This window comes from Hemitrygon akajei, chromosome 22 (genome assembly GCF_048418815.1).
Source record: "Hemitrygon akajei chromosome 22, sHemAka1.3, whole genome shotgun sequence".
NCBI classification, from domain to species: domain Eukaryota; kingdom Metazoa; phylum Chordata; class Chondrichthyes; order Myliobatiformes; family Dasyatidae; genus Hemitrygon; species Hemitrygon akajei.
Window position 1 is genome coordinate 41,729,514 of NC_133145.1, and position 56,943 is coordinate 41,786,456.

The 56,943-nt window shown below is 42.2% G+C and overlaps 1 protein-coding gene across 2 annotated transcripts; it reads left to right on the forward strand.

Annotated features, from left to right (window-relative positions):
• The first annotated feature begins 265 nt into the window (after nucleotides 1-265).
• LOC140714660 (L-xylulose reductase-like) lies at nucleotides 266-27,249 on the forward strand. Of its 2 annotated transcripts, XM_073026099.1 has the most exons (9): nucleotides 266-456; nucleotides 2,234-2,331; nucleotides 10,004-10,158; nucleotides 11,601-11,643; nucleotides 15,107-15,206; nucleotides 19,556-19,620; nucleotides 20,807-20,924; nucleotides 24,410-24,536; nucleotides 26,029-27,249. In XM_073026099.1, exons 1-8 carry the CDS (start codon nucleotides 405-407, stop codon nucleotides 24,511-24,513), a joined length of 735 nt encoding a protein of 244 aa, XP_072882200.1. In that variant the 5' UTR covers nucleotides 266-404; the 3' UTR covers nucleotides 24,514-24,536; nucleotides 26,029-27,249. The 2 variants fall into 2 exon arrangements, with proteins under 2 accessions (XP_072882200.1, XP_072882199.1); XM_073026098.1 differs by having other exon boundaries at nucleotides 24,410-27,249.
• Nucleotides 27,250-56,943: the final 29,694 nt, after the last annotated feature.

A 56,943-nucleotide genomic window follows, 5' to 3' on the forward strand; every position in this document is an offset into this window, starting at 1 on the left:
GGGAGGGAGGGAGGGTTGGGGAACGAACCGAGGTGGTTGGTAGGAGGGAGCCGAGCGGGTTGGCCGACACCCGGTGAGGGTGGTGAAGGAAACTTGGCCAGTGGTGCTGATGCACCATCAATAACTCACGCTGAGATGTAGGAAACGAGATATCGGCTTTTATTGACTCGAAGAATAAACAACACTACATCCTGGGGAAAATGAGGAAGAGCAGCAGCCCACAGTCGCCTTTATACAGGGGTCTGTGGGAGGAGCCACAGGAGCAGTCAGACAGGTATATGTAGTTCACCACAGGCGCCGGGCAGCTGGTGCGAAGATCCGCGGATTTGAGCAGACGGCGCCTGCGCTGCGGATTCTCGCATTTTCTGCGGAGTGATTTGGAGATTATTCTATATCTCGGTGCAATGGAGCTGAGTTTTGCCGGTAAACGTGCCCTAGTAACGGGCGCTGGTAAAGGTGAGGAACCTTCAACTGAGCCTTAAGTCTTTAAATTGTACCAAGTGTTTGGCGGTCGGGGAACAGGGTCGACGAAGTCTGGAGAGGAGGTAGAGTCTCAAACTTGCGGAAGAAGTGGGTCGATGACTCCTGGAAGGAAAGGCAGACTCCCGCTCGAAGAGGGGAGGTCCGGTGGGTTCGGTGGCCCCACCGGAGAGATTCCTTCCTGTACTTTTCTGAGTGTAATGGTCACAATGAGTGGATAAACTCATTGCCCCGTTTGTGAACTCAGAGCCACAGTTTGTTTCCCCCTGCTGATTTCGGTTCCTTTTCAAACTCTTTCAAAGATTCTGGTGCTGTCCCACCAGTAAGAGGTAATTGTTTTCTATATCTGAAAGCTCAAAGTAAATTTATTATGGAAGCATACACATGTATCCCTATGCAACACAGAGATTCATTTTTTGCGGGCATTCTCAAATCCACAATAGAATAATAACCACAATGGAATCAATGAAGGACTGCGCCAACTTGGGCGTTCAAGCAGTGTAAAAATACAAAAAGAAATTATATTTACAAATAACTAAGCAATAAATCTCAAGAATATGAGATGAAGAGTTCTTGAAAGTGAGTCCATAGGTTGTGGGAGCATTTAAATGATGGGGCAAGTGGAATTGAGTGAAGTTATTCCCTTTGGTTCAAGAGCCTGATGGTTGAGGGGTAATAACTGTTCCTGAACCTGGTGGTGTGAGTCCTGAGGTTCCTGTACCACATGGCAGCCGTGAGGAGAGTGTGACCTGGGTGGGGGAAGTCCCTGATCATGGATGCCGCTTTCCTGCAACAACACTTTGTGTAGATGTGCTCAATTATGGGGCTGGCTTCACCCATGATGGACTGGACAATATCCACTACTTTTTGTAAGATTTCAGCCTCGGGGCATTGGTGTTTCCCTACTAGGCAGTGACGCAGCCAGTCGATAGAGTATACTTTCCACCGCACATCTATAGAAGTTTTTCAAAGCTTTAGATGTCATGCTGAATCTTCACAAAGTCCTAATGAAGTAGAGGCACTACTGTGCTTTCTTTGTAATTGCACTTAAGTGCTGGACCCAGGACAGGTCCTCCAAAATAACACTGATGCATTTAAAGTTGCCAATCCTCCTTTAGGACTGGTTCATGGACCTCTGGTTTCCTCCTCCTGAAGTCAATAATCAGCTCCTGGGTCTTGCTGACATTGAGTAATGTGGTGGTTGTAGCACCACTCAGTCACATTTTCAGTCTCCCTCTTATAAGCCGAATTAAAGTTCGAAGTAAATTTATTTTCAAACTAATGTATATCACCATAAACAACCCAGGGGTTCATATTCTTGCGGGCATACTAATTGATCACTACCTTTGATTCAGCCGATTATCAGCAAATGTGAATATGGCATGATGAAGTGTACAGCGAGTGGAGCAGGGGCCTGAGCATACAGCTTTGTGGTGCCGCTGTGCTGACAAACATTGTGGTTTATATATCCTTGTTCATGGTAAAATTAATGGTTTAATTTTGTCTTTGTAATAAAACATTTTTAAATCCTTACATCTTTCTAAGTCTTGTAGTCCAGACAAATCTATCTTATTTCCAAAGTATTACCAAACTTTTGGGGAGAATTTTTGACTTTTTTTGAATGGTGTTGCGAGGGGGGGGGGGGGGGAAGACATTTTGAATGGACTATTTGGACTATACTTTGGCTACAGATATTGCTTCCAGGAGATTGAGAACCAAACTTTTCCAAAGCTAAATTTTGTTTGTGTTGCAGGTATCGGTAGAGCCACTGCAAAGGCCCTACTGGCATGTGGTGCAGAAGTTATTGCAGTAACCAGGACACAATCTGATTTGGACAGCCTTGTTCAGGAGGTAAGGTGATGAAATTGATAGCATAGGGTTTCTTTTGACCATCTGTTGTGAACAATTTCTGAATCCTGGTGAAGGGATTGCACTTCAGGCAGCATAAACGGAGGGAAATGGAGAGACAGCACTTTGAGTGTGGAATAGATGGAGTTTTGACCTGAAACATCGACTACGCATTTCCTTCCATAGATGCTACTTGATCCACTGAGTTCCACCAGCATCTTCTGTGCTGTTTCCAGTTTCTCTTGTCTCTCACTACTTTGAAATCATTGGAGAGTAAAATTGCATTTAACTTAAAGCAAAATTCTTAATATGCTGTAGATCTGAAATAATAAAATTAATAGTCTGTATGATGCAGAGGTGTCCTGTGCTGTGAGCAGCACTTGGCTGTGGATAGAGTAACCTAATGTTCAGTTCTAATCTCCCAATGTAGCGTTTGAGAGCTGACATTGAAATGCAGGACCTTGAGGCCCTCACCCCCCCCCCCCCCCACTGCCATCCTACTGGCTAATGCACAGTGTCAGGAAATTAAAATTGAAGACCTCAGAGAAAGTCTGCAGTACCAGAGGGACATCAGGGACTGTTGTGTACTCCACTTCACAGAGACATGCTCATCCCCACACTAGGCACAGGACTGTGTGGCCCAGACAGTGGCATCAGGTAAAGGCAAAACCAGTGCCATTCCCTTCACAATAACTTACAGTGGTGGACAGGTGTTGCGTTCTGTCTCCTGCTTCTCCAGCTTGAGGCATCTGGTAGTCAAGTGTCATCCATTCCATCTGTTGAGGGAGTTCTCCACTGTCAAGTCAACTTTTATTGTCATTTTGACCATAATAACTGCTGGTACAGTGCATAGTAAAAATGAAACAGCGTTTTTCAGGAGCATGGTGTTACATGACACAGTACAAAAACTAGACTGAACTACGTAATAATAAAAAAACAACACAGAGAAAGCTACTCTAGACCACAGACCTACACAGGACTGCATAAAGTGCACAAAAACAGTGCAGGCATTACAATAAATAATAAACAGGACAGTAGGGCAAGGTGTCAGTCCAGGCTTCGGGTATTGAGGAGTCTGATAACTTGGGGGAAGAAACTGTTACATAGTCTGGTCGTGAGAGCCCGAGTGCTTCGGAGCCTTTTCCCAGACGGCAGGAGGGAGAAGAGATTGTATGAGGGGTGCATGGGGTCCTTCATAATGCTGTTTCCTTTGTGGATGCAGCGTGTAGTGTAAATGTCCGTGATGGCAGGAAGAGAGACCCCGATGATCTTCTCAGCTGACCTCACTATCCGCTGCAGGGTCTTGTGATCCGAGATGGTGCAATTTCCGAACCAGGCAGTGATGCAGCTGCTCAGGATGCTCTCAATACAACTCCTGTATAATATGGTGAAGATGGGGGGTGGGAGATGGACTTTCCTCAGCCTTCGCAAAAAGTAGAGATGCTACTGGGCTTTCTTTGCTATGGAGCTGGTGTTGAGGGACCAGGTGAGATTCTCTGTCAGGTGAACACTAAGAAACTTGGTGCTGTTTTCGATCTTTACCGAGGAGTCATCGATGTACAGCGGGGAGTGGTCGCTCCATGCCCTCCTGAAGTCAACAATCATCTCTTTTGTTTTGTTCACATTAAGAGACAGGTTGTTGGCTCTGCACCAGTCCATTAGCCACTGCATCTCCTCTCTAAGCTGACTCATCGTTCTTGCTAATGAGACCCACTACGGTCATGTCATCGGCGAACTTGATGATATGGTTCGAGCTGTGTGTTGCAGCACAGTCATGGGTCAGCAGAGTGAACAGCAGTGGACTGAGCACGCAACCCTGGGGAGCCCCCGTGCTCAGTGTGATGATGATGGAGATGCTCCTCCCAATCCGGACTGACTGAGGTCTCCCAGTCAGGAAGTCTAGGATCCAGTTGCAGAGGGAGGTGTTCAGGCCCAGTAGGCTCAGCTTTCCAATCAGTTTCTGAGGGATGACTGTGTTGAATGCTGAACTGATGTCTATGAACAGCATCTGAACGTATGTGTCTTTTCTGTCCAGGTGGGTTAGGGCCAGGTGGAGGGTGATGGTAATGGTGTCATCTGTTGAGCGGTTGGGATGGTATGCAAACTGCAGGGGGTCCAGTGAGGGGGGCAGCAGGATCTTGATATGCCTCATGACGAGCCTCTTGAAACACTTCATAATGATGGATGTAAGTGCAACGGGACGGTAATCATTTAGACAGGACACTGAAGACTTCTTCGGCACGGGGACGATGGTGGCGGCCTTGAAGCACGTTGGAATGGTGGCGCTGCTCAGGGAGATGTTGAAGATGTCAGTGGGAACATCTGCTAGCTGGTCTGCACATCCTCTGAGCACTCTACCAGGGATGTTGCCTGCACAGGGTTCTTCTCATGTCGGCCACGGTTCTAGGAAGGGTGGACTTCCTCGCCGCCATGTCATTTTCCGTCTCAAACCAGGCGTAGAAGTTATTCAGCGCATTTGGGAGGGAGGCATCACCTGCACAGTCAGGTGATGTTGTCCTGTAATTGGTGATGTCCTGGATACCCTTCCACATGCGCTGCGTGTCGCCGCTGTCCTGGAAGTGACTGGATTAGCTGGGTGTGTGCATGCTTTGCCCCTCTGATGGCTTGGGGCAGTTTGGCCCTTGCTGTTGTTAGAGCTGCCTTGTCACCTGCTCTGAAGGCGGAGTCGCGGGACCTCAGCAGCGCAGGCACCTATGTGGTCATCCATGGCTTCTGGTTGGCACGTATAGTGATGGTCTTGGACAGAGTAACATCATCAATGCACTTGCTGATGTAGCTGGTCACTGATGCTGTGTACTCCTCTAAGTTGGTAGAGTCGCCATCGGTTGCAGCCTCCCTGAACGTGTGGCCAGTCAGTGTGCTCAAAGCAGTCTTGAAGAGCAGAGATGGCTGCTGCTGACCAGGTTTTCACTGGCTTCTGAACTGGTCTGGAGCGCCTGGTGAGCGGTCTGTATGCCGGGATTAGCATAACAGAGATGTGGTCTGAGTATCCGAGGTGGGGGCGGGGCTCTGCCCGGTACGCACCGGGAACGTTTGTGTGAACCAGGTCCAATGCGTTCTCCCCCCTCGTTGCAAAGTCCACATACTGCTGGACTTAAGGTTTGCGTGGTTAAAATCACCGGCGACAATAAACAGACCATCAGGATGTGCGTTCTGCAGTTCGCTAATAGCCCCATACAGTTCACAGAGTGCCTCCTTAGCATTAGCGCTGGGGGGAATGTAGACACCGTATATAAGGACAGAGGTGAATTCTTGTGGCAAATAAAATGGTCTGCATCTAACAGCCACAAACTCCACTAGCAATGAGCAGTGTCTGGAAACCAGCATAGAGTTCCTCCACCATTCCGTGTCGATGTAGACACACAAGTCACTGCCGCGAGTCTTACTGGAGACAGCTGCATCCCTGTCCGAACGAAACAAAGCTAGCCCGTCTAGCTGGATGGCAGCGTCCAAAATCCCATTAGTGAGCCATGTCTCTGTGAAGACAAACGCGGAGCAAACTCTGTATTCTCGTCGAGTATTACGTTGGAGTTGGATGTAGTCCATTTTGTTGCCCAGGGAGCGGACATTGGAGAGCAGAATGGATGGGAGAGCCGGCCGGCTAGGGTTTGCTTTTAGCCTGGCATGGACCCTTGCCCATTTACCTCGCTTCTGCTTCTTCACACATCGCTTTCGACGTCTCCATCTCCATCTCCGGCTCCCAGCATCAGGCAAGTCCGAGGAATGTAGGCCCGTTCCCCTCAGCAAGCCGACGTCGTGTAATTCAGCCAGCAGATCTTTGTGAAGGTTTGTTTTTGGGCGATCTCTGTATTGTAGTAGTATCTGGCGATGGTAGATAGCCGCTCTGTTATCCATGTGCCCTAATCGAAAATTGTGTATCAAACTTAAAATAGAAAATTAAATTAAAGTAACACCAAGTCTGAAAGGCCGCTGCTGCCGTGCTGTGCCGCCTCATGGAAACCTTGTAATCATATGGACTTCAAGCTGCCATTGTGATCAGCAGTTACAAGACAGCACACTGTGATCCCTTCCTGATCATCACGGGGCCAGCTTGAAGAAGTCTCCGACAAAATATCTCCAACAAGTTATCTATAAGTCGAGATGAGTGCACACTCTCTATCACTGTTACACCGCCATCAAGAACACTTATTGTGCTATTGCACACTGGTGATTTGGCAAAGCTGTTCTACTGTCAGCATATAGGCAGATACTGAAAGTGTGGTCAAGGGAAGCAGGGGAGCACTTACAGGACTACTTTGACTTGGTGGACGAGGATTAATCTTCAGATTTAGAGAGCCGGCCAAAGCATGTCTATACTCGTGTCATTCTACAGATGCGCAGAAGAGATCATCCTAACGAGCGGCATTGCTGTGTGGTATGGAAACTACTGTAGCGGAGAGGAAGGCTCTACAATGGATAGCCAACTGTCCAACGCATTATGGGCACCAACCGACCCGCCATCAAGGACATATATACAGAAAACTGCTGGTAAAGGGCCAGTAACATCAGGAAGGATCACTCGCCCTGCTCGTGGACTGTTTGTTCTACACCCATCAGGAAAGAAGAGGCTATATAGTCCTGCCGGGATTACCAAACTCAAAACTAGTTACTTTTCCACAAGCAATAAGGCTGATCAACACCTCCACCCCTCCACACCCACAACCGTCACTACTTTATCATTTCCTGTCAGGAATCTTATGTGCATACACTCCTGTGCCTAGTGCCACTTTATTGAAATTTAATCAAGCTGTGTGGATATTTATAGTTATTGGGTTTTTTTTGAACCCCCTTTCTTCTTGGGCATCTCAGAAAAAAGCTCATTAGCCCTCTCTGGTAGACTCCCAACTCAGTGCCGAAAGACCCACCGCTCTCCGACCGCGTACGTCTGGGGAACACGCACTCCAGTCCTGCCAAATCCGTGAGATTGGAATGTCTCTCCCACCCAAGCTCCACCTTGTGTGAATGCTGTGTGATTTGCTGCCCTGCTGCAACTCGTTGCTAGGAAATAACAGAGCGCAGAAAAAAGCAAGTATATTTAGGAAAACTAACTTAAGTAAAGGGTTGGTAAAGAAAAGAAAAAGACAAAAAGGGCCCATTATACTATTTAAACAGTCAAATGTGCATAGGTTGGAGCTTAACTCTTCCAAAAGTCAAATTCACCAATCCTCAGTAGACACGTGCACCTTACTCCATCGAATCACAGTTCCCACCAGATGGAATCCTACAACTATTTCTCTCCAGCATCTTTTATCTTCATTTCCTGCCAAACAAAGACAAAAGCCCACACCAGTGTCAGGCACAAAATAAACCCCGCTCCTCCAGCCTTCTCTTCTGATTGGATGGCTCACATTCCAAAGCACCCGTTATCTCTAACCATAACACAAACACTGCTTCTACAGAAAGACCATTACATGAAATACCCTACAACATTAGCAGTGAAACCTTTGCCAGGGCGTTACATTTTAAATTATTATTGTGTTGTTTTTTAATCTTACTGCATTTTTTTTTGCTGCATTGGAGCCGGAGTAGTAATTACTTTGTTCTCTTTAACACTTGTGTACTGAAGTGACATAAAACAATGTTGAATCTGAAAGAATATGCCACAGCTGTGACGGCCTTCATCAAGATCTGTGTGCTTCGAGGACATAATGGGTTTTCCAAAACCAGAATCCCTAGATGAATCAGGAGATTTGCATCTGCCCACGAACAAGAGAAAATCCTGCCGAAGGGTTTTGGTCCGAAACATCGACTGAACTTTTTTCCATAAATGCCACCTGGCCTGCTGAGTTCCTCCAGTATTTCGTGTGTGATTTGCATCTGCTAAGCGCTAGATCTCAGCATTCATGACCAGCGATCTAGAACCCTACAGGAAGTCCGGACTTGACCTAGAGAAGGCCATTATGAAAGCAAAAAGACTATTCTGTGTGAAGGTAGAAACGCAATCAGATAGATGGCAGTTGTTACAGAATTTCTATAAGGGAAAACCTAAACGCAGTAATGGCAGTGATGCATCGCTCACTATTTACGTGTACTTTGAAAGAGACGATAATGCTTTGCCTCTGAATCCCCACAGCATCCTGTGATCTCTGCCTCGCACGCCGATGTCAGAACATCCAAGAGGATGAGCTCTTGCAAGGCATCAGGCCCTGATGGTGTTCCTCACGGAGTACTGAAAACCTGTGCCCACCAACTGGCTTAAATCTTCAACCACTCACTGCTACAGCCGGACATTCCCACCAGCTTTAAAAGGACATCAATTATACCGAAGGGCAGAGTGAGCTGCCTCAATGACTATCAACCAGTAGCGCACTCTTCTACTGTGATGTAATGCTTTGAGAAGTTGGTCATGGCTAGAATTAACTCCCGCCTGAGCAAAGATCTAGACCTGCTATGATTTGTCAGTCAGGACTGCAGCAGACACAATCTCGTTGTCTCTTCATTCTGCTATGGAGCCCCGAGACAACAGCTACATATGTTGGGCTGCTGTTTATCAATTACAGCTCCGTGTTCACCATCATCATCCCCTTGCTGTTACTCAACAAACTTCAAAATCTGAGTCTCTCTACCTCCCTTTGTAACTGGATACTTGGCTTACTTATTTGACAGCCACAGTCAGTATGGGTTGGTAAAAACATCTCGCACACAATCGATACAAGTGCACCTGAAGGATGTGTGCTTAGCCCGTTGCTTTAGTCTCTCTACACACATGACTGTGTGGTTAGGCATTGCTTAAAGGCTTCTGTAAATTTGCCAGTGACGCCACTGTTGTTGCTGAATCTAAGATAGCGATGAGGTGTACAGGGCTGAGATAGTTTCGCTGATTGAGTGTCATTGTAACAAGCTCCTATGCTTAGGATCACAAGAGGCTGAAGATGGTTGTAGACTCAGCCAGTACCATGATGGGCAAAAGGGCACACCCCCACCTCCAGTGAGGGCATCTGTAAGAGGTGATGCCTCAAGAGGCAACATCAATCACAAAGGACCATCACTATCAGAACCATGTTCTCTTCTCATTATTGCCATCAGGGAGGTCCAAGCTTGAGGACCCACAGTCAGCTTCTTCCCCTCTGTCATCAGATTTCTGAAATTATTCATCTTAAGCACTATTTACTTTTGCCACTTAATTTTTATTTCTTGCACCGTACTTCTGCAGCAAATTTCACGACATTTGTCAGTAATGATAATTCTGATTCTGAAAACCATTAATGCTAAAATCTTAACAGTAACTAAATTTTGCTGCATGTTATTTTCCTGTAAGGTCCTGACACCATACAAATAAATGGAACTTGCTTTTTCCATGTCAGTCTTTCATTTGTAAAGCAGTGGTCTGAATTTGAAATCATTCAGTCCCTCTTTAGCACACCGCTGCTTTGACCCTGCACTGAAAGAACCAAGCAGTAGTATGTGCAGTTAATTGTATTAGCCTTTGACCTCCTCCACCTCTAAACACACAACTAAGAGCTTAATTTTAGGTTAATAGTATGGACTTGCAGTTTTGGCTTTACCACTATTTTACCTTGTATTCCTAATTTCAACCTTATCTAACTTCACTGAACAGAACTTCATTTTCTATTGTTAATCTAAACTGTGAAATGGTTTTCTCTGCATTGTTTACGCTAGGTTTCCCTTTTTAAAGATTGTTTTTGTCTTTCAGTGTCCCAAAATGCTGACAATCTGTGTGGACTTGGGTAACTGGGAAGCCACAGAAAATGCACTGAAAGATGTAGGTCCGGTAGATCTTTTGGTGAACAATGCTGCAATTGGCATTTTGGAACCATTCCTGGAAGTTACTCAGGAAGCAGTTGATAAGTGAGTGACAATATCTTTAAATGATAAATCTGATTAAGCATTAATTACTCTCGCTTGTACGGTTGAAAATCCAGTATTTATTTTCCCCAGCAACTAAATAAAAATTGTAGATGTAATTTCATGTCACTTAATGATCGATTGTGATTTTTTTTTGGATGTATTATCAATGTATAGCCATGGAAAAACTTTTGTTGAGAGCTTTGTCTGAGGTGTTTTTGAGTTTCAGCTTAAACCAAGGTTGGAGAAATCAAGTTTTATAATCACTTAAGTTTTAATTTTATTTGTTAAAATATTTATTTCAAAAATGATTTGCAGAACATTACATTTTAAAGTATTGTATATTCTTTTTTATTTAAACCTGACCATAAAGGATGAAGTTAGCGCAAGGGAAGCCAGTGTGAGATGTGAGGCAGAAAGACAGTGTTTTATTCATGTTTACTACAGTCAGCATATTTGTTTTGCTGTTGGTAGGAATATGTGTATGAATATAGGAAGATATTTTTCTGCTTGAGAATGTGTTTCTTTTTTACTTCTGTTGTTGCTTCCAAATCCATCTACCTTTCCCCTCCTTATGTGGCAGTGGGGATCTATTCATCACACCATATGCAGATCACAGCAGTGGGTGGAGCACGTGACACATTCAACGTGATGATCAAGGCAGAATAACAACAATGTGAATGCTCAGCGGTGACTGTGGTATTGGGGTAGCTGGGTGTGCTGGCAGGCAGGTATTAATTAAGCTTAACACGAGTTGGTAGGTACACTAGTGTAAGTGGATCCATAGGTTGCATCCTGAAGAAGTCATTGTTTTGAGTGTTATCCCATGTAACTGCTCTGTTTGAGCAACTAGTGCGTCATTCTCCGCAACTTCTGCCATCTTCAACGTGACTCCACCACAAAACACATCGTTACCTTACCTCCACTCTTCTCACCTGTCTATCACCTCCCCCTGTTGACCCTCCTTCCCTTTCACCAATGTTGCACTCTTCTCTCGTATCAGGTCCCTTCTTCACCAGCCCTTTCCTTTTCCACTTATCACCTCCCAGCTTCTTATTTCACCCCCCTCACCCACCCATCTGGCTTCACCTATCATCTTGTACTTCTCTTCCTCCCCCCTCTCACCTTATTGTGACACCTTTCCCCCCCCCCCCCCCCTTCCTTTCCAGTCCTGATGAAGGGACTGGCCTGAAATATCTACTGTTGATTCATTTCCATAGATCTGCCTGACCTGCAGAGTTCCTCCAGCATTTTGTGCATGTTACTCTGGACTTCCAGCATCTGCAGAACCTCGTGTGTTTGAACTCCAAATATGATAACTGAAAGCTGAACTGATAATTTTCAGCACTGGGGTAATTGTTGTGTTCAGGCACCAGTAGGATGTGTTTTATATCTGTCAGTTTCATTCATTATTCTGATAGTGAATGTTCTTTTTTATTTTTCAGAATATTTAATATTAATGTGAAAGCTGTGTTGCATGTTGGACAGGTAAGTGCACCACTGGACCCGTGCTATAGTTATTTGTTAGATCTTTGCTTGGTTTCAGTTCTGAGATAAACTCAAGATGACTTGGGGTTTAGTCAAGAGGGAACCATGTAGGATTTTGTGAATAAAAATGTAAGAATCATTTTATGTGCTTAACAGCCCTATACTTCCATTACAAACAAACAAAAGCAGTTGCCTTACACGGACGCCATTACACTGAGTGAATGCAATAACTCTATGATGGTGTTTATGAATTATGTAGAACAGTTTCTAACAATGTGTCATCTGCCACCCAACGCAAAGACCCCCCCAGTCCCCTTGAATTTACCAAAACTGGCATTGTGCATTTGGAGCTCATACGAGCTACTTGTCTCAGGTCACATGGGCTTTGGTTGCTGTAACAACAGGCAGCTCTGGCTCGGTCAGGGGTTTGCTGACCATGATAGAGATAGGAATAGGTGTTTTAAAAAATAAATAAATAAATCCCCTGAGCCCCAGCAGGACCCATGGGAGACGATTGTGCCCACAATCATCTGTCATGGAGGCCCGCAGAGAAGCCTTTGAGAAGCGGTGAAACCCCTTGCACAGGCTGTTTGACTGCTGGCGAAACATTGAGGTGTTATGTAATTTAATGCCAAGGTTTTGGGCTACTGTGGCCCAGAGGTCTGACGTCAATTGGGGACCCCAGTCGGAAGAAATATCAGATGGAGTGCTGAAGAGAGCGACCCAGGTGTTGTTATATACCTGAGCCACGTTCGCAGACATCATCGACACTTGAGGGACAACCTCAGTCCATCATGGTAAGGAGATGCCTGAAACCAGGGGAGGGAAAGAGAGGACCAACCAGGTCCACATTGACGTTATCAAACCATCGCTCAGGGATGTTGAAAAGTGCTACTGGTGCCCGAACACGACAATTAATTTTTGCCTGCTGACACACAACACAGGCTGCACTCCACTTCCACGCTGGGAGGGTGGGGGCGCAAGGACCTGCCGGCTGAAGAAGGTTAGCGGCTTCCACACGCCTCCAAACAATTGTTTGTGCCTAAGGTGCATTGGGAAGCAGGTGCGCCAGTAGGTTTGCGTTCGATAAAGCTCATTTGGTGTTTTCAAATGCTCTGGTCGTGTCCACTGACCACTCAAGCATATGAAGAGGGGCACTGCCTTTAAGGGCACTATGCAAGGGGAGCAAGCATAAGCTCACCAGCTTGTGGAATGAAATGGTTGTAGGAATTCACCATACCTGAAATCTTTTGCACCCCGGAGGGGGTGGGGTGAAGCTGAGAGCTCCCCTCCCCCTTTTTTTCTCCCTAGGCCTCCGGTCCCTTCTCTAGCTCTGTATCCCTTTTGCCAATCACCTTTCTGGCTCGCAGTTTCACCCCATCCCCTCTGGTCTTCTATCATTTTGCATTTTCCCCTCCCCCTGCTACTTTCAAATCTCTTACTATCTTTCCTTTCAGTTAGTCCTGACGAAGGGTCTTGGCCCGAAATGTCGACTGTGCTTCCCCCCTATAGATGTTGCCTGGCCTGCTGCGTTCCACCAGCATTTTGTGTGGGTTAATAACTAGCCCACTTTGGCTTGATTGCTTGAAAGATGTGTGGAGATGTGATAATTGTTCGGTTTTAGATGTGCTGGCGAGAAGTATGTTGTATAGAAAAACAAAAAGCAAATTTTAATCTTTTAACACAGATTCTGTTAGTTGCTGGAAAGTCTGTTCTGCATTTTTCAGCCCAAACAGCATGCACACACTCTTAACAGGCCAAACGGGGCTTTAATAGCAGTTTTGGGAATGCCCTCAGCACACACAGGCACCTGACTAAGGCACTGGTAGCCTTGACTTAATACACTTTGGGAAAAAAATTATCTTTCTGGCTAAATGTGCTGAAAAGACTTGACTATATGGCACCATGTAATGATCGGGGGTGGTGGCCTTGTTAAGGTGGCGGTAATTGCTGTGTGGATGGCAAGCACCATCAGACTTGGGCACCATGTGGAGGGGTGAAGCCCAAGGCCTATTTGACCTACGTACAGTGCCAAGGTCTTCAATGTTAGCAAGCTCGGCCTTCATGCTGGCCTGCTTTTCTGAGATCAGTCTATGTGCACAGGCATGGACCAGTCAGCTAGTTGTGGAAATGTGATGCTTAGCCCCCGTTTTTTGTCACTGTACTAGAAAATGTGACTTGGTGGGGTTTGGGAATTCGCCCAGCAGGCGAGTGAATTCACATCTGGTGGTGCATACACAAGACAGTCACTGTGGGGAACTTACTTTGCGTCCATAGCCGGCAATTGTTAAGATCTACTAACAGCCCTTAGGCGTGCAGGAAATCTGCGCTGAGCAGAGGGCTGGCAACTTTAGCCAAGACAAAGTGCCATGTTTAAATGCCATCCACTGTTGTGCATTGTGTCCCATATGTCCGGTCTGTTGTTCTCTGCCGCATAATCAATGGGCAATGCTGGCAGCACACTCACTTGGGCACCTGTGCCGCATAGGAAATAACGTCCTGAAAGGGCGTCCATAATAAACAATAGATGCCTCCAGCAACTGAAAGCCATGCTGTTCACAAGTGGTGTCCCCGCACTGTCGAGGCTGCATGGTGCTTAGCACTTGGAGTTGGTGCTGAAGTGTGCATGATAAAAGCATAGACCTGCTTTTGTCTACGCCGGGGCCACGGCCGTGAGTCTGCTGGAGGCTCTGCTGACAGAGATTATTGAGGCGGAAAGAAAGAGGAATAATGGTCCTCTGCCTGGTTGAGTATAGACTATTGGCCATTTTAGCAAGTTCCCTGTTGTCTTTCACAGGTAATATAAGCAAGGACTTTGCAAGCGTGATCAGGCATTTGTTGTGTAAAGAGATCTTTAAAAATAAAGCAAGCAGCGTGATTGCCCAGGAAAGATAGCATGTGGTCCATTAGTTCTGAAGGCCTGTTATGACCCAGGCCAGGCAAGGAGAGCAACTGTTTTGCTTGTTCAAACTCAGACAGTCCAAAAGTCTGTAACAGCTGAGTTTTCAGAGTGACATATTTATCGTGTGCAGGTGGTCTCTCTGGTTGACTCACCACTGGCTGCAGTGGAACTACTCAGTGATGCTCCGACGTAGTAACATTTGGTATTGCTCACAGTGACTTCTTGCAGTGCAAATTGGACTTCCTCTGTGCAAAGATGGGATAGCATGTTGCTCCCAAAAACTCCCGACAGCTTCAGAGCAACAGTGTTTGTCAACGTGTCATTGAGTAAGTCTGGAACCATCCTCCACATTGATGCATCTAGCACTATTTAAACCCTGTACATTCTTGATACTGTCTTTCATATTCTACAGCACCTTTTACAGATGCCTGATTGTAATTATAAAGTTACCTTCAGGGTAACCTCTGCCACGTCAAAATAACAATTGAAAACTGTTCTGCCTTTGTAGTGTATAGTAACTTGTTGATATTAAGTGCAGTAATCATTAATTTTTTTCCCAAGATAATTGCAAAAGGAATGAAATGCCGTGGGTCAGGTGGATCCATTGTGAACGTTTCAAGCCAGGCATCCCAATGTGCACTGAAAGATCATGCTTTATACTGTGAGTTACACAGTCCAACTATTTTACTCTTTGAAAAGTAGCTTTGATTTCAATCTGGTTATTTCATGTATGAGGTAAACTTGATGGTATCGTGTGTCCTTAACTATTTTGTAATGTTAAGAATGTGAGAGAGGATAGCGAGAGGAAGAATAAAGGACAGGTGGGGACTACACGGTTCCGGAAAATTAAGTGTGTAGTAGAGGAAGGTGGGGCGGAACAAGTGATAAGGAGGACTCATGTACAGAGGGATGGTCTGACGGAACATGGAGTTAAATGTGTTGAAAGAATAAGTAAATTTAGGAAGGACAACAAAATTCTAGGGGCGTATAGCCAAAGTGGGAGTTTGGGGAGCTGGGTTAAGCACAATAGGCAGCGATTCAAACAGAGAGAGGAGAAATGGGCTAAAAATTCTATATCTGAATGCACGAAGTGTCAGAAATAAGGCGGATGAGCTTGAAGCCCAGGTGCGAATGGGTAACTATAATGTTGTTGGGATAATGGAGACATTGCTGCAGGGAGATCAGACCTGGGAAATGAATGTACAAGGGTATACGTGCTATCGTAGGGACAGAAATGTGGGCAGAGGGGGTGGGGTGGCCCTGTTGGTGAGGAATGAGATTCAGTCCTTTGCAAGGGGGGACATAGGGTCAGGAGAAGTAGAGACTGCGTGGAAAGAACTGAGGAACAGTAAGGGCAAAAGGACCCAAATGGGTGTTGTCGACAGGCCACCAAACAGTAGCATGGATATTGGGTGCAAGTTGAATAGGGAGTTAACATTGGCACGTGGCAAAGGTAATGTCGCAGTAGTTATGGGGGATTTCAACATGCAGGTGAACTGGGAGAATCAAGTTGGTGCTGGACCACAGGATAGGGAGTTTGTAGAGTGCCTACGGGATGCATTCTTGGAACAGCTTGTACGAGAGCCGACCAGGGACAATACTATTCTGGATTTAGTGTTATGTAATGAACAGGATTTGATCAGCGATCTCACAGTAGAGGAGCCATTAGGAGGTAGTGATCACAATATGATAAGCTTTTATCTGCAATTTGAGAAGGATAAGGGCAGCTCGGAGGTGTCAGTGTTGCAGATGAACAGGGGAAACTATGGAGCCATGAGGGAGGAGCTGGCCAAAGTTGACTGGACGGATAGCCTAGCAGAAAAGACAGTGGAACAGCAATGGCAGGTATTCTTGGGAATAATACACAAGGTGCAAAATCAGTTCATCCCCCAGAGAAGGAAGGATTCAAAGGGGGGAAAGGGGCCACAGTGGTTGACAAAGGAAGTCAGAGATTGCATAGCATTAAAAAAAAAGGAAATATGAGAGAGCTAAGGTGAGTGGGAGGACAGATGATTGGGAAATGTTTAAGGAACAACAGAACTTAACTAAAAAGACAATACGGGGAGAAAAAATGAGGTACGAACACAAGCTAGCCAGGAATATAAAGGAAGATAGCAAAAGCTTTTTTAGGTATGTGAAGAGAAAGAAGATAGTTAAGAACAACGTTGGGCCCTTGAAGAATGAATTGGGTGAAATTGTTATGGGAAACAGAGAAATGGCAGAAGAATTTAATGAGTACTTTAGATCTGTTTTCACTAAGGAAGACACAAGCAATCTCCCAGATGTATGGATGGGCCAAGGACATAGGGTAACAGAGGAAATGAAACAAATTGACATTCGGAAGGAAACGGTGATGAGAAGACTGATGGGACTGAAGGCTGACAAATCCCCAGGTCCAGATGGTCTGCACCCTAGGGTACTAAAGGAGGTGGCCCTGGAAATTGCGGATGCATTGGTAATCATTTTCCAATGTTCCTTAGATTCAGGATCAGTCCCTGAGGATTGGAGAATGGCTAATGTTATCCCACTTTTTGAGAAATGAGGGAGGGAGAAAACAGAGAATTATCGACCTGTCAGCCTGACATCGGTGGTGGGAAAGATGCTAGAGTCCATTATTAAGGATGAAATAGTAGCATATCTAGATAGCAGTGATAGGATTGGGCTGAGCCAGCATGGATTTACCAAGGGTAAATCATGCTTGACTAATCTGTTGGAGTTTTTCGAGGATGTAACCAGGAAGTTAGATGGGGGAGATCCAGTGGATGTAGTGTACTCGATTTTCAGAAGGCATTTGATAAGGTCCCACATAGAAGATTGGTGGGTAAAATCAAAGCTCGGCATCGGGGGGAAGGCATTGACATGGATAGAAAACTGGTTGGCAGATAGAAAGCAAAGGGTAGCGGTGAATGGGTGTTTCTCGGAATGGCAGGTGGTGACTAGTGGGGTGCCACAGGGCTCGGTATTGGGACCACAGCTGTTTACCATTTACGTTAACGATTTGGATGAAGGCATAGAAAATAACATCAGCAAATTCTCTGATGATACTAAGCTGGGTGGCAGTGTGACGTGATGAGGATGTTAGGAGAATTCAGGGTGACTTGGATAGGCTGGGTGAGTGGGCAGATACTTGGCAGATGGCGTTTAATGTGAATAAGTGTGAGGTTATCCACTTTGGGAGTAAGAACAGGAAGGCAGATTATTATCTGAATGGTGTAGAGTTGGGTAAGGGAGAAATACAAAGAGATCTCGGAGTCCTTGTTCATCAGTCACTGAAGGTGAATGAGCAAGTGCAGCAGGCAGTGAAGAAGGCTAATGGAATGTTGGCCTTTATTACAAAGGGAATTGAGTACAAGAGCAAGGAAATCCTCTTGCATTTGTACAGAGCCCTGGTGAGACCACACCTGGAGTATTGTGTACAGTTTTGGTCTCTGGGGTTAAGGAAGGACATCCTGGCTGTAGAGGAAGTGCAGCGTAGATTCACGAGGTTAATTCCTAGGATGTCTGGACTGTCTTACACAGAGAGGTTAGAGAGATTGGGCTTGTACACGCTGGAATTAAGGAGATTGAGAGGGGATCTGATTGAAACATATAAGATTATTAAGGGATTGGACAAGATAGAGGCAGGAAATATGTTCCAGATGCTGGGAGAGTCCAGTAACAGAGGGCATGGTTTGAGAATAAGGGGTAGGTCATTTAGGACAGAGTTAAGGAAAAACTTCTTCTCCCAGAGAGTTGTGGGGGTCTGGAATGCACTGCCTCGGAAGGTAGTGGAGGCCAATTCTCTGGATGCTTTCAAGGAGCTGGATAGGTATCTTATGGATAGGGGAATCAAGGGATATGGGGACAAGGCAGGAACTGGGTATTGATAATAATTGATCAGCCATGATCTCAAAATGGCGGTGCAGGCTCAAAGGGCCGAATGGTCTACTTCTGCACCTATTGTCTATAATTCATATTTACACGCAACCTCATAACTTTTTTTTCTGGGTATTCTTGTGGCTGCTGTTCAGGCCACCATTGTGGAAGCTGGGTATTCTGAAAAGACTGTGTTAACATGAATACTGACAATATTACTTAGTGTCCTGCAGATGTGCAATAGTCTAAAGGAGAAGAGAGAGATGGGAGAAAAACATCTAGGGTCTGAACCCTAGCTGATAAACCTCAAGTGGAAATGCACTTCCCAGTTAGATTTACTAAAGTGACTTGAAGGACAGTTTCATTATACATCCCTCAACAATTATGCTGATGTTAGCAGAAACTACACAAAGTAGTCCTTGCTGCTTCTAAACATTTCAGTCCCTCCTGCATTTGCCTTCTAGCTCATGGGAGCTTCAGGCCAGTCGAAGTGCTTGTATAGGTGGAGTTCAGTAACCCCCATAGTTGTTACCTAATCAACCATTGTTAACAACCATTACTTCATGGGCTCACTGACTTCAAATTAGATACAAGTTAACAGAGGCAGCTTTTAAACACTTCAACCATTGGATGAGCATTTTGTTAAACCTTTTTGATCAAGTTGCCTCCCTGTAGTCCTAAGCCTCATGTTAGTCATGCACCAGATAGTAATTGGCCATAAAGTGCTGGCTGTTGTTTTTTCAATCAGCTGCTGTACCTCCTAGATGCAGAAGGATTGTTTCCGTAAAGGGGAAGCCTTTTAGGACCGAGATAAGTAAAAGCTTCTTCACACAGAGAGTGGTGAATCTGTGGAATTCTCTGCCACAGGAAACAGTTGAGGCTGGTTCATTGGCTATATTTAAGAGGAAGTTAGATATGGCCCTTGTGGCTAAAGGGATCGGGGGTATGGAGAGAAAGCAGATACAGGGTTCTGAGTTGGATGATCAGCCATGATCATACTGAATGGCGGTGCAGGCTCGAAGGGCTGAATGGCCTACTCCTGCACCTATTTTCTATGTTTCTATATCAAACTTTCAAAACTGGAATATTGTTCCTCCTGTGTTTTATCAATCGCTCACTATGTTGGTTACTTGTTGTTTTTCTCTGCTTTTTAAGGTGCCTCAAAAGGAGCTGTTGATATGCTAACAAAAGTGATGGCATTTGAGCTGGGACCACACAAGGTAAGCACTGACATGACCAGACAATGAGCATGGAAATGATTATCTGATACTGTGAATAATTCTCCGAAAGCTCTAGTGAGATCTAGCCAGAAAAGGTTAACTGTAATCACCCTGTTTATTGATGTATCTTGACATGGGAGCTTTTTCTTCCATCTAATAGCAATTCAGGTTTGTTAATATTTACTAACTTCCTCATGGAACACATTTCCTTAGATCTACTAATCCTGTTTTCAAAATGGAGTTTTTAAACCAAATGAAACTAAAATGTGGTTTTGAACCAACCAGCAACGTGGAACATCACTTCCATTGGCCCAGTAATTGAACCTTGGATGTCATGTTCATGTAAGTGCATTATTAATGTAGAATGCACGCAGAACAGTACAGCACAGTATAGGCACTTCGACCCAGGACATTGTGCTGACCAATGTAACCAACTCCACAATAAATCTAAACTTTCCATCCTACGCAGCCCATAGCCCTCCATTTTTTGTTACATCATTTACTTATTCAACAGTCATTTAAGTGTCTCTGTTGAATCAGCCTCTGTCACCATCCACACCTACCACTCTGTGTGTCAAACAAAATGCCCCTGATGTGGTTTGAACTTACTGTAATGGAAGTCCTCTAGTATTGGCTATTACCACACGGGGGAAAAAGTGCTGTCTGTACACTCTGTCTATTCCTTTTATAACCTTCTACACCTCTGTCAAGTCACCTGTTGTCCTTTGTTGCTCCAAACAGAGCTCGTTTATTATTACTATAGAAACCAGTTTAACCTGAATTAGTTTGAAAATACTTCATGCCATCTTGAGGTCGAAATGAAAATGAGGTCTTCACAGATTGCTGAAATGTTCTACCATTCTTGATGGTGCATCTAGACTATTTGGGCCATCTGAGGATGTATTTTAGTATGATTTCACCAGCAGAGGGACTTCAGCAGTTTCCTGTGATTACTTCTGAAACTAATGTTTATCTTTCATGGTATGAAGAGTTAATAGCAATTACCACAATATTGTACGGACTAATTTGAAAAATGAACCGTGTAGCAAGGATATTGAACTTTACAGATGTGGTTCAGATTTCTCAGTTTGTTCATTTTGCAAGGGATTTCTGGAATTTTAAAGGTGAAAATTTAAAAGTACCTAGTTTATGTTGTAATAAAGCAGCATTTTTGAATCTGGCACAGATAAGAGTGAATGCCGTGAACCCCACAGTGGTGATGACTGCAATGGGTCGGATTGCATGGAGTGAGCCAGTAAAAGCATCAGGAATGTTGTCTCGCATCCCAATGGGCCGGTTTGCAGGCAAGTGACAAGGATAATTTTGACACTTTGGATGTTCACTCTGAGGTGTATTCACAGACCTGATACAGCTTGACCACAGCTATCATGGACCATAACATGAACCATGAATTTGTCTGGGTGTGTATTGGGCATCATTTACTCCAGTTTTATAAAACTAGCAGGACTGGAGCTCTTGTAGTTAGCGGGGTCAAGGGATATGGGGAGAGGGCAGGAACGGGGTACTGATTGTGTATGATCAGCCATGATCACAGTGAATGGTGGTGCTGGCTAGAAGCGTCAAATGGCCTACTCCTGCACCTATTGTCTATTGCTCTAATAATTGGTGGCTTCTGAATCCAGTACAAATAAGTGCTGGTGTCTCAACAAGATTAAACATGATTAAAAGATTTTAATTACCAATAAATATTATAGAAAGCAGGCAAATAGTATTTTTGAACTTCAAAGTTCAGCGGGGCCTTGTAAACTACCTGAATTAAAATATATTATCTTTTAATCTTAATCATAGACAAAACTGTGCTTTTGTATTTTGCAAAGACGTAAGTTTGTAATGCAGAAATTAAGGCTATATTTGTGCCAGAAACTTTGAAGATGACGGCTACCCAGAACAACAGGTTGAGGATTAAATAAAACCTTGCAATCACTTCGTGTAGTTCATAAAAAAACAAAAGCTATCCAATATTAAAATTTTAGTTTCAAGTTATGACCTAACATCCACCTTTTAGGGATGTGCAAAAGCTTTAAGGGTTAAGCACTGTCTGGTAATCCCTTTTGAACACAATTATATATGAATGATATTGGTTTGTTTTGTGTAGAATTTTGTTCAGAGTATTAGCAATATAGATCACAGAAACTAACCCTTTGGCCCAAATTGTCCATGCTGACCAAGGTGCCCAAGCTAGGTTCCATATCCTAAGCAATTCCTATATAAGGTTATCTGTAAATTCAAAGATGTCTTCCACCATCAGCGATTTAGAAACATAGAAAGTCTACAGCACAATACAGGCTCTTTGGCCCACATTGCTGTGCTGAACATGTCCTTACTTTAGAAATTACCTAGGATTACCCAAAGCCCTCTATTTTACTAAGCTCCATGTACCTATCCAGGAGTCTCTTAAAAGACCCTATTGTATCTGCCTCCACCACCGTTGCTGGCAGCCCATTCCACGCACTCACCACTCTGCATAAAAAAACCTGCTGCTGACATCTCTGTACCTGCTTCTAAGCACCTTAGACCATGCCCTCTCATGTTAGCCATTTCAGTCCAGGGAAAAAGCCTCTGACTATCTGCATGATCAATGCCTCTCATCATCTTGTACACCTCTATTAGGTCACCTCCCATCTTCCGTCGCTCCAAGAAGAAAAGGCCGTGTTCACTCAAGCTATTCTCATAAGGCATGCTCCCCAATCCTGGCAACATCCTTGTATAAATCTCCTCTGCACCCTTTCTATGTTTTTCACATCCTTCCTGTAGTGAGGCGACCAGAACTGAGCACAGTACTCCAAGCGGGGTCTGACCAGGGTCCTATATAGCTGCAACATTACCTCTTGATTCCTAAACTCAATCCCACGATTGCCTTTTTGACCACAGAGTCAACCTGCACAGCAGCTTTGAGAGTCTTATGGACTCAGAACCCAAGATCCCTCTGATCCTCTACACTGCCAAGAGTCTTACCATTAACACTGTATTCTGCCATCACATTTGACTTACCAAAATGAACCACCTCACACTTATCTGTGTTGAACTCTCTCAGGAGATTAGTGTGCAAACTTAAAGCACACAGTATTGGGGGTGTGGTATTGACGTGGATAGAGAATTGGTTGGCAGACAGGAAGCAAAGAGTGGGAATAAACGGGACCTTTTCAGAATGGCAGGCAGTGACTAGTGGGGTACTGCAAGGCTCAATGCTGGGACCCCAGTTTACAATATATATTAATGATTTAGACGAGGGAATTAAATGCAGCATCTCCAAGTTTGCGGATGACACGAAGCTGGGTGGCGGTGTTAGCTGTGAGGAGGATGCTAAGAGGTTGCAGGGTGACTTGGATAGGTTAGGTGAGTGGGAAAATTCATGGCAGATGCAATTTAATGTGGATAAATGTGAGGTTATCCACTTTGGTGGCAAGAACAAGAAAACATTATTATCTGAATGGGGACCGATTAGGGAAAAGGGAGGTGCAACGAGACCTGGGTGTCATTGTACACCAGTCATTGAAAGTGGGCATGCAGGTACAGCAAGCGGTAAAAAAGGCGAATGGTATGTTGGCATTCATGGCAAGAGGATTTGAGTATAGGAACAGGGAGGTTCTGCTGCAGTTGTACCAGGCCTTGGTGAGACCACACCTGGAGTATTGTGTGCAGTTTTGGTCCCCGAATCTGAGGAAAGACATTCTTGCCATAGAGGGAGTACAAAGAAGGTTCACCAGATTGATTACTGGGATGGCAGGACTTTCATATGAAGAAAGACTGGATCGACTAGGCTTATACTCACTGGAATTTGGAAGATTGAGGGGGGATCTTTTAAAATTCTAAAGGGATTGGACAGGTTAGAGATAAAGGGGAAGCCTTTTAGGACCAAGATGAGGAGAAACTTCTTCACACAGAGAGTGGTAAATCTGTGGAATTCTCTGCCACAGGAAATAGTTGAGGCCAGTTCCTTGGCTATATTTAAGAAGGGGTTAGATATGGCCCTTGTGGCTAAAGGGATCAGAGGGGTATGAAGAGAAAGCAGGTACAGGGTTCTGAGTTGGATGATCAGCTATGATCATACAGAATGGCAGTGCAGGCTCGAAGGACTGAATGGCCTACTCCTGCACCTATTTTCTATGTTTCTATCTGCCACTTCTCAGCCTAGTTTTGCATCCTATCAATGTCCCACTGTAACCTCTGCCAGCCCTGCTCACTATCCACAACACCCCCAACCTTTGTGTCATCAGCAAATTTACTAATGCATCCCTCCATTTCCTCATCTAGGTCGTTTATAAAAATCACAGAGTAGGAGTCCCAGAACAGATCCCAGAGGCACTGACCTCCATGCAGAATATCAACTGTCTACAACCACTCTTTCCCTTTTCTGGGCAAGCCAATTCTGGATCCACAAAGATCCCCCTTGGATCCCATGCCTCCTTACTTTCTCAATAAGTCTTGTATGGGGTACCTTATCAAATGCCTTGCTGAAATCCATATACACTACATCTACCGCTCTACCTTCATCAATGTGTTCAGCCTCATCCTCAAAAAATTCAATCAGGCTCGTAAATCACAACCTGCCTTTGACAAAGATTTTGTTAATATCATTCTCAAACTTCTTTGTCATGACTCCTACGTTGACATCCGAATCAGGACTGAGAACTCAGCTTTGTAGGACTCCACTGAACACAGCCTTTGAATCTACTCCTGCTCATCTTCGCTTCACGGGGAAAGGTCATCAAATTGTATACCAACAAATTTTAGAGTAATACTTTTTTTATCCTCATTCCTCTTGCAGAACTTGAAGATGTAGTGAATGCAATAATCTTCCTCCTCAGTGACAAAAGTGCAATGATAAATGGAGTAACTCTGCCTGTGGATGGAGGATTTCTATCTTCATAAAACAATTCATGGGCTAATTACGGGTTTGTAAAAGAAAAATTCTGTTTAATCCAGTTGTAAATGGTTTTAACATTGCAAAGAGCCCACTTCAGACATTTCACTGTTCATTCCTGGGAACTTTGTGCGATAATGTTGCTGAAGTGTGTCAGATTTTCTAATGCATCTGTTCAAACTGAATGACTCTCTCAGTTTCTGTCTTTAATGCGGCATGGTAGTGTTGTAGTTAGCACAACCCTTCACGGTACCAGAGACCCAGGTTCATTTCCCAACACTGTGTGTAAGGAGTTCATACATTCTCCCTGTGATCTTGTTGGCTTCCTCTGGGTGCTCCAGTTTCTTCCCATGGTCCAAAGATGTACTGGTTGGGAGGTTATTTGGGCATTGTAAATTGTTCCGTGATTAGGCTAGGATTAAAATCAGGGGATTGTTGGGCAGCATTGTTCAAAGGGCCAATTCCTTGCTGTATCTCAATTAATAGAATCCCAAGCAAGAGAAAATCAGCAGCTGTTCGAAGTCAAAGTAATACACTCAAATTACTGGAGGAACTTTTCAATTCTGCTTCCCATTCTGACATGTCAGTCCATGGTCGTCTCTACTGCTGTGATGAGGATATATTCAAGTTAGAGGAGCAACACCTTATATTCCATCTGAGTAGCCATCAACCTAGTGGCACGAACATCGATTTCACGAATGTGGTTATTGCTTCCCCCCCTTCACCATTCCCATTTTCCCCCCTCATCTTTTCTCCTTTCCTACCTATTTCCTCCATCTTCCTGCTTCCCCTACTTCCATAGCCCTCTGTGCTGTCCTATGAGATTCCCCCTTCTCCAGTACTTCATCTCTTTCACCAGATGACTTCCCAGGTCTTTACTTCAGCCATCCCACTCTTACGGTTTAACCTTTCACCTTGTATTTCTTCCTCTCCTTCCCCCATCTTCTTATTCTGACCTCGTCTGTCTTTGCCAGTCCCAATGAAGGGTCTCGACCCAAAGCGTTGACTGTTTACTCTTTTCCATAGATGCTTCCTGGCCCACTGAGTATTCTCCACCATTTCATCATGGCTGACTTTATTATCTTTCTTGAACCCCATTCCCCTGCCTTCATCCTGTAACCTTTGATGCCCTTCCCAATGAAAAACTTATCAACCTCTGCTTTAAATATACCCAATGACTTGGCCTCCCATGCTCCAATGTGGCAATGAATCCCATAGTTTGAGAGAGAATGAATGTTTTAGCTCTGACTTTAGAAATGATAATTAGATAATACACACACTTTAATTTGCAGAGCAGGATTAGTGACGTAGACTTGGTTTTGGTTTTATCTGAGTGGTTGATTTTTAAATCCGAGCTAACTTGCTTGAAGGAGGCTTAAAGTACACAAGAAATGGTCTGGGGGAGGGGGGTGGAATATATCAAACTTTGTCTGAAATCAGTGGGTTGGGTCGCATCTGTGGAGAGGAAAACAGAGTTTATGTTACACAATGATCTTGCGTTTTTTTCCTAAACTGACTCCCAGACACAAACCGGAAAGGCTGCTTCTGAAACAGTGTAGGAGGGCAAAGGAGGATGTGAATGGGCCGGAGACCTGAGGTGAGAGCTAAAGAGAAGCTTAGTCATTATTGTAGAATGCACAGAGGGGATCTGTAAGATAATGTATTGAAAGCCTTTTTTGATTCTGGCAGTCAAATGTAGCAATATGGTGACCACACATCAAACTTTAAAAAGCAACCCTTTAAAATGATCTTTTTGGGGGGACTACCAGAAGTGATTAAGTCCTTGATTCTTATAAAATGTCATGTCTGTATTGCATCAATTCCCTGTAACTGTTCCATTACAGATTGTGCTACAATAGCTCCATTAGGAGGCAGTACCATCTTTCTCATAACCAGCAAGAGCTAACTGGTGCAACAGTGTAGCTGAAAGTAAAGCATTATGTGAAGATGCTGATTTAACCAGTAGGAACTATTCCTTAAAGTTGTTTGTTAGCATTGCCAGCAGTGGAGGTAAAATGACACTTGGCACAGCAACCACAAATAGTAAGAAGGGTTTCTGGTAAAACAGGGACGGACTGACATGCAGTGCTTTCAGCCTTTCTTTAAACAGCAAACAAGATTGTGAGTGCAAAAACACTGGTCTGGGTTGCAAAACTCTTCACTTTATCTTAGGTAGTGCTGATTTATTTTCTGGACTGGAATCCAACACCAATATGACAGTCTTGTGCTTCCAGAAGTATTGCCACAATAGTGTTGTTCAGCCTTTGTGGTTGAGGTTATGCTGCAGCAGAAAACTTGCAGTGTAACTACTCTGCATCCTGTAGTTACTGTCTAATCATTAGCTGCTTTAAAAATTATTCTGCTTGAATTATTTACATTTCCTTGCACTTTGGGGTTGTGTTTATGTCAATTCTTGTCTAACTGGTGATAAGATATTAGTCTAAATAGATTCTTGATAGTTGGCATGAACGCAAGTGCCTTGATTCTGAAGAGTCCAGAGTGGTATGAAGGACTATTTTCAGTTGAATCTTTAAAATGTAATCAAAACATATGTATTACAAGGATCATAAAGAAAACAAGGTAATGAGTATACTACAATATTTAATGAAATTCATTTTAAAGCTCAATTTTGGGTTAAGAGTTTGCAGCTTCAGAATGTATCATTAGAAATCTTCAAACTTGTATGAATGCATTTAAGAAATTACGAAAAATCAAGACAAAAATAAACACTGATGTTCCTGGGAGTGCCGGAGCGTTTTCTGGGTTAGGGCTGGGATGTTAGAATAAAGTATTAGGGACCACACAAAAAAAAAGGAAACAAAGTAGCTCAACACTGCAGACTTTCCCAGGGATTGGAAGTGGAAGATTTCTTCACTTTTTCACAAGCTGACAATAAAAGTCAACGGTGCCCTTCGAACAGAACAGAGGACGGGCTGCAATTATATTAGTTGCTAAAGCAAGAAGGTTTTAGCATCCAGCATCATGCAGAGTATTTATTTTTACACCAGATACTCAATATCTGAAATTATAGGTATTCTTGCATCTCAAAACTATGTATCGCTGAGCATTTATTACAAAAGATCATTCATTTTTCATAATTAAGAATATGGGTTATTTCATATATTTACCCTTCTCTTTGTGAATTATGGCAACAGTCGTTTGTCCATTATTCCAGTTCATTCCTATTTTACCTTTATCTGTTACATGGATAGCAGAACTACCTGGCTTTGCAGCAATTCAAGATAATCTTGATTACTGACCACTGAAGTCAATGGATTGAGCCAGAGTATAATGTGCTTACACTGCTATTTAGAGCAATACTGGCAAGGATGACCTGTTAGGATCATCTAGTCACAGAGTTAAAGTTATTCTCAACGTTCAGTACAACGAGGCCCTCCCTATCAGTGACAGCTCTGGCTGTAAGAACAGCGGCTCACCAGCTCACGCCATTCTACGCATTGCACTTGCGTGTATATCAGTTTGCGATCATGATGCACACGCTCTATGCACATACCATACTTTGCATACACATAACAGAGTATTTGCATTTTCAGGAATATTTGTGATAGCAAAATGTCTTGCCATGTTACAACAATGTCCTGGTTACTGACAGTACCCAGATATGCAGTGGAGAAGTCTAAATGGGAACGCAGAAAAAGTATCTTTAGTGACACGTTGTACTTCATGGTTTTGTATGCTTAGAAATGTTGTCAGCCTGCTGCATGTAGTTTGGTGCTCTGTTGTTCGTAAGAAAATGTTCACCAACGTGCTTGAATGCCTTCCATGTGATTTTTCTCTAGTCCCACTAGAAGTTTTTCAAATTGCCTGTTGTTGATTACCTGTTTTATATCTGGACTGTCAAAACTGCCTTTCTTCGTCTTGGTATCAGTTATTCTGAGAAATATCTCTGTCAAATATCGAAACCCTTCACAGAAATGTTTGTGCCTGGTAACGGCAGATTCCATCCTTGAAGTCTTGAACCCAGTAATTCTGCTTTTGCCTTTGACAAACCCAAGTCTGACCAGGTCATTTAAATTCAGATCGAGTTATCAGATGAGGCTCACTCGGCATAAAGGGTTCAAAATCTGTATTGGTATCGGTGTCTTTTTCCATTCATGACTTGTTCAACGTGTCATCTTCATTTGCCTCCTCTAGACTCCATGTGTCTGGTGGCTTCTGTATTGGAAGATTATCATCAGATGGCACAGGACTCATGGCTGAAAATTGGGGTACTCAGTGGAATTCTTGTTTCTAGCAGAGAAACAGACAATACTGGTGAGACAGAGGTAGTAGTGTGCCACATGATGCTTTTGCTCTCGTCAAATCAGGACAGCAAACGGCATCGATTTCCGAGTACCTCTGAGCCAAGCTCAAAGATCAACAAGGCATGTAATGCAACAAATGTGAGGAGCCCTGTCTTTGTCTTGGTCACCAATGTTACACCCAAAGTAGAGTTTAAAAAGAGGAGTCATGCTCCACCTTTGAGATTTAAGCGTATGCTCGCAACATATATAACAAAGTATCGTGGGCTGTTGCAACATTGGTGAGACATTTTGCTATCACAAACACTCCTGAAAATTATTATTATTAAATTATTACTTTATTATTATGAATACACAGTTTGCTGGGCGAGTAGAGCGTGATTGTAAACTGATATACATGTAAGCAAAATGCACCGAACAGTGTGAACGTGATGCTTTTATAGCCTTTCTAAAACATGTCCAGCCATGCAGCACCCGCTCTGACTAAGCATGGCTTATATTGTCGGCAACCTTTTAATTGACTTGAATTATGAATTGAAATAACAAAAATAGATGATTTCAAAACTATTTCATTTTGATTTTTCATGATGAGGAGCCTAAAATCCATAAGATACACCCAGAGGTATTTAGGAAGCAAAATCTTGTTGTCCAGTGCCTACTGTCCCTGGAGTCTCTCAGGGGAGTCTGGAATTTGTATTCCATTATTTTGCAACAAACTTTACCTTTTAATTAGCACAAGGTTAATCTGAAAAATACAATATAAATTGTATTGGTGTATTTTATATAAAAGGCTGCAGTTCCTTTCAAACAAACATTCAGGAACAATTTCATTGTGTAATGAAATTTATGAAAGTGTTTTTGATTACAAATTGTTCCTTTAAAAAATTTTGTACCCAGCTGTACAATGACTGGGAAGAGTAAAGAAGCTTGTTGTTCTTGAAAATTATCTGTTCTAAAATTATACAATTTTACAGGTATCTAGTGAAGAAAATTCATTCCACAGTGATAAATGGGACAGAATCCAGGCAAAACAGAATCTTAATGCTGCAGGTTATATTGACCTCATTAACTTAATGTCACAAAAGGCCATTTCACAGTGGCTCCTACTGTAGCCGTACCCTTCCTGATTTTTATTAGTCTTCGTTTAGTTGGATAAAACATGTTAGCCTCTCCCAGAAAACTTAAACTAGGGATGAGGTTTGTCTTCAACAGGACCATGCACACTGCCAGAGCAGCCATGAGTGGCTTCAAATGAAGAAGATTGTTGTTCTTGAGTGACCCAGTCAGAGTCCTGACCTTAACCCAATTGAACATCTCTGGCAAGACCTCAAGATTGCTGTCCATTGCTGCTCCCCAAATAAGTTGGCGCAGCTTAAGCAAATTTGAAAGGAGGAATGGGCAGATCATGTAGTGTAAAGTTAATAGAGACTTATTCAAAAAGACTATTGACTGTTACGACTGGTTAAGCTAAGTACTTAGCAAAGAGAGATGAATACTGTTGAACCATAGACATTTCAGTTTTTGAATTTTTAGTTTTCGTGCTTTACAATTTTCCCTGTTTTTTTGGGCTGTACTGTGAAAAAAGGAGCATGTGATTCACAAATAAAATTCTCAGTTAATTTGATCAACATCCCTCCTTGTAATACTCATTGAGGTGAAGGAAAGGTTGGTGGCTAAATACTTTTTACAAGGCACTGTATGTGCCTTGCTCCCAAACCATACCAAGCCTATATTTGTAATTAAAACAGAAATAATTCAAGAAGCAAGCAAGATATCAGTATCCCTGTAAATCATTTTATAAGAATTCATTTATCAATATATTCATTAAAAGCTGTCATTGCTCTTAGAACCACCAAGGATAAACAAAAATGACTCCAGACTAAGATAGAGATATTTCACAGTGTCAAATTTTTGCCATCTTCCAACTATAAAACTTTGTTCTGTAGCGTGACACCGATCCCTGTCTCGTTCCCACTGCTTTGCTTCATTGGTTGCTCAGAGCACAATAAGAAAGCTGGAATATATTTGCATCAGAATGTCATTAAAAGATGATGGTCTAAAGTACAATGATCTGGATAGAAATAACTGTAATAATCTAAAACAAACTATTTTCATTTTAACATGGCCACTGTATTCTATCAAAGTGCATGCTGAGGGGCAAATTTCTCATCATATCCCACAAGTCCTCCTAGATCTCAGCAATACTCATCTATCCTCCTGACCATTGCCAAGCCTCGTTGGGTATGTAATGGGTGTCAGCTTTTTATCCCCTAGTCTTTCAATGCTTTGTTCCCACCAGGATTATTGATGTGTTTGGACAATGATGTCACACCTCTGGTACCACTGTAGAATTAAACAAATTATACATCAAACCCTTTTTCATATTGTTGTTTTTCTAAGCAACTCAATCTAACTGGTATTTTGTTATATATTTGATTCACACATTTGACAAGGCAAGATCTCAAATCTGTTTCCCTTAAGTATCTTCAAGGACCTATTCCCTTGCGCTGTGATTGCATGGAGTCAGCATGATGGTATTATAGCGTTGGAGTTCAGAGTTCAATTCCAGTGTCATCTGTGAGAAGTTTGTACATCTCCCCCCTTGCGGAATGTATGGATTTTCCCAGGTTGCTCCAATTTCCTCTCCCTGTTCAAAAACATACTGGATAGGTTAATTGGTCACTGTAAAATCAGTGATTCCCAGAAGGAGCAGCTATGTGTCCTAAGAGGGCACTGGGGGAAATAGAAGTCATTGGGGGCATTCAAGCTTTTTGGCGGGAGGGGGTTAGCAGCTCCCTAACTTGAGGCACGAGATCTGATCGACCATGTCAGCTCACTGCCATCGTCAGCATCTGATAGCCATTCCCAGTTTGTGTTAATTTTTAATTTTAACATAAACACAATGTTTATATCAGCAAATAAACCCTTCACTGACTTCCAGTCGGCTACAGGTATCGATTATAACTGACATTTTGATGTCAAAGTCCACCATCTTCATCAGGGATGATGCTGGGGCGTGTTTAGTCCAGTAGTATTTATACCCCCTAAGTTCATCCTTCCTGGTTGGTTAGTTCTTGTCCAATCAGGTTTCCGCTCTCCCACCTTGTTACAATCAAATTCCATTTCTTTCTTAGAGTGAGACCTTTGTCTTTGTTAAAATTCTTTACCTCTAGAAGTATTTCAGTGGCTTCCTTTACCAGGCGGTCCCAAAAGCCTTTGGTGCAGCACAGTAGTTTTGTGCTGTCAAAGTCAATCCAATGGCTATTGCAAATGCAGTGTTCTGCTACCACCAATTTCTCCAGGTAATCCTAACAGTTAAACCTCCTGCGCTCCCTGATGCAGGTTTCCACAGTGCATCCTGAAAGGCTGATTAGATGCAGCTCTGCATTCACAGGGAATCCTACACCAGCCGACCCAAGTCCCAGGTCACCTTTGACCTGCATCAGCTGTGATTTGAGCTTCCTTATGGGTTTGTGGAGGGTATTAATCCGGATTTCTTCAGGATCCTGCGATCCTTCCAGAAACTATGGAAAGATCAGCAATGCAGGTGGTAGCGACAGGTTCTTCCATGATGTTGGGTCTTGTAGCCACACCTTCTTATCTCATCTTCAGGCTCAGGCACTTCTTGTGACTTCCTGTTTACTTGGAGATCCCTCCCCCGTCTATTACTCATTCCTTCCGGCAACTCGTGTCCCCCGGCCACCTGACTGAATTAAGCTTCATCCCCAATTATATTGGAGTACAAGTTCCCTTCACTGTCTATATCACATCTGTCATGTCCACTGGTAGTCCTGCCCATAATATCTGAGTCAGGGTTGTGAGAATCAGAAATCTCTTCAATTCTTGGGGAGTTTGCACAAGGTAAAGCATACCATACTGCCTTTTCCTCATCATCTGAGTGTACAGTATTCAGTGGTCGGTCTCTCTTCAGGCCTTTCCACTGAAAGCACACTATTGTCAGTGGGTTGCCTTTCTGTTTTCCTCTTTCTGTTCATTGTTCTACTAGGTGTTGGTTCCATGTCAGGCTCTGGGTCAACACGTACCTCCTGCCCTAGGGGTAGAAAGTGATTCTGATGGAGAATTTTGACAAGACCATTCCCATCCTCTGGCTTCACCTGGAAAATGGGCACATTTGGCACCTAGCTCTCTGCAACATAAGGTGCAGACACCCAGCGGTCAGCCAACTTGTGCTTCCTGGTAGCTCCAAATTTCTTAGTAAAATTTTGTCTTGAGGCATCCGTTGGGAGAGCCTAATACTTTGATCACGTGCCCTCTTGTTTTCTTGGTTTTGCTTGTAGCAGAAGCTGCTGCCAGCCCATACACTTTTTTTGCAGTTCTTTCCTCATGTCAAACACATACTTGAGAAAAGTCTTCTGCAACAATTCTTTACTACCGGTTCAAAAACAGAGATCCACAGCTAATCTCATTTCACGTCTGAACATCAAATAGTATGGTGAGTAGCCAATAGCTTTATTCTATGTAGAGTGTACCAAATGCCCAATATACTGACTCAACTTGTTCTTTTTGTTGGCATCCAGGGTTGAAAGCATATCTAGCAATATTTGGCTGAACCTTCAGGCTGAGGTTTACCCTATAGTATTGTCCTAGAGTTCTCATCTCCGAGTATGCTCAGTAAGTGATGTACGAGCCTACTCTCAAAATCCCTTCCCTGATCACTGTGTAACCTTGGGAGGCCATAATAAACAAAGTAGTTGTCCCATAACACCTTGGCAACTGTGGATGCTCTCTGATCCTTTGTGGGGAAGGCATGAGCATTTCTGGTATAGAGATCAGTGATGACCAAGACATTGGAAACTTTATGGGAATCAGGCTCTATAGAGAGGAAATCCATACACCACTAAATCAAGTGGTCCTGTACTTTGTAAATGAGATAATGGAGCAACTCTTGCAGGCAGTGTCTTCCTCTACATACATAGGGTGTATGCCTTGCAGTACTCTTCAACCTCAGGCTTCATTCGGTGCCAATAGTACCGGTCCTGGGCCAATCTGTAGGTCTTGTCAAACCCCAAATGACCTGAGTCATCATGAAGTGACTTTAGTACAATCCTCAAGTACTTCTCAGGTAAAACTGGAGGAGACATGACCCTGTATAAAACATTGTTCCTCAACTTCAGTTTGTCCCATTCTCTCAGCAGTAGGGGTATAGTAGGGTGTTTTGTATTCTCAACTTGGGCCATATCTCCTTTGCCAGCAGATGACGAAATGGCACCTGTACAAGGGTCATCTCACTGAGCTGCTGCCAATTCCACAGGACTCAAGGTAGGCAACTGCTTTGTATCCAGAGTAGTCAAGTTGTGATATGCTTGTGGAATGGCACAACTAGAAGCTCCCAAATGATCCACAGCTCTTATCATGCTATAACCTTGCCTCTGGTTTCCCCACTGTGGAAAACTGGCATATTGCTTTATCGCTAGAGGCAGGATCGCTCTCCCACTCTCTGTCCAGCACCTCATGAGAAAGTCGGGACAACACATTGGCATCAATGTTCTGGCTCCCCAGCCGATACTTCAGGCTGAAGCCATAAACAGACAATGCCGCCAACCAGCAATGACCAGTGGCATCCAACTTTGCCAAGATACAAGTCAGTGGATTGTTGTCAATCCTTACCTCGAATGGCACCATGTAGATAGTTACTTAACTTATCCACCATGGCCTATTTCAATGCCAGAATCTCGAATATGTGCATAGGGTAATTTCATTTGAATGGTGACAGACTCTGGCTGACAAAAGCAACCCTTTACTTTGTCCTGATATAGAACACCACCTGAGCCCTCACAGTACATACAGCAACTGGGGATTTACAAAGGCCATCACAGGTGCTTCGCCAGCAGCTGGAAGGCCTCTTCACATTTTTCCATCCCATCTTTCCCTAAAAGGCTCTGTGGAGATAAGCCTGTCTTCTACCCCCTTGCTCCCCAAGGGAGGATAACCACACAAAAGCTGTTTTAAGAAGTTGCTTACTCTGCAGTAGTCCTTCACAAATCTCCAGTGGTACCCACAGAATCCAATGAATGAATATAGGGCACTCACATTCTCAGGCGTTGGCCACGTGGTCGCCAACTCTATCTTGGATGGATCCATAGCCACTCTATCCTGTGTGACTATCTGTCCATCATAGTTGGCTGATGCCTTTCAGAACTGGCACTTGTCCAGTGACAGTTTTAATCCTTCCACTTTCTAGCACCTTCAGTGGCCACATCTCATGCTCCTCCAAAGTGGACCTGAACGCTATGAGATCACCCAAGTATACCAGTACCTCAAGCAAGTTCATGTCATCAATGGTCTTCTTCATGATGCGTTGTAAAGTAGCCAGTGCTCCTAATATGCCCTGGGGCATTCTTTCAAACTGAAAGAATCCAAGTGGACGTATGAATGGCCTTTGTTGTATGCATTTTCTTTCTTTTCCACGAGTTACAGTCTCTATAAAAAGTATTCACCCTCCTTGGAAGTTTTCATCTTTTATTGTTTTACCACTTTGAATCACGGTGGATGTAACACTGATCAACAGAAAAGACTCTTGTGTCAAAGTGAAAACAAATTTCTACAAATTGATCTAAATTTATTACAATTACTAAACACAGAATAATTGATTGCATAATTACTCATCCCCTTCAATTCAGTACTTAGTAGATGCACCTTTGGCAGCAATTACATCCTTGAGTCTGTGTGGATAGGTCTGTATCAGCTTTGCACATCTGGACACTGCAATTTTCCCACATTCTTCTTTACTAAACTGCTCAAGCTCTGTCAGATTATATGGGGATCATGAGTGAACAGCCCTTTTCAAGTCCAGCCACAACTTCTTAATTGGATTGAGGTTTGACTTTGACTTGGCAACTCCAAGACATTAACTTTGTTGTTTCTATGCCATTCCTGTGTAGCTTTGGCTTCCTGCTTGAAGTGATTGTGTTTTTGATGATGGGCAGTGTTTGGCTTATAGCATTGAGTCCGATGGCCAAAAAGCTCAAATTTTGTTTCATCAGACCATAGAATCTTCTTTCAGCTGACTTCAGTCTCCTACATACCTTCTGGCAAACTCTAGCTAAGATTTCACTTGAGTTTTTTTTCAGCAGTGAATTTCTCTTTGCCACTCTCCCATAAAGCTGCAACTGGTGAAGCACCTGGGCAACAGTTGTTGTATACACAGCCACTGAAGCATGTAACATCTCCAGAGTTGTCATAGGTCTCTTGGTGGCCTCCACTAGTCCCCTTCTTACACGGTCACTAGTTTTTTGAGAACGTCTGCTCTAGGCAGATTTACAGCTGTCTCATACTCTCCATTTCTTGATGATTGACTGAACTGTACTCCAAGGGATATTCAGTGACTTGGAAATTTTCTTGTATCCATCCCCTGACTTGTGCTTTTCAATAACCTTTTTGCGGAGTGGCTTGGAGTGTTCTTTTGTTGTCATGGTGTAGTTTTTGCCAGGAGACTGACTCACTAGCAGTTGAACCGTCCAGATACAGGTGTATTTTTAGTACAGTCAATTGAAGCACCTTGAATGCACACAGGTCTCCAAAAACAGATCTCCATGACCTAATGATGTGACTTCTAAAACCTATTGGCTGCACTAGTGATGATTTGGTGTGCCATATTAAAGGGGGTGAATATTTATACAATCAATCGTTCTGTTTTATATTTGTGATTAATTTAGCTCACTTTGTAGAGATCTGTTTTCACTTTGACACGAAAGAGTCTTTTTCTGTTGATCAGTGTCAAAAAAGCCAAATTAAATCCACTGTCATTCAATGCTGTAAAACAATAAAACATGAAAACTTCCAAGGGGTGCAAATACTTTTTTTTATTGGCACTGTAAATAGAAACAAACAATTTGAAGAGAAACAGTCAGATGACCAACAGAGAAGTGTGGATTTTAGCGGCAATTCCCAAAGATTATTTCTATCCCCACGTTCTAAGGACTCTGAATGTATTACCTAAATTATTAACAGCAATTCTTTTAGATTACATTAAGTTATGTAAATTCAGATACAAAGCAGAATGTACTGAATCCAAGGAACTTTCAGCTTGACAGAGGCTCCTTCACGACAGGAAGCTCAGAGACCTCAGCCTTGACCCTGCCTTGTGTAGCTGGATCCTGGACTTCCTGTCAGATAGCCAGCAGGTGGTAAGAGTGAGCTCCCTCACCTCCAGCTCTCTGGCTCTCAACACAGGAACCCCTCAGGGTTGTGCACTAAGTCTCCTCCTTTACTCCCTGTATACCTGTGTCACCACCCACAGCTCTAATCTGCTAATTAAATTTGCCGACGACACTACATTGATTGACCTGATCTCAAACAATAACAAGGTGGCCTACAGGGAAGAAGTGATCTTTCTGAAGAAGTGGTGTCAAGAAAACAACCTCTCTCTCAATGTCACAAAAACAGGATCTGGTTGTGGACTACAGGAGGAATGGAGACGGGCTAACCCCTATTGACATGAATGTATCTGGGATTGAGAGGGCAAACAGTTTTAAGTTCCCCAGCACCCACATCACCGAGGACCTCACGTGGTCTGCACACACCAGCTGTGTGGTGAAAAAGGCACAGCAGCACCTTTCACCTCGGCCTGTGAGCAAGTTTGGTATGGGCCCCCAAATCCTAAGAACCTTCTACAGGGGCACAATTGAGAGCATCCTGACTGGCTGCATCACTGTCTGGTATGTGAATTGTACTACCCTCAATCGCAGATGTGAACTTTCCATGATTCAGGACATTTACAAAGACAGGTGTGAAAAAAAGGCCGGAAGGATCATTGGGGACCAGAGTCACCCCAACCAGTCTATTCCAGCTGCTACCATCCAGGAAATTGTATTAACAGGCTTCGGGACAGCTTCTTCTACCAGGCCATCAGACTGACTAACGCACGCTAATTTGAGTGTATTTCTATGTTACATTAAATGTTCTATTTATTATAAATTACTATGATTGCACATTGCACATTTAGATGGAGACAAAATGTAAAGATTTTTACTCATGTATGTGAAGGATGTAAGAAATAAAGTCAATTCAAATTCTTACAATTTTTAGAATTTTAAAAAGTAAATGCTTTGAGCATAAATATGTACAGCTGACTGGTTTAGCATTTAAATGCAATTCTTTTCCTTTTCTTGTCTAGGGAAGCTAGGGATCTCTTGCAGGATGTTAGGGATAAATTTGTCCCGGTGAGGAAGATAAAGAGTGGTAGGATGAAGGAACCATGGGTGACCAGTGAGGTGGAGAATCTAGTCAGATGGAAGAAGGCAGCATACGTGAGGTTTAGGAAGCAAGGATCAGATGAGTCTATTGAGGAATATAGGGTAGCAAGAAAGGAGCTTAAGAAGGGGCTGAGGAGAGCAAGAAGGTGGCATGAGAAGGCCTTGACGAGTAGGGTAAAGGAAAACCCCAAGGCATTCTTCAATAATTTGAAGAACAAAAGGTTGACAGGAGTGACGATAGGACCAATTAGAGATAAAGGTGGGAAGATGTGCCTGGAGGCTGTGGAAGTGAGCGAGGTCCTCAATGAATACTTTTGTTTGGTATTCACCAATGAGAGGGAACTTGATGACGGTGAGGACAATATGAGTGAGGTTGATGCTCTGGAGCATGTTGATATTAAGGGAGAAGAGGTGTTGGAGTTGTTAAAATACATTAGGATGGATAAGACCCCGGGGCCTGAGGGAATATTCCCCAGGCTGCTCCACGAGGTGAGGGAAGAGATTGCTGAGCCTCTGGCTAGGATCTTTCTGTCCTCGTTGTCCACGGGAATGGTACCGGAGGATTGGAGGGAGGTGAATGTTGTCCCCTTGTTCAAAAATGATAGTAGGGATAGTCTGAGTAATTATAGAACAGTGAGCCTTATGTCTGTGGTGGGAAAGCTGTTGGAAAAGATTCTTAGAGATAGAATCTATGGGCATTTAGAGAATCATGGTCTAATCAGGGCCAGTCAGCATGCAGAGTTTTCCTTCTTCTAGACGAGCTGCCGTCCAAGACTGGCAAGCCCACCTGCTCGAACCTTTTAATTATCAAACGAAAAAAATGTTAACAGCTTTTTCCTCAAAATCTAAAAGTAACATGTAAATAATTCAAAGTGTACCAAATCTAATTAATTCTTCTCTGACAATAGAATCCTGTTCTGTTTGAATTCGCGTGATGGGTGAAGCAGACAAAAAGAAAGAAGGGTTTAACTTGATCGCATGAACAATTGATCAGTTTTAAGTTACACAGAATAATATGAAAGTAGATACTTACAATTGTTAGCAATTTAAAAAATAATTGCTATGAGTATAAATACCATGTATGGATGTAATTCTTTTCCTTTCCTTGTCTAGAAAAACTGGGTGAAAATATCACCAATATTAATGTAATATATTTTACCAATGTGTGTATTTCTTTTGTGTGAACATAAGTTTCAGTAGTTTTCTTCAACATAAAATTAAATTTGCGGTATGGTGCCCTGCTTAATAATTAACTGGATGAGAAACATGACCATCATACAATTGTTCAATGTTGTATCAAGAACTTGGATTGAGAATTTGGACTCTCCATATCTTTTACTCTTAAGGTATGAAAGGTAAACGGCACAGTATTTCAAACTGATACTGTGAGGTCTTTAGGTCCACTTCATCAGATCTAAATCTCAGAGGCATTTGTTGGTGTTTGTTATCACTTGACTGAAGATTCATGCCTATATCTTTGATTACTTTTCTCTTGATATTTTCCAGCTCATTTTTCCCATGTCCATTTCAGCCTTGTCAAAGGCTGCCAATGGGTTAAAATGTCTTGAGTCTTTTTCGTGACATCTTCCTATTTCCCTTTAATATTATATACAAGAAGACAGTATTTCCTTACTAGTTTTGTTCTTGGGACCTGCATCGATGCATAGTTATAAAGGTAAATGAAACATGGATGTTTGCATACAGAGAGTTTTTCAGTCTCAGCCAGCGTTTCACGCCATTTGCCATTCTGCCCCTCATTCTTGCTGTCTTCCTCTTCATAATGTGCATCAGAAAAAAGATTGTCATAAATTAGAACCCATTCCTAACAGGGCCTGCTGTAAGATCTATGCGTTTTCCTCCAGGTTCAAGTCTATAAATTGTCTCCTCTATCATGATGTCTGGTGTCCTGCAAAAGAAAGCGACCAGTAAAAATAGTTCTACCTCCTCTTTCCATCAGCTGCAGATGTTTTGGGAAAGCTTCCAAGAAGTGAGATAAAGGCTTTCCTCTAGTGGAAAATAAACTGTGATGCTCCAAGAAAATTCAAGAAGTAATTGAAGCTGATATCACTTTTAGATGAGTCACTACACCTGCACATGTTCTGCAAAATAACTAAAACCAAACCTTGAATTTTGTAGTAAAAGTGTCATCTCTCTCCTTAGAACTTGGATTTGGTGGACTGTGTCTGAATTAATGAGCATAATAGCTATCCAAAGTGTGATAGATATTCCTTCTGAACTGAACCATCTCTTCTGCTCTTCAATTTAAAAAGGAACTAAGAGTTGATCTCGTGCATACAATCATGAAGTCACTTCAGATTACCAATTTTCATTTTTCTACTTAATTATTACACAGATACCTTTGGCAAAATTTTGTTGAATGTTGTCAACTTGGAAATTCAGACTCCTTTCCTTGTATTTGGTGTGTGCAATTTCTTCGAAGGATAACAAGTATTTTAGTACTTCATTAAATGCTTTTCTTAATTAGTTGCTTGGTTTTAGAATTGGAAATTTTAAAGTGATCTCTTGGTTTGGGTTTTCAAATCAAGGCTACATTATATTTTTAGATTAGAAAACTAATCTTGTACGTAGGTAATTTTGGATTTTGTATAATTCTGTGTCTTCCCCAGCTGGATTTAAAACAAAACAAAAAATGTAACTACTAATATATGCATAATTTAACTGGACAGTTCTCCCAGTAAACCTCAGAATCTGCTGAACAGCATATTGCAATAGATTCTTTTCAGAGTTAGTCACTTGGATATCCAGGATTGAATGATGCAGTAATTACTGATAATCAGCAGCATGATGCAATCACATTTGATGAACTACAATAAAATGAAAGAAGCATAGTAACTCAGGCAACACTGGTAAAAATAGAGAATTAGTTTGATTTAGCAATGCTTCAGCCAGGTTTCAAAAATAACTTGCTATAACATTATTGTTATCTAAATGTAAAGCTACTATCTTATTCATGTTTACAGCTGCAAAGGCCAAAGTTGTTTTTAAATACTGCAAATATATTGTCGGTTAATGAAAAAGTGGAGATTCCAAAACTTTGTAAATTCAAGATAATGCAACTTTAATGATGACGTGGTGGTTTGGAACCAAACCCATAAATAGCTTGTTGACTACAATGTAGACTGTTGTTAGAATGAAAGAAGATTAAAAATGAAGAAAAATGATTTTCAGTTTTGTTACCTGTAATGAGCTATTTCAAATACATACTTCAGTATGCAACTTTAACATACTCTTTTCAACTTCAATCAAAAGTTGCCTTGACAATTTGGTATCATTCCTCTGAACTAAGTTATTGGTTCCAATCAATTCCAGAGACATGAATATATAATCTCACCTGAAGAACTCAGCATATGTTGCATTATCTGACATACCCTTTTTCAGATGAAGTAATTCTGAAAAATCAAGCATAATATTCTAGCTGTGCTGCATCAAATGAGATTTCTGACTTTCAGAAAATATGTTCACTAAACGTATCTATCCTCTCATTGAAACATGTAGGTTCTATTGTTACATTCAAAGCACAGCAAGGAAGTTCTCTTTGGAGAATTATCACTTTTTTGTATGTTCTTACTGTGATAAAAATTGACTTATTTAGTACACAGTGACTAGTTTTTTTTGTAATTTATTCATCATCATCCATAAGATGTATTTCAGACATTGTACATATATATCATATAATCATATATATCACAAATCTTCTAATATCACAAATCTTCTGAACCTTGACATTAATGAGTTTTAGTACAAACCCATAATCTCAACTGTGAACAATATGACATGACAAGGCAACTGTAATCATGATTTTCAACCAGAAAAGAAAATGTCCAACAATGGTAACTACAATGATGTCTCCCTACTGAATTCAACAGGGAAGTTATTGACAGGCTCCTCCTCAACCGCACCTTCCCAATAATCAAGGAGCAGGTCCACAATTCACAATGTGGCTTCCATGCATCAAAAGATAAAGTTGTTATGAACTTCACTGAATGACTAATCCAGGACAAATTCTGGGTGCAACATCAGCTACTGTCCATGGTGGTTACCTTAATAAGGCCTTTGGCACCATTATTCTGAGGTTAAAATTTGGCTGTGTGCAGAAATCGATCTCCTTATGGTTGCTCCACAATAACATGTAAGCCTTGTTATGAACCAGTGGATCTCAAACCAAACTCAAAGAAGATTCGTGTTAAACTACCCAAGGTCCCAACATTTGCTAGTCTGGATATTGTGGATGTGGAGAGCATTAACCTGTAGGGATTACGTTCCAGAACTAAGGTCATCCTGAACTGCAGATAGTGTTTACATTTGCAGATGTTCAAAGTCTGAGCTCCAGTACACCATCAACTCATTTAATGAACATAAGAGAAGTTGGAAAGGCCAAGGTCCTCATTCAGCTCACTTTCAGTAACCAAAGGAATGAAAAGATTCTGCATTCCTTAGCAAAAAAACCCAAAATTCTACACAGTACTTAACAAGGCTTATATATTTACAGGAGTCCATTTTCTAGCAAATAAGGCTAATACATACCAACTGTTTTTCTAACCATTTGCTGCATTGCACATCAATATATTTTAATGATTTATGTACAAAGTACACGGGACTATTAGAACAACAATAATTCCCAGTTATTTGTCACTTATTAGGGGTATAACTCTCTAAGGATTCATTAAAATTGGTGCCATAATTTGCTGCAGTGTATTTTCTGAGTCTTAACTTTAAGCATAGGTATTTGTATGAAAAGATTTATAGGTGTTGTGATAGTTAATGGCTTAATCTTATGTACATTGTTAGCCACTCTCACATGGGAGGAGATGACATTCTCTACAAACAGTGGTATCAATAAAGTGTGTTGGTGCGTGGCCAAGTGGTTAAGGCATTCGTCTAGTGAATTGAAGGTCGCTAGTTCGAGCCTTGGCTGAGGCTGCGTGTGTGTTCTTGTATGGGTTCTAATGCCCTTCCCTTGGACAACATCGGTGGCGTGGAAAGGGGAGACTTGCAGCTTGGGCAACTGCCGGTCTTCCATAAAATAAAACCCTGGAAACCCTTTCGCCCTGGAAACTTTCCAAGGCACAAATCCATGGTCTATCAAGACTAATGGAGGCCTACATCAAAAAAGTTCAGTTGGATATCCTGCATGCTGGACTATCCCTCATTAACAAACACAACATGGTGTCAGAACTAAAGACCAAAAGAGATCTCAGCAAGAAAGACTTTACAATAAGACTGTTCTTGTTCATATATATGTATGTATGGAAAATATCTTAATAACTTAAACTGCCTATGCTAATTTGTAAGTGTGCTAAGCACTGGCCAGTGTTGCTAGGCCATCCCTTCAGGCTGCACCAAACAGTAGATACATTGTAATAATCTGTGCGCCACTAGCTTGGGGAAATGCATAGAGACACAGACACAGCAGAGAAGTCAGTCAAACTCTCAGGGAGAGAACCAAAGATGTTTGTAATCCAAATACTGTACTCTTCTCTTCCCGCCATCATGGACATTTACACTACACACTGCATCCGCAAAGGAAACAGCATTATGAAGGACCCCATGCACCCCTCATACAATCTCTTCTCCCTCCTGCCATCTGGGAAAAGGCTCCGAAGCATTCGGGCTCTCACGACCAGGCTATGTAACAGTTTATTCCCCCAAGCTATCAGACTCCTCAATACCCGAAGCCTGGACTGACACCTTGCCCTACTGTCCTGTTTATTATTTATTGTAATGCCTGCACTGTTTTTGTGCATTTTATGCAGTCCAGTGTAGGTCTGCAGTCTAGTGTAGCTTTCTCTGTGTTGTATTCCCACTTTTGCCTCTACCTATTAGCCAATCTTCTAACCATGCCAGCATCTTTCCAGTAATACTTTACTTTATTGTCACCAAACAATTGATACAAAAAGAGCATACAATCATCACAGTGATATTTGTTTCTGCGCTTCGCACTCCCTGAAGTACAAATCAAAATAAATATAATAAAAATTTAAATTATAAATCATAATTAGAAAATAGAAAAGGGAAAGTAAGGTAGTGCAAGTCAGGAACAGATATTTGGAAGGTACGGCCCAGGTCACAGTTGGAAAGAAGCTGTTCCCAAATCTGACCGTACGAATCTTCATGCTCCTGTACCTTCTCCCGAAGGGAAGTGGGTCAAAAAGTGTGTTGGCTGGGTGGAACTTGTCCTTGATTATCCTGGCAGCACTGCTTCGACAGCGTGCGGTATAAAGTGAGTGCAAGGATGGAAGATTGGTTTGTGTGATGTGCTGGGCTATGTTCACTATCTTCTGCAGCTTCTTCCGGTCTTGGACAGGACAACTTCCATACCAGGTTGTGATGCACCCTCGAAGAATGCTTTCTACGGTGCACCTATAAAAATTAGTGAGGCTTTTAGGGGACAGGCCAAATTTCTTCAGCTTTCTCAGGAAGTAAAGGCACTGGTGGGCCTTCTTGGCAGTGGACTCTGCTTGGTTAAACCAAGTCAGGTCACTTGTGATATTCACCCCGAGGAACTTAAAGCTTTTGACCTGTTCCACCTGCACACCACCAATGTAGATGGGCTTGTGCGGTCTGCTACTCCTTCTGAAGTCAACAACCAATTCCTTCGTCTTGCTGACATTGAGGGATAGGTTATTGTCTTCACACCATGCCACCAATTTCTTAATTTCCTCTCTGTACTCAGACTCATCATTACCCAAGATACGGCCTACAATTGTGGTGTCATCAGCAAAGTTATATATTGAGTTTGATGGAAACTTGGCTACACAATCATGGGAGTTCAGTGAGTACAGCAGGGGGCTGAGTACACAGCCTTGTGGGGCACCGGTGCTCAGAGTGATTGTAGAGGAGAGCTTGTCCCCTATTTTTACAGCCTGGGTCCTGTCTGTGAGGAAGTTGAAGATCCAGCTGCAGATCTGAGTGCTAAGACCCAGGTTCCGGAGCATAGAAATCAGTTTATTTGGAATGATGGTATTAAAGGCAGAGCTGTAGTTGATGAAAAGGAGCCTTACATATGCGTCTTTATTCTCCAGGTGTTCTAAGGAGGAATGTAGTGCCAGAGAGATGGCATCTGCCATTGACCTGTTGCTGCAGTAGGCGAATATCATTGACTCTTATCTTGTTTAGCAGTCCCATGTGCAGTTGGCAATCAAGAATTGGCAAGTACGTGAGTACAGAGGTATCCAATGGAATTTGAACCCAGAAGAAGTTACTGTTTGAGGGTTATCCACTTAACTGCTCTGTTTAAACAACCATCCTGCTTCTAAATGTTGTGATGATAGATGTCCTCAAGAAAACTGAACTGGTAATCTACAGCACTGGGGTAGCCTGTAGGACACATATTATATCCATCATTTTTATTTGTTATCTTATTATGAAATCTTTTTGACACCTTCTTAATTTTCAGATTGTTTCATGATAATGTGAAAGCTGTGTTCAGAGGAACACTGAAGAAAACAGCATCCATCATCAAAAACCTCCACTGTCCAGGCCATACCACCTTCTCGTAACCACCATCAGGGAGAAGGCACAGAAACCATGGATCCCACACACCCAGGTTTAGGAATACCTATTACCCTATAAACACTGGGCTCCTGAACCAGTAACTTCAATCATCACTGCCCAGAACTGATTCTACTGCCTACAAACTAACTTTTGAGGACTTTTTACAACTCATGCTCTCAGTATTATTTTTATTTGCATAGTTAGCATTTTTTGCATATTGGTTGTCTTTCAGACTTTTCCTGTTTATCTATAGCTTTTCATAAAGCGCTATTGTCTTTGCTTATTCCTGTAAATGCCTGCAAGGAAATTAATCTCAGTGTAGTATATAAAGATATATATGTATTTTGATAATAAATTTACTTCCAATTTCCCTTCCTGTCACAGATTTATTTGGCTGGTTCTTCTGGTTGTAAAACATTTAACTGAGATTAGGAGACTCACACCATCTCAAGTTGAAGACCACACCATTCAATACATCTAACACCATTTAAACCCTGTAAGCTCTTGATACAGCTGTTTATAATGCCACAGCACTTTTTACAGATTCCTGGCAGTAATTTTAAAATACCTTCAGGACTAATTCTGCTACAGTAGATTGTTGATCTCTTCACCAATTATGTTTTATTCCCATTGTAAACTAAAAGAAGACCCCATTACTTTAACCAGAAAAGTTTCTGAGGCACAGGCCCTAACAAAGACATGTCATTCCTCTATGAAAAAGATGCAAATTTGGCACATTCAGAATAAACTTGATTTCTCTGCATTTGTAAATCAAAATAAAACATAATTATTTCTATCACAAGATCACAAGACAAAGGAGCAGAAGTAGGCCATTCAGCCCATCGAGTCTGCTCCACCACTCCACCATGAGCTAAACTATTCTCCCATCTAGTTCCAATTTCCAGTATTCTCCCCATATCCCTTGATACCCTGACTAATTAGATATCTATCAATCTCCTCCTTAAACACCCTCAATGACTTGGGCCTCCACAGCTATATGTGGCAACGAATTACATAAATCCACGACCCTCTGGCTAAAACATTTCTCCTCATCTCTGTTTTAAATGGGTACCCTCTAATTCTAAGTCTGTGACCTCTTCTCCTGGACTCTCGCACCGAGGGAAACGGCCATTCTACATCTACTCTGTCCAACCCTTTCAACATTCGGAATGTTTCTATGAGATCCCCTCTCATTTTGCTATACTCTAATGAATACAATCCAAGAGCCGACAAACGCTCCTCAGATGTTAGTCCCTGCATTCCAGGAATCATCCTTGTGAATCTTCTCTGAACTCTCTCCAACATCAGCACATCCTTTCTAAGATAGGGGGCCCAAAACTGCACATAGTATTCCAAATGTGGTCTCACCAGTGCCCCATAGAGCCTCATCAACATCTCCTTACTCTTATACACTATTCCTCTTGAAATGAACGCCAACATAGCATTCACTTTTCTTACTGCCGATCCAACCTGGTGGTTAACCTTTAGGGTATCCTGCACTAGGACCCCCAAGTCCATTTGCACTTCCGATTTTTGAATTTTCTCCCCATCTAAGTAATAATCTGCCCGATTGTTTCTTCTTCCAAAATATACAACTGTACATTTCTCAACATTGTATCTCATCTGCCATTTCTTTGCCCACTCTCCTAAGCTGACCAAACAAACCACTCTCCTAAACAAAGAGAGTACGTACATATACTCTCTTTGTTTAATGACTTGTAGGACTATACAAAGATTCTTGTTTTTATTTTGTCACTTCTCAAAGACTTTTATTTTATTGCTAGATGTACAGTGTTAATTTTGTAAAGATACAAAATGTTAGTGATCAGGGAATGCTACTTGATTACTGAAAGTACATCAAGTCCACAAGTTCCTACATTCTTTAAACTTCCAGTATAAAGAATGACATGGACTGAGGTCGTGGCTCAGACTTAGTTGCTTTTTTAGGTTCATAGGGATTGTTTCAGGGTCAGCACAGGGAGTTAAGAGACAAGTTAGGGTTCAGAGACAGGGATGAGGGGAGTTAGAAACCAGGGACAGTATAATAGAAAGTCAGGGGCAGGAGCAGGTGTCCAGGCCATAACACTAGATAGCAGAAGGCCAGTGAACCCCTTGGATAGATGCTGAGGATGAAGTCTAGTGAGTCTGGGGTCAATGATTGAGGTCGGTCAACCCCATGGATATGGGCTGGTGACCTCCTCCCTCCACCTCAGGTCAGCAGGTCCTGGGATTGGAAGACAGAGCGGGCAGGAGGCATGAGGATGGTGATTCCCAGTTTGGTGAGTCCAGCATTGGAGTCTTGAAAGTCCAGAGTTTGAGGCAGAGAGTTCAAATATTCATGATCATCGAGTCCTCGCATTGAGACTGAAAGTCACAGCCCAAAGTCGGCAAGTCCAGAAATTGAGGACCGATGGTCGATGCCCCTAGTTCAAAGTATTCAGAAGTCAGAGGCCCAATGTTTGCAAGTCCAAGTCGGACTGGAGGTGGCCTGTCCTGGGATTGAAGTTCTGTCTGTGTGTGTGAGTGGATGGGAGCAAAGGAAGGGGCTTGTTTTGCTATTGCTGTGTTGTTGTTGTTCTGCCGAACACTGTGGGAATGCATTGTTTATGCCAGACTATGTGGTGCCACTTGCTGGCCAACTCGGAACATTCTTGGGCTGTGTTGGTTGTTAACGCAAACAACACATTTCACTGTATGTATCAATGTACAGTGCGTGATAAATAACTCAATCTGAAATTTCCTTTATAGTTACCAAATGGTTCCTGTTCCTGAATACTGCACAGAGTAATAGAGTAGCTCTGTACCAGTTTGTATTTGTGTATTACCATTCTATTTTTATCTTTTCTCAGCTCAAGCTGGTAAAACCTGAGGTAGGGCATAGCCAATCACAATTATTTCTCAATTGCTAGGCATTTTCAGGCTATTCTTGGGGCGCTTAATATTATGGCTTTCTGAAGATTTACATAAATATTTCTGTGCAGGCCTAATTGTTTAATGCTATTATGTAGTGACATTGAAAAAAATACCAGTTCTAGATATTACAATTGGGTCAATATATACCCTGTTCATATTCCATAGTCTTTCAAGTTCCTCTTTTAATTCAGCATATTACTTTCCTTTCATGCCCTTACAGCATCCTTTCTGCTCTTCTGTAAACATATTGTGATTATCTAATTGGTGATTAGTTACGAGATGCATGATGTTTAAATTTTATATATAGTTTATAAACAAGTAATATGGCGATATTTTGAAGGGTCATTTGTGATTTCTCCTTTCGGTAAGAGTTATGTTTTATCTACTCTCAAAAAATTGGGCACTTTTTCTGGACTTTAAAGAAAATTATTGATTGATATATATTGATAGGTACAGATGAAGGCAAGTAAATAATTATGAATATTATCACTGCTAGTTCTTTTTCAGTTATGGGTAATTTTTATAGCATATCCATTGTAACTTCAGGTGTTTGCTCATCTTCAATTGTATGACTGCGTTATTTATCTCTCCCTAATCCAGCTTGCTTCTAGATTGTCTTCCAGTTTGACCAGATATTAGACCAAAAAGTTGATTGTGTTTGGTGGTAATTCTGTGCTAGGGTTGGTGGAATTTTGGTGCATCAAATGTAGTTTTAGTGTCCTGTATAAATCTTTTTGTTCCTGAATTGATCATTCTGTTTTCTTCATATGGCATATGTGTCTATTCAGTCTGGCTTTTTAGGGTCCACTTTTGTATTAATCTATAAATTCTACAATCCTTTTGTTAGGTTGATTATATATTGTATTTTACCTTATTATATCTTGTATTATACCTTATATTTTCTTAGCTTTTCTATTAAGTTATTATTATTGTTGTTGTTGTCACATGTACCAAGATAGAGTCAAAAACGTTGGTTTGCATGAACTCCAAGCATCTGTAAGTATATTGAGGTAGCAAAAAGAAAGCAACACAGCAGATAATGTAGCAGCTACAGAGAAAATGCAGTGCAGGTGAACAAGTGCAAGGACCATAAAGAGGTTGTTGAGAGATCAAGAGCATGATGACGGTCTGATAAAAGCTGTCCTTTGGTTTGGTGGTACTTTTTCTCAAGTTTCCTCCTGCCCAATGAATCAGATTACTGTCATCTGCAGTTTTTGTTAGTTTTTAGGTTCCCCGGGAGGGAGCAGATGCAACACTTGTCCCATCCAATATCTCACTGTTTTCCTTTTACTGAAGTGTTAGCTTCTCACTTACATACTGAAAACCATTCAAAGTTCGAAGTAAGTTTATTGTCAAAGTTTGTGTGTATGTCACTATATATGCTCATGAGATTCACTTTCTTGCAGGCATTCACAGTTGATCAAGGAAAGACAACAGAATCAATGAAAAACGACACAGAAAGACTGACAAATGTCAATATGCAAAAGAAGACAAACAGTGCCAATAATTAAATAGATAGATAAATAAATACTAAGAATTTGAGTTGAAGATTCCTTGAAAGTGAGTCCATGGGTTGTAGAATAAGTTCAGTGTTCAGGTGAGTTAAGTTACCCACGTTGGTCTGGTTCAGCAACATGATGATTCAAGGGTAATAACTGTTCCTGAACCTGGTGGTGTGGGAACTAAGCTTCCTGGACCTCCTTCTTGAATGCAGCAGCAAGAAGAGAGCATGGCCTGGATGGTAGGGGTCCTTAGTGATGGATACTGCTTTCTTACAGCAGAGCTCCCTGTAGATGAATTTAATGGTGGAAAGGGTTTTCTCCTGTGATGGACTCAGCTGTGTTGACCAGTTTTGTACGCTTTTCCATTCTTGGGCATTGTTGTTTCCACATTAGGTTGTATTGCTAAGATTTTTTTAAAAAATTAGTTTTGCAAGGTTAATTTTTTAACCGAGTACACCAACACTCTGAATAAATCAAAGACATTGGCAGGAAGCAGTTTATGTTCACAAGGTTGGAGTGAGAATTAAAAGAACACTGCAACCAAAATCTAAGGAAGGCTTTAGTGATTACGGGTTGGAACTGCTCTGTTGGTCTCCAAACCAGTCAATGTGTGTGAAAGTCTTCTTTCCTTCCAATGGTGATGAAATAGCAGTCAAGAATATAGAACTCCAAGTACTTCAAAAGTACTGCAATTTCTGGGCAAAGATTTGTTTTGTATTGACTAATTATTTCTGGCTATGGTGAGAACAAATTATAGTTTAATGTGTAAGTGCTTTCCATAGCAAGATTAATTCACTGAATCATGCTAAATCTAGCCTCTAAAAAAATCTAAACACAACAGATTCTGGAAAGGTCAATGTGCAGTGTGTCCAGAAATAATCAGCAATTTGTTCGTTGCTGACCTACTTCTAGCCATCATAAATAAGGAACATTCCTTCTGCTAGATTCATGTCAATGACTGTTCAGAACATATGAAATAGGAGCTCAAGTAGGTTATTCAGTCCTTTGAGCCTGGTTCTGTGTTTAACAATATCATGGCTGGTCTCCTGCTTCTACAGCTTTATCTAGTAATAACTAGTGGGAAGTTAGAGGATTGGGAAGCTTCTAAAAATCAACAGAAAGCAACTAAAAAGCAAGAAGGAGAAAAAATATGAAATATGAATGTAGGCTAGTCAATAATATAAAAGTAGATGCCACAAAATTTTCCATATACATAAAGGGTAAAAGAGGGAGGAGAGGACATATCAGACCACTGGGAAAGGACACTGAAGGGGTAGGAATGGGGGACAAAGAAATGGCAGATGGACTCAATAAGTATGTTGTGTCAGTATTCACTGTGGAAGACACCAGCAGTATGCCAGGGGACAGAAATGAGTGTAGTCACTATTAGTAAGGAGAAGGTGCTTAGGAAGTTGAAAGATCTGAAGGTAGATAAGTCACTTGGATCAGATGGAATATACCTGAGAATTCTGAAAGAGGTAGCTGAAGAGACTGTAGAGGTATTAGTAGTGATCTTCCAAGAATCACTTGATTGTGGAATGTTTGTGGACGAATGGAAAATTGCAATTTTCACTCCGTTCTTCAAGAAAGGAGGAAGTCAAAAGACAGGAAGTTATAAGCCAGTTAACTTGACTTTACCGAGATGTTAGAGTACTTTATTAAGGATGAGGTTTTAGGGTACTTGAAGGCACATAATAAAATAAGCTGAAGTCAGTATGGTTTCCTGAAGGGAAAATCTTGCCTGACAAATACTGGTATCCTTTAAACAAACAAGAGGCAGGATGAACAAAGGAGAGTCAGTGGATGCTATTTACTTGGATTTTCAAAAGGTCATTGATAACGTGCTGCACTTAAGATTGCTAAACAACATAAGAGCCCATTGTGTTACAGAAAAGATTCTAGCATGGATAGGAGATTGGCTGACTGGTAGGAGTCAGGATTGGAAGTAAAGGGGGCCTTTTCTGGTTGGCTGCCGGTGACAAGTAGTGTTTGTTGTGTATTTAATATTTCAGTAATATTTAAATAATATTGCAAATAGATTGTTTGATTAACCATTTTTTGTTTACATTGTGCATTGCAAGTTATATATAAAAGTACATAAATGGCATACGTCATTATGTCATACGTACATGTCTCGCTTAAAGTAACATTGTCTGCTCCCTTGTTTTCCTCTCAATTAGTTTTTATGTTTTGGAACTACAAATCATAACTGTGGCAACAAGGTATGCTTTAAACAAACCCGAGATGGCTACCTGCCTGTCGAATTGCATTGTGACATTCAAGTTAAAAAAGTGCAGTGAAAAAGGGTTTATTTACATCAGTGTAAATATTAAGACTTCAGGAATATTGCTTTGAACTTTAGTATTCTCCTTGATACACTGATTGGAAAGTATTCTCTCCAAGTTCCTTTACTGGGTCCTTTGGTAGTTTTGCTTCTTTTCTTCTGCTGACTTACTTTTTGAAGATTTTCCTGTCCCTCACAGTCTAGCTTGAAATGTCCATCTTCTCCAGGAGTGTAACAGAAAATACCGGTCGTCTCTCTAGTCAAGAGACCCTTTTCAGCGGCATTCCTCTGCATCATATTGGGTCGGGTTTCCGGAAGGGCATCACATTTACCTGAAACGTTAGCAGACAGCTGTGAAATCAGCTCAGCTCAGAGGTTTTCCACCCCATTCCTCAAAAGCTCTATCTCCGTGGCATCAGGGGTCACTTTACCAGCAGAGGTTACCCCAGAAGACACAACTCAGCTTTCGGAAATGTTGCGCTTCTCAATCATGTTTTTCCCTCTCCAACCTCTCTGAGTAACTTGGTAAAAGATGGAGGAGGGTGCATCTTGGAAGACGTAGAGCAATCCCGTCATGTGACAGCGCGCCCTTCACAACTTGCTCCATGCTCAAGCAATTTCTCTCAGACAGTTGAATGCCCCCTTTGTAGCACACTCTGAAAAGGTGGGGGGTGGGGGGCAGTTTCACTCCTGCCTCCTGGAACATGTGCCTAAACTTCATCCTAAAATCAGCTGCAATTTCAGCAATGCCAAAAGCATCTCCCAGTGCTTGCAAGTAATTAGTTGACGTGGCTAATGTGCTTTCTGCCTTTAGGAACCTCACTATATTAGCCACCTGACTTTTTAAAATCTCTACCAGTCTCCCTCTGCTTTTTTTCTCAATTTATGTGAGCACTGTCACTCATCAATTCTCTGAGATATCTGCTCTGCTCAGGCTTCATATTCTTCTTCCCCATTGGGCATCAGCTTGACCCCAGAGAACACTCCCAGCCTACGATAACTTTGGCACTAATCAAACTGTCACATCAGCCGACACCAGCTAAGAATTTCCGTCAATTGCTGAAGGACCCTTTAGACTTTTCACATCAGACAACTCTTTCCCCTCACTTCACTGAAACGAGAACAACTTGTCTTTAAAGTCTTCGTACTCAGCTACATTCCACCCTTCTCTAGAAATATGGACTGCCCATGGCCCCACCTCTCCAGGTCTCCTGCGGTATTGGGCAGCGTGACTTCAGTCATGTCACTGCTACTCTGGTGGACAAACAGGACATCCTTACCAGCTGACTGGTCAAAACGCCGTTCAGTCAGCATAAACTTCCCCAATACTTCTACAGAACTCAGCAATCTGAGTAATAGTTCCTCAGGGCTTTGGATATCTACCCTGCTCAGAACACAAGCATTATTTGTGAAGAATCTCTTCCAATCGCAGCATCCCTGCAGCATCCATAATAAAGTGCCTTAATCACTTTTCCTGACACAAGTTTAACAATAGGTTTAAACACATAAACCGCTTAATCAGTCCTAAGACAGCATCCAAAATCTCTGGCGAAAGCCCCGACAAAATGTTCTCACTGAGTTTGTACAAACTTGCCTCGATAGCAAACTCCCCTGACAGCCACGTGACTCAGCAGTGTGAAGATCACTTTTCATGAACAATATACGTCAAGGGTTGGTATGATTTGTGGTTTAACCAAACAGGAATGTTGTGATGTTCCAATAAAAGAAACTGCAATTTGAGTGAATGCTGTGTAAGTACCGGCCATACACAATTATCAGTCGGCAAAAATTAACAGATCGTACACCGCAAAAAATCATAAAAAACTATATTTACTAATTTCAGCTTTATCAAGCAGTTCCTAAGAGAAAGAAAAGAAGAAAATAAAAGGGCCCATTAGAGTTAAACCAGTGAATATGTGGAAATAACGTTGGGGTTCATACTGGAGTCATCTTTAACTCATGCACTAGACACACAGTCTGTGTCAAAGCACCCACCACGTCTCAAAGAAACTCTCTTTCTCTCTCTCAAGAGAATTGGCCTTCTTCCTTGGAGCCATTCATCTCACAAAGCACTTTGTGCAACAGGTTTCTCCTTCCAAGGGCATTCTGCACCATCTTCCGTACTGTCCTACTCAAAAAAAAAACCAGTGGAATGAGACTGTCACCAAACTCACTCCGCCCTGCTTTCTCCCAATCCCACCACCCTGACTGGCTGACACAACACTCCTAAGTTGAACAACGTGGTGTCTTATCTCGCCGAAACCAAAACAATCTACCAGCAGGACACACCACTTTAACGGAAAACTGCTAAAATGCAATACCTACTGCATAGAAGTAGAAATCTTAACCAGGGCATTACAAGAGCAACTCAAATAGTTGTATCAATGCATAGAGTAGACAGAGATCTGTTGAGGTAGTAGAAGGTCTACTACCTCAACACAGAAGGTCTTAGACAGATTAGGAGACTGGGTAAAGAAGAGGCAGATGGAATTGTTATGAGTGCTGAACAGACCTGATGGAAATGGGGTCCAGAGCTACCCTTCCCCCCCCCCCACCCCAGGGAACTATGATGCTAATGAGAGAGAGAGATGCAGAACGGAGGTAAAGGACATCTGCTACAGATAAGAGAGAGAGACATTTGATTTATGTATTATGGCTTCTTCACTGGATTGTTTACCTTTCGCTGCAAGGATGTTACTTTGCTCGTAAACATTCCTAAGGAGACAGCAGGAGTGGCCTGATTTGATGGACATGGTCATTTTGAGTTGATGAATGGCTGATACCCCGTCAGTGGGGATAAAAGACAGGTGTGGAGGGGACACCCATCAGACACACCAGTGGACACTGACCGAGTGTTGTGCACCCACAGGAAGGTGGGGGCTTCGAGGACTGAATCAGGAGATCGGTCAACAAAGCTCACAGTGTTACAGCAGGGCCGGTGGGGACTTGTGTGTGTGTCCACTCACGCCAGAGTGACAAGTCCACCACAGAAGAACGGTCTAGCCGAGGACAGAGGGGTCATAACTGAATGACCACAACGGTACGACGGAATCAGAATACAACAGAAGGTTTGCTGGCTGCAGCTGCTCAATCTCTTGCTCACTCTCTCTCTCTCTCCAACAACTTACAATACAACAACCGCAACTACCTCAGCACGCATGAACTGAACTCAACTCTATATTCTCTTACGACAATGTCCCTAGACATTGATAGAGCTTGTTTATTACTATTGATTATTATTCCTACACTTCCATGTTTATTATTGCTAACCTGTTTTATATGTATATTTGCGTTTTTGATACTGTATTGTGTAGTTTACTAATAAACACCTTTAGTTTTCGGTACCACCAGACTCCAATGGATTCTTCTATTTCTGCTGGTCTGTAAACCCAGTTACGGGGTACGTAACAGAATTGAATGTTGGGAAGTGTACGATCTTGCACTTTGGTAGAAGATATAGAGCATAGACTATTTTTGAAATGGGGAGCAAATTCAGAAATGAGAGGTGCAAAGTAACTTGGGAGTTCTCATGCAGGATTCCCTAAAGGTTATCTTGAAGGCTAATTTGGTGTTGAGAAATAGAAATGCACTGCTAGCATTCATTTCAAGAGCACTCAGATACAAAAACAAGAAGCTAATGGTGCGGGTTTATAAGTCATTGGTCAGATCGCAGTTGGAGTAGTGTGAGCAGTTTTGGGCCTTTTATTTAAAAAGGGATGTACTACCACTGGAGAGGGTCCAAATAAGATTCATTAGAATGATACCACCAACAAAAGGGTTAAATTATGAAGAATGTTTGATGGCTCTGGGCCTGTACTCGCTACAGCTTAGAATAATGAGAGAGGGATCCAATTGAAAGCCTTTATTTAATAGAGTGGATGTGGAGAGGATTTTTCCAATAGTGGGGGAGTCTAGGACCAGAGGGCACAACCTCAGAATACAAGTCATCATTTTAGAACAGAGATGCAGAAGAGGTTTTTAGCTAGAAGGAATGAACCTGTGGAATCCAGATGGCTGTGCAAGTTTATGGGTTCTTGATTAGTAAGGGTGTCCAGAGTTACAGGGAGAAGTCCGGAGAACGGGATTGAAAGGGAAAGTCAGCCATGATCGAGTGATGGATTAGACTCGATGGGCCAAATTATCTAATTCTGTCTCTCTCTCTTATCCAGCCCTTTATTTTCACTGTTGTGATTGTAAATGATTAATTCCTTTACCTGGGAAAACATCCTCCCTGCATCGATCATTTCAACGAGGTTAGCTTTCATTCACTTAACTCTAAAAGGAACGTGCTCAGTCTATTCAATTATTCCTTCCAAGGCAGACTTTCAGAAACCAATTGGTTAAATATTTTCTCCACTTGGTTCTTTTTAGCTAATGAAACAAAAATTTTACACAATACCTACCGAGGCTTATACATTTGCAGTAAAACATCTTCTAGCAAATAAGGCTAATGCATACTAATTGTTTTTCTCCACCTGTAGTTTTGGGGAACAAGCCAGGAGATTGTGTGTGTTGGGGGTTTTGGGGAATAAGGGGGTTGATGGTGGTATTGGGGAACAAATGAGTGATTGGTGAGTGAGGTGAGTTGGTGAACAAGTTGAGAAGTTGGTGGAGTGGTTGGGGACAAGCTGGGGTGGGTTGTTGAGGGCTGTTCATGAACATTAGGGCGATTGGAGTCTCCTCTCGGCAGCCCATGGAGTAAGACGCATGTTGGCGCTACTCCTTCCTTTTACAACTTACTTTCCAC

Bases quoted from the DNA above. Each gene is read 5' to 3' on its own strand.
- LOC140714660 (XM_073026098.1), top strand. From the start codon at position 405: ATGGAGCTGAGTTTTGCCGGTAAACGTGCCCTAGTAACGGGCGCTGGT. The intron at 457-2,233 runs GTGAGGAACCTT...TTTGTGTTGCAG, and splicing joins AGTAACGGGCGCTGGTAAAG to GTATCGGTAGAGCCACTGCA. The intron at 10,159-11,600 runs GTGAGTGACAAT...TTTATTTTTCAG, and splicing joins ACTCAGGAAGCAGTTGATAA to AATATTTAATATTAATGTGA.